We start from the raw sequence: 72,089 nt of genomic DNA on the forward strand, positions 1-72,089 counted from the left end.
TGTCCAGTTTAATCTGCCACTAACAGGATATGGAGATTGCTGCTTTGTTACGAAATATGCTTGCAGACTGCCCCACCAAAGCAGCAGGACGCTCAGGACATACATTTAAAACCTCACAACAGCATTAAAAATAATACAGATGTTTGATTTCCCAAATACTTAACTGCTTCTCAAGTTTCCTTGCAGCAGGGAAAGCTTAAAACCATCTCATTTTTCATTCTGGAGCTGCTTTTGGAATTAGCGGCCATATTCAGGCTCACAGCCATCTCAAGGAATCTCCTCCAAGGGCCATAACTATCTCCTAGGAGAAAAACACAGCCAAACACACTTGTACTGCCAAGAACCTACTCATTTACAAGTGCAGAAGAGGAGAACTGATCCAGGAACATGAGCTGCACTTGCACCCTCTGGTTTTCACAAACGGGGCTGTTCCTTATGAGCTAGAAGGCATTACATCATCCACCTAAATATCTTGCTCTCTAGGAAGTTGTATTACTTTCTGAGTCATCAGGAAAACAAACGGTTGTTCACAAAGATCTGTAATAGCTTTATATGGTAGCCAATGGATGTGACTAAGGATCTCAGAAAGAGGATGAGCTGTGCCAGTGTTAGCTCATTTTCTTCCACATTCTGTGTAGCTGGTACTGGGATCAGGAAGCATTGTGAAAGGCTGAGGATGGAGGTGTACTTGGCTTAAATGAAGCATGAATCATGGCTTCAAAGCAACAAAGCAACCTTTTTCGTGATCAAATAGGGCAAATGAAAGCATCCAAGGGAGATCCTGTTTTATTTGCATGCATGTGTATGTACAGCTGACACAGTCATGCACACGACTAACCGCAGGGAAATATGAGTGAACTTGAGAGATGTATGGATGCCGTGCACATGTACATACTCATGGATGTACTGGCATGCAAAAAACACCTCCTGCACATATTGCTATGGTTCAGCGTGGATATGCTGTGTTTGAGGCTTTTCGGTGGGTTTCACTCCTCAGATTGACTTGGGCAAAACAAAACCAAAGCTTCCAGGGCATTTCCCTGTCTTAAGTGGCACTGTTGAAGTACTTACACTTTCAAGAAGAATCACACCAGTTTTCACTTGAAACAACGATGAAGGGATTTCTTCATGAAAAACAAGTCCTTAGACTTGTTTTAATGAAGAACCTGCAGAGAAATTCTGATCCTTTTTAGATGGACCACCAGGTGAGCTGTAAGAGTAGTATCAATTTGCCTTGATATGTCAGGCAAGGTCTTTGAATTAATTTTTCCACAGATTCCCAGTGGAAAGCTGTCACTCCTTTAGTTAACAGTCTTGGCACAACTCAGCACAGAGTGCTCAAACCTTGTCCAGCAGCTCGTGCTGCAATTCACAGTGAGTAGACACCAACATTTAAGTGGGATTTTGCCTTTCCTGGACTTCATTCCCACTCCATGCATGGGAAATATCCTCTGCACTACAAATGCCCTCTCCTGCTTCTCAGGGAGGCAGCTTGATTTGCATCCCGCCGGACATACTGAGAGCATCGGTGCCATACAAATCAAGCTCACCTTCCCTTCCTCAACAAACACCCACAGCAGCACCTCAGAGAGTAAGAGGATCACAGACCTGTAAGCCTTTCCTAGGGAAACTACCCCTGCTTCCTGGGATGAGCAAGGACTTTCCTTGTGGAGAATTGTATCTATAGAATGTTAGCATTGTTAACTGCTAACAAGCTTAACTTCCAAGAATTTGTGGAGTCTTACCTTTGAATATGTTTTCTTCTCTACAGTAACCTGTACTTTATTATTTAAATGCATGAACTCTACAAAAATGTTTAAAAAACCCCCCAGCATTCATTGCCTGATACTGTCTTACCAGACTGCTGTTTTCTGATGCAAGAAACAGAGATCAGGTCTTCTGAATTTCCCTTTTGTTTACTACTCCAGTTACTATAATGAGTTCTAATGGCATCTCACCTCCATGACTGGGGATGTTATATGTCTTCTCCTATGGAAACAACTTCATATCCTTGATTATCTTATTATCTTCTTCTACATATTCAGTACTTCAGAGGTAAGTTTATTTTTCTTGAAGACAAGGAGAACCTGAACTGAAATGCAATGCTCCAGATGTGTGTTCATTGCAGATTTTATTCAGTGGTTTATCATGCCATTCCAACATGCTGTGTGATTATTTCCCTCCTAATAATTTTTGGTGTTTGTCATTGAAGAGCTTCCCACTGTGCCTCCAAGATGTTTTTTTCCATTTGATTACAGCCAATTTAGAGAATATCCTCATGTTCAGATGTGCCATCTGCAGCACTTTGTAATTATTCACACCCAATCTGAACTTTTTTATATCATCATCTGCCAGCTTAGAAATGTGAGAACCTTCTGTATTTCTTCACAGTTAGCTGTAGGCTGGACTGCCCTCCATAACTGTTTATAACCCACAAATGTTATCAGCTCACTATCAACTCCCTTCTGTACATCACCCAGGAATACACTGTACAGCATTGCTCCCATTCTGATTTCTGTGGGACACCTCAGAAATTTCAGTAACCATTCTCCTTCAAGCCAACACATGATTTCTTCTTACTTTTGTTTCTTATCTTTTAACCAGCAACTAATTGATAGGATGAATTTTTCTCCTCCTCAAATGCTAGCCCAGTTTCTTTCAAAACATTTGCCCTATCTAATCACAGTGATCCCTTAACACCCTATTAACTCTAGGCTCTTGCTAAAGTGGGACTCCTGTTTCTCACTTGCTTAGGAAAAAAATGCTCCCATTTGTTTTGCCCATACTATGGCTTTACATGCAATCCCACCAGAATTTATATCCTCCTATATTTTCCTTCTTTAGACTTCCCTCCTAAAGTGTAAAGACCATTTTTAAAACAAATCTCATTTACTCTTGTTTAGCTTGTTTAACTCTTTTTCCAGGTGTGGAAGTAGAGGGACACCCTTTTTAAAATCGATTTAGATTCATTCCGAGACTCCACTGCACATCTAAACATGCTGCAAGACTCCATGACACCTTCAAGTGTTTCGGCCTCCAGCTGCTCCTTTTCCTTTTTTTGCTTTCTAATGCTTACGATTTGCCCCTTTCAAGCTGAAAAACAAACGTGGTAGATTTTCTGCATGGCATCTATTTGGTAAACAAAAATTCTGTTCTCTTCTTTTCTCCCTGGGAAGACCAGAACATGGATCACCATATCTTCATGTTCATACTCAACCCCTGAAATTTATTGAAATTGCAGTGCAAAATCTTGCTACCAAAGACTTAAGAATATAATGTACATTAACAGTGAAGATATCTGTATTTCATAGTGTACCAAACTGAGAATAAATTAAAACATAAAGCCTAAGCCTTAATATACACAGACCAAATGCACTACCACAGCTCTTACCCACAGAGCACAATAACACTAGAAAATTAGCAGAGAAAAATCACCATTAGTTTTAAGAAAAAACTAATGTTGAGAGAGTTATCTTTCACCACTTAGAAACAAAAATAGGGATGTTTTCTATAAGAAAATCAGGGTAGAGAAATTAATCACATTTAAGCTATTAAGCCCCAGCTCTACTTTTCCTGAAACATCTTAACTGAAAAGAAAAAAAAATCACTGTGTTATGTATGTCCCTTTGTATTTTCTATCATATGCTATCTCCTGTGAATAAGGAAACACTCATTTCCTCTCATCTGTATTTACATGCTTAAAGTATCACAGATAAAAATATACCAAATTACTCATTTCTCAGCAAAATTGGTTTTGCAAATGAAATAACTCCTTGTTTAACTTTATCAAAGTTTAAAAGTTTGTGCCATTGACTTCAAAGGGCAGCAGGTAGGCTTTTCTAGAGACAGTAGTTTTGGAAAGAAAGGTGTGAAGTAAACACAATAAAAACAAGCATCTTCTTTTCTTGGAACCATCCCTCCAAAGCATTTCTACAGAGTAATGCTTAAATTAGTTTAAATTTGTTTGGGTCAGAATTTAAAGATGTAGAGCCAGAAGTTCAGCTGTGGTAAAACTGTACCAGCTCTAGATCCTGTCTCATGTATCAAGTAATAAGGTAGAAAACCAGAAAATCTAAAGATAAATTATTTATATTTTTGTTAGTTAGTTCTGGAAAAGGGGGTTATTTTTGAAAATGTTGCTTCAAATCAATTTAAAACCTGCCAAGTGTTTTTAAAGTGTTTTAAAACTGACCAGATTTTCTTAAATGTTGTGTAAATAATTTTGTCCAAATGTTCTGACGAAATTCCTGCATTCAGCTGTGAATAAACAACACCAAATTCTTGATTGTTAGTACCTCTAGCTTAGAGCCATCTTTTAGCTAGTTCTCCCTGTTTTTTCCAAAAGTAGCATATTAACTGGGATCCTAAGTATTGCTTGGGGAACACAGCAGTAGAAATGAGACCAAGTTTACTCTGAAGGAAATTTCAGAGAAATTAGGGGAATTACATCAGGAAGTAATTTTGCTCAGCCTACACAGAGACACTACATATCTTGTTAAGTAGTTTGTTACATTGCCAGTACAGTATAACATTTTATCTGCTGTCTTCAGATTCAGATGTGTATTTAACCCTACTGCTTTTGCGTCCTGCAGGAGGCCATACAGCGCTTGGGAGGCTGGGGTAGATATTCAGATAGAGCTTGGAAACAAGAAAGTACAAAGTGCCAACTAAGGAGGATGTGTAATCAACAACTGCCTCTCCTTAGAAAATAAAACTTTTATTAAGGGAGTTGGTGGCAGGGACGGAAATATCAGACAGCGGATATTTTATGGACAGACTGTGCCCTTTACAAACATTAACATTGTCTCAATTTGCCAAAAACTGCTCATGGAGATATGCAAACAGCTAAGTTGGTCACAAGGACTCACCCTACAAAGAGGACAAAAAAGTGCAAAGATGATATAAAAAGTTGACTCCATGTCCATTTAAAAAAGAAGTCCTTTTTTTTTCCTGTTCTCTCACTTGCTTTGAAACAAATTTTAGCTATTTTTTTTTTAACAGTGTGCTGAAAAAAGCAAGATAAACAATCTTCTGCCCTCGTAACAGAACTGTAACAGAAATAATGGATAAACTAGTGGGAGAGATTAATCTGGAGGGTTTTTAAAATTTTTTAAGGCTGACCTTTAGCACTTTTTCTTGCAAAGCAGCATTTTATACATTTTTTAATCCACCCTTCTGTAATACATATTCCAATGTCAGTTAGACTGGATCTATGGGGACCCAGAGACAAGCATCATTTTATTATGGTAATAAAGGACAAGAGAAATACATTCTTGTGAATTTGTTCCCTTTGAAAACTTTATCTATGAAAAGAGAAAAACACTGTGTTTTTAAAGACAGCAGAGATTTAAAATATCCATTTCATATGCAAGGCTGAGTTTAACCACATGTGGACTTTCTATTTTCCCAAATGCTTAGCCACAAAATCATACAAAAACACATATATCCTAACACACAATAGAATATACCTAGCCTGTACATTCATTTATTTCCTTCACTTTTTTTTAAAGGCTGATCCCTAAAAAATAGACGTTACATTTAGTTATGAACTAATATACAGCTTAAACCCACCAGATTTATTTATTTTTTTAATTATCACTAGTGGTACTCTAGTTTGAACAGCATACTAAGCTTGCTGGTGCCTTCTTGCCGTACTCCCCAGTGCCAAGGTCACCTGCCTGGAGCTCATACAAGGCAGTAAGTGGTGTTAAGATGAAAACCCACCACATGCCCCCAGCTTACCTCTCTTCGATGTCCTGAGGAGTAGTTCCTCCAGGTTGCCTCCTCCCAAGCACTGCTGGAACGCCCTCCAAGAGGTTAACCAAGCATCAGTCCCTTACACTCTGCCCACACTGTGCCCCTTTCCCGTCGTGGCAGGCAGCCCACCAGCTGCTCACCTTGCACCCATGGGTGAGACATGCCCTTCAGGGACCCTCCACTCCTGGACCTCTCACAGCCCACTTCATCATCGCTCCTCTCTTCTACATCGCGAGCACTGAACAAACCAAGAGTGCTTCGGCACTGGACAGATTTCTTATCAATAAATTACTCTGCTTTACATGGTTCAAATTTAAGCTTTTATTTGGTTTTTAAATTAAAAAAATAAATTTCATTATTAAATAGTGGAATGGGTCTAAACTAATGTTTACATATTAATTCACTTGCTTTAGGGTACCACCAGAGAAATAATTGAAGTATACCACCTGGACAAAACTTTCTGTCAGAAAGCTCAACAGTGGCATAATTCAGATAAACAGGAAAAAAAAAAGCCCCAAAAGTCTTAATGTTTACAATGAATGTTAGAAGTAAACCTCTGGTTCTAGCGTCATCCGACTCTAGTTTCCATCACAAAGGCAGTCATTGTATTCAGAATACTATACCACAGTGCTAATGTCATCGGCTTCATCTGGTTTCTTTTGCCTGCTTGGCAGGGATTTCAAGTACTCAAGGTGCCTCCTTGCATCCTCCTGGTTCTGCCGGACGTAGTAAACTACGTATGAGATCACCATGGTGAACCAGCCAAACATGGTGACCAGCATGGCGTAGTCAGTAGTCTTTTTCGGGAGGTTGCAGAGGTCGGCGTCGTTGGCAGCGTTGAGGAAGGGTCTCCCCGCGTGCTCGTCCAGCACAGAGGTCTTGCAGATGACGTTGTTGGCCGTCTCGTGGTTGGAGGCCATGCTCCGCAGCACCTGCTGCAGCGTGCAGTCACAGTGCCAGGGGTTGTTGGCGATTCTGGCCCTGGCCTTTAGGTTGTTGAAAGCGTTTTTGTGCACGCTTTTAATCCGGTTGTCGGACAAATCCAGAGTCTGCAAGGTTTCTGCCACCCCTTTAAAGGCATGTTCATCTATAAACTCAATCCCATTTTTTGATAAATTGAGGACTCTCAGTTGGTGCAAGTCCTTAAAAATTTCGTTGGGGATAGATGTTATCTGATTGGAGTCCAAATAAAGTAAGACTGTTTCTGGAGGAAGATCTCTGGGTATTTCCTTGAGGTTTGCATTGCTACAGCTGACGTTCAGACCTCCGGAGTGGGAACAGAGGCAGCCTTTTGGGCACATACTGGCAGAATGAAAGCACAGTATCATGAGGACAAAACTTTGTAAGAGCAGACACATGGAGAGGGAACGAGTTAACCACAGGTCTACCAAATGCATGCTGGGCTGTCAGCATAATCACGCGACCATTTCTCATTCAGCCAACAGGGTGGGAAAAGGCTCGGCAAAGCTGAAACATGGCTTCATTTTCTTCGGTGGGATTAGTAAAAACTGGTTACTAACACGTGGGCTTCCTCATGGTCAATACACTTCTTAGAAGCACGCCTACAGAGAAGAAGGAAAAAAGTTCTTTATACCATAAACTCCAATCCTAACTCTGTTTTCATTAAAAAAATAGAAATAAAAAGATGTTAAAGGGAAATGCCACACTAATTAAATGATCTATTATCTTAGGTAACTCCTATTAGCATTAATCTGAGTTTAGTGCATAAATCCCCAGGACATTTTTAAGAGGACAGACTACACTTACAACAAATTGCAGAGGTTTGGTCTTTAATACTTATTAGAGAAGGCACTGGTTTGCTTTTATCACAGACTCTTCTAAAACAGCTGTAAAACTAAATTGCATTTTTCCTTGCTGAAGTAGAAGATGCATTGATAGGAGCTAAGACTTGTATCTCCAGCAACAATGACAGCTTAAGTGAGGAATTTCTGGTGGTTAATGTGAACTTCTCTCAAAATAATTTATGCTATTTTAAGTCCAAGTCAAAGTACCTCAGCAAGGAAATATTTTTACTCTATCAAGGAACAAAAATCAGGTAAACCAAATGCTACTGCAAGACACCACAGTCATTCATCTCCTTGTCTGTCTCCCCCTCCTTCTCTTTTGCTTAAGGATGCTGGATTTCTTGTACGTCCCAGCATTTTGTGAGACCCACAGACATAATTTTGACTTCCATTTTTTTTGAAAATTTTGTTTTCATGTAACAAAGAGAAAAAGCAATGGGAGAATTGCCAAAAACTCACATACCCCACCCTCCAAAACAAGTAAAACTCATGAAACATATAGGAGCCAAACATTAAAATGTCTTATTAACGGCATGTCATTGGCTAATAGCACATATGAAAAATACTGTTTCTGCTTCTCCCCCCTCAAGCTGGCTTTAAAATAGCAAACATCCAGAAGCTTTTCCATTTTCTCCTTTAACTGGAACACAAATACAGAAGTCTGAAATGCTGACCTATATGGTTTCAAAGACAACCCTTCCCGCCCCCCCCATTATGGTAAACTATGAATTTCTAACAACAACAGGTCCATTTGTTTTCATGTACATGCTCTCTGTCTTTGTAGAAGCTCAGATATGTGTAGCCTTCAGGTTGTATTTACATATAAATGAATTATGTTTTTTTCTAAATCCACACTGTAGTCCACTGAACAAGAAAATCTCTGCACGGAGGAGATGTGTGATTTTACATGAAAAGGAAGAAATTGCATTGCAATCACTTTTTTGCTTGCAAAACTGACATACCAACTGCAGCTGCTGACACACTGCAGTAATATGGATCAGATGTGTCAAGCAATAATTTCAAACTCATAGCTCAAGTTATATTTAACCCTTTTTGCTGAGGCTCAGTATGTCAGTTACCCCACAGGAAAAGAAAAATAAAACAACCCAAACCAGACTTAACAGCATGTACATTACTTGTGATTACTCCACGGCTTGGGAATGGCAAAAGCTCCGCATACTCTCACTGCAACTACCGCAGAGAGTAGTGTATCACCACTAATCTTCAACTTACCTATTGTTCAAATCAGTGATTGCCCAAGAACCTAAACAGAAAGCTTACACTTGGATTCCATAAAACTTCTACTCTGAAATTAAAATGAAATGTAATTGTTAGCAATGAGATATTATGAAGTTAACCCTGGAAACATGAAAATATTTAGAAGGGAACCAAGCAGAGCATGAAAAGCTCCCTTTGAGGAGAGAGAAGTGAGGTAGCACCTCCAAAGTCAACAAAATCCTTCATGACCTCTATGGAAAAAACAAGGTTTACATGAAAGAGACCTGTTGCAGTGGGTGCAGCCTTCCCATTTCTCCCTTTGGCTCTTTGTTCATTGCAGTGCCTGCTCTTCAGACCAGACAGAAATCGGCTATCAAAGGAGATAAGCTCCAGAAGTTGTTTTTTCCCAGCCTGCCCAGAAGCGCTAAGTACTTGCTAAAATGTGCAGCCCATTCAGAGGCCAAGCTGGAGCTGGCAGCTGCTCCCCCTGGCACTCGGTGCTGGCAATCTGCTGCTCCCTCCAGCAGCCCTGGGTGCTGTGGCAGGACAGCCTGTCCCTTGGAAAAACAGCCACCTATTTTCTTTTCCCTTCATGTTCACGTGTCTCACTACTGTGCTGCTGCACCAAAAGAGTAGATGAGGGGTCCAGCTCATCACCACAGAATGAGCATCATCTCATCACCTACTTCTTGTACACAGTGGCTTCCCACTGCCGACACTGGAGTACTACTGCAGGAAGAGACTGGGGGAGAAAGAGCAAAGACCTGAAGTAGTCTCGGGTGCTTAATTTTATAGAATCATAAAATTCATACTGTTCTCATCACAGTGTGACAAATAAGTATCAAATTTGCTTCATTACAGGCTTAAAAAACCCTGTCAACCTGTAATTACAGCATGGACTCTGCTGAGTTCTCCACAATACTGTTATGCCACCAAAGATCATGTATCAAAGAGGCCCCAAGCACCAAAGACAATGTGGAACAACCTCATCCCACTGGAGACAAATGAAACTATTTAGTGTATTAATGTGTTTAGAGTGGAAGAAGTAGAGCCATTACAGACTAAGCAGGATAGTGTTTAATGAAGCAATGCCTCTTCTAAAGGCCTAACTAAGCAAATGAACATAGAGAGGAGAAAATCTCACAATGTTTTAAGATGTTAGATAGAGCAAATACAAATTTAAACCTGTAATTAACAACCCAGTCAACAAAACTTGTCTGAATAAGAACAAAGCTCAGCAAATTCCCAGTAAATCAACCAGAAGAAACCCAATGGGACTGAGCATCAGTCAGGGTAAACAGAGCTTTGTTTGCTTCAGAATATCCAATCCAAGGGATATCTGAGATTTAGGTTTCAACAATAAACTTATAACAAGAACTTTCTTTACTTCTAATGACTGCAAAAAAATAAAAGAAAACTAGGATCTACATATTTCTAATGCAAATAGGAAGATCTGTGGCTTCTTGAGCTGTATCTAATTTCCTCTGCTTGGAACACAATAAATAAAGAAGGTGTCAAAGTTGGAACAAACATAAGAGAGATATACCAGACAGAAACACCAATGATTACAGACAAAGGGATGAAAGACACAGAATTAAAATAAATATATGAATTAATTATAAATCTGCAAATAAAGAAAAAAAATAAAAATAAATTAAAAAGTGAATGAAGGCACAGGGAAATGACAGCAATACCAGGAACGCTGGTAGCAGCATGGTATAAAAAGGCTTTTTGTGTACATTTCTAAAATACAAGTACAAACATAGAATACCTAATGCCAAGTCAAATATTGCAGGGGAATAATATGGAAGATTGCACAGAAGAGTTCTTTACAGTCTTGCAATTTAAACAGGTTTCCAAGGCTTCCTCTTCTCAAGCTCCCCCAAGACCATTCACTCAGTGCTAACATCCAACGATGTAAGAAAATGTACAAATCCTGAAATCCCCAGGGAAAGCACATTGCTTTTAATACACAGTGAGATTTCTACCGAGCTTCAGGTATCAGGTACTTGCAAGTGTTTGTCTTTACTGCAAACAAGGCGCAGAGACTTAGCTCCTGAATGCAACACTACTAAATTATCTATTTGATTAATAACTTCTCGCACAAGAAACTAGTGATGGAAGGAAGCATTAGTGCTTCCAACTACCGATACAGAAAGTGGGCCCGAAGTCACACAGAAAGCCCAGGACAAGACTGCCTGCAATATTAATTTATGCTGTTTTGTCTTCAGAGAAAGATATAGGAGGATAGGAAATCCTATAACCATCACACAGAACAGCTGAAAAATGACACAGACTGAGACGTTTTGTTGTTTAGGACAATACTAAGACAATAAAAGGTGCATAAAAAGAGAATCGATAATATACGTATAAATAAAGATGTCTGACTAGGGGAAGGGGTTTCTACTGTGGTGTAGAGACTTTCAGAGTCCACACGGCAGCTTTGGTCATTACTCAAGTATTCATACATCCCCTCCCTTCATAAAATGTGAGAATGGAACAGCTACCAAATCCTTGCACTTGAGGGCCAGCCACTTCTCTCAAATGACTCTAAAGCAGAGACTACAATCAACCTTGAGAGGTTTTCTGCCTATAGTATTTTGAACACACACACAACCACCTCAGCCCTCAGGTGACATCAGCAGAGCCACTTGTTGATGACACACTTCCTGCAAATTTGTATGTTTCAGATGTGAGAAAGGGATTTACTCCCTCTTTGTTCATCAGATGCCCTCTCCACACATTGTGTATCTACATTTTATTAGGGTCCTTCAAAGATTACCTTCTAGCATTACAAACATTACCTGTGACAGTCAAGTATCTTTGTTCAAGTTGCTCCAATATGACAACGCTTCTAAGTGGAATTTCAACTGAGTTCTCAGACAGTGTCAGGTGAACTCCCAAACATTTCTGTTGAGGAAAAATCAAGACCACCACCCTTCTCCTGACAGCTCTTCATCAAGCGAGATCTCACATGATAAAGACAAAGCCATGATCCAAAGTATTTAATATGGAAGTCTTTATGGGAAGATTCCTGTTGTAAATCACAGAATGAGGGCCACAAATTAAGTCTGTAGAACTGGGTCCAACAGGCGCATGCCAGCATAAGAGCCCCCAAACTCACACACAGCATCCTCATTCATTTTGCCTGCTTGTCAAACACTGATGGGAAGAATAAGCAGCAGCTCTCTGCTGTCAGTAGCACCCTGGCCTTCACCAGATTACAGGTTGTAAGGACTCCTCAGTGACAAGAGAGTTGCAGTTATAATTCACAAACAAGAAAAAATGGGAAAATGGAAAAAGATCTCATCCTAAAAGCATCTTCATTCCATAAGCTGACAAGTACAGGCATTGTGCAGAACACACCCTCCTAGCAATAAAAACTGGATAAATATTGCAGATATTTTGGAAGATATTCTTTTGCTCTTTCTGTGGGATACAGTATTATGGGATTCTGAGGAAAAAAAGACTGAAGGTGCTGTGGCATCAAGCTGCAGCTAAAGCACAGTCCTGAAAGTGAGAGAGCATAGCTGGCAGCCTACAAACCTAGAGAGTTTTATGTGGCTTCTAGGGTCAGAAAGTCTGGCTACAAAGGGTTTTTACTGCTGATCTCTTATGTCAAGTGATACTTCCATCTCATGCACGATCACTTCTGCAGATCCCACAATTAATAACAATAATAAATTATGTCTTCACTGGCATTCGAGCAACTACACCATCCTCTAGCACGTGCAAAAAGGGCTGCACACAGCACAGATGTCTCACTGTGAAGGAAATGCAGTGATAGCAACTCCATTTTCCCTACCAATAACATAAGGTACTAGAATAATGTCTCCTCTTCAAAGCTGGATCCACTGATGAAAAAGATTGCATCTATTACTCCAGCAATGTCAAAGGGGTCACAGCTAACTACTAATACTCGGCAACTGCACACACAGTTTGTACTTAAGGTTACTGAAGGCTCCATGATGAGAAAGGAATTTCTTGTTATTGTCGCTTATGCGCTCAAACAAGGAGGCAAGATCAGAACAGGGAAAAGGAAGAAGCCAACGGATCAACCACAGGGGGTGAGCTGTTGGCTGCATCATGACTGTACTCAATCTGTCTGGTCTGTCACTTTTCAACCACCAGAAAAATTGGAAAAAAATATGTACAACCACCTTCCCAAGAATGTGGATCATAAGGACTTATGCACAATTCACCTGCTAAGGCTTACCATGTTTCTGAGGATGTACCACTGTAAAGCTTAAGTGACCTCGCTACTAGCTTTAGGCACAGTACCCAGAGAAGCCCTCATTTGAAAATGGATCCCAAATGGCACCGCAGAGCTCCACACTCCTTGGAATCACAGAGTCCACAACAAACATCACTGTGTCCTCTGTTAATACTGAAGGCATCCCTCAGAAAAACCGCTGACCCTCCATATCAGAGATGCACTGCACATGTCAGGGTGCCTCCCATCCTCCTCCCGTACAGCCCATACAATTCATATATGAACCCAGAGACAGCTCCTATTTCTGTGGGCAGCTCTACTGCCTTCAAAAGAAGCTATCAGCTCCCAGTAAGACCTCAAGAGATCCCTGAAAATCAGCTCAACTTTTCAAGCCTGGTCTAAGTAAAGTCCCACCCTTCAGAGTAACAACTTTCTTGCGTGCCAGCATCGGAATTTTGATACAGAATTAGAAAAGTCCAGGAAATAAGACTCCTACAGGGCTCTTTGTTTAGACATCTTTAAAGCAAACTTGCACTTTGAATAAATATTAAAATTTTATAACTAAAAATCCATTAAATGAAGCACTGTAAAAAGATCATTATTTTAACTGACTTCCAGAAAATTACTGAGATGTTTTATAGCTTTGAAAGACCTGACATTATTATAACTTTTTTCCCTCCTTTAAGACATTGACTATGTTGGTTTATAGAAAAGATGCCCATTGATAAATCTAGTTTTCTATTTTCTATTAAAACAGGTCTTAACTTTGCCATATTAAATATTTTTGGCTTACATCAGGTTTAGCAATCTAACCATTGAAATAGAAAATACGCCCCTTTCTAATACATTGTTTCCCATGAGTTCCGCTTCCTCTAATGCCAGTCTGCTTGTTACAAAACGCACACACACCCCCCACCTTACTATCCCACATCCATAGAGCTGTATTTTATGACTTTTTACTCCTCTTTTTTTCCCCATTGTCATAAAAAAACACATACTACTTTGTCTCTAAAAATATTACCTTGCAATTAGTATTGACAAGACAGCCATCACATGGAGATTATAGGCTAAAATTAACAGGTGATTATCCAACATGAAAAGTCCAGTTTGCTGGAGGACTGAGGACGGGACAATTTTACATGAACCCAAACAAAGAGATTTTCCACCACTACTCCCAAACAATTGCTAATGGCATATTTAAGAAGAGTTAAATCAGAAAAGATATCTAGAGAAAGAACTATTTTTATATATATATCCTACCCTTAATGAATCTTACACTACTGGTAAACACAGACCTCCCAGTAAGCTGCACACTGGGCTGTCCTGTGCACCTGTGTGCCAGGTCTGAGAGCAGCTGAACCTCTGGAGGCCAACAGAGTCTGTGCACATTGGGGAAAAACCTCCATGAAAATCCTGCCTGGCTCCACCAACATCTGCAGGCTGAATCAGCCCACAAATGTTAAAAACTCAAGAAGATTGATGTAAAAATAAGAAGTTGCAGGTTTTTTTCACTTCCCTATGGATATATAATAAAACTACAGCACGGCAATGTGACTGACTGACTGAGTGGGTACTGAGCTGCAAAGTGATGACACTTGTGACCTGGAGCTGGGCAGGAGCTGCAGGACCCAAAGGAGAACACAACAGCCACTTCTGACCTCTGTGCTGTCTGTGTACTACAGAACAACAAAATTTCATGGGTACCAAGTGAATTCCTGTAAAAAAATAATACAATCCTTTAAAACAATGCCACTTGTGTACTGTCAGCACACCACGGCCAAGGGCAATCTCACTAGCTGCACAGACGGACTCTGAGCCAGGCAACTCAACCTTCTCCATGGCTCCAGGACAACATGAGGAAATTCCATTTAGCAGATGAAACAAGAACTTGGTTTGGAGTCCCAGGACAACCTGTGTCTTTCACGCATCTCTCCCTGTCGCCCCTCAGTCGTGGAGGCCTGGCTGCCTCACAGCTCAGCTACCTTGAAGGTAGGCAGTTAACATGCTATGAAGCACCAAACCAGAGAGGTGCCACGAGCTGCTTGCAAGGTGCCCGGTGATTTAAATTCCCAGATGAAAATCTCCACCAGCGGAAAAGTTCCAGGATTTCAGAACATGGCAAGATGAAAAATCCTAAAGCAGTAAAAAGAGAAATTAATAGAAGCCAACGGCAAATGAGGTTGGGAAAAAGGGGTGCAAAAGATCACTGATTCTATGAATAATTGAAATGTCGTGATTAATCAGTGTGAGCCTGAACTTACACTACATAATGGATTAATTATCTAATAAAACATCAAATGTACTCAACCTATAATATCCTCCCCTATTCTCAGAATGCCAATCAACATTTTGTTCCCAAAAAACTTCCAGTATAGGCATCTATATATAACTGCTCATGGCAAACCACTTCCAGTTGTAGAAGCAAAGTGTGTAGGTAAAGGTTTATAGATCCTGAGCTATGAATGGCCTCCCTTGACTGTCACAGAGTAATAAAATGGTTGAGGAGAGCCAAATGAACATTTTAAGCTATAATTACTTTCTGATTGTGAGATCACTGAATGTATCACTCCTTATTACAGATTAACATCTTAATTATACTGTGTGGGCAAATGAATCAGCACTTTAAGACTGATGGGTTGGGTTCATGTTAAAAAATGTATCTGACTTTTTATCCTTTTCACGTCAAGTCAGGAATGATTTCATAACTCTCAGCTGAAAAATAATCGTGTAAAGCTTAGCAGATATAATGACAGAAAAATATTACCAATCATCTCCTAACTTTCCTATGATGCTTTGCTCTTGGAAGTCTTCTGTGGCAACATATTTCTTGGAATGAAATTTGGCAACTTGCTGGAAATTAAAGAAACAGCTATTGGGGATGCTGTTAGACCTCCTTCTTTTGAGCCTTAACAAAGATTGAATCACTTGCTTTTTAGAAGGTATTCAGTGCTGCCTAATTTTCCTTGTTATCTCCTGCATCCTCTTCATCTGACATAGACTACAGAAGGCTCCTGTCCCTTCCCTGAGCAATACCCTGATGGGAAATATAAAAAGCATTTTGTATGCACATCTATGCCATTTGAAAAAGCAAAGAAAACATTACATACGCTCACAGTGCATAAGTAGTGGCAACATAAAGCAGGTTAAAAATGAAAGGCATAAGATATAAGATACATTATAATCTTTGACTTCATTTATCACTATATTTGGAGGAAATTGTCTTGACAACCTATAGAAGAAATGAACAAAGGCTCAAGTTATGCCAGTTACTGCAAACACATCTGCAAAAAGATTTTTTTACCACTATATAAGAACATGAAGAACCACAGTACAGATGCTAAAGGAAAATGCTCCAACACACACAAATGACTACTTGTGAAGAGTTCTCCAAAGCCACATCATTTGTTTCTAGATTATTAGTGTGCTTTAGAGTAAAAAACATTTTTAAGAGTTTGGGATTACATTCTACCAAGTCTCAGTCACATTTTCTGAGAAAACATCAACAACCATTCTGTTTGGCAAGAAAATCCTTTCCAATTGCAGCTGAGTCAATCCTCCATATGATCTATAGTAGAAAAAAAAATATACTCTGAAAGCTTAAAATAACCTGAAGTGGAAATACTTCATCTTCCTTGGGTAAAGAGATCCAGACTAAAGTGTTTTCTGAAGTCTGGTTATGAAGAGAATACCTAGGAACCTTTCATGAATAAGCAATGCAGTAGATTTTCAAGAAATCTGATATAATCCAATGGAAAATGTTTTCATCATAAAACATCAATTTCACAATATTTGCCGATTTATTTTTCTCCCATATTACAAAATCAGAGTGAAACAGACAAGTGCCCAGTTGGAGCCATACTCTTTCCAGTAGCTAATGATGGACGCTCCTTCAACTTAATTTGGCAGAATCTATCAGATCAGAGAAAATGTTGTCTTGATCTCAAGATAATTACACTGATTACCTCAATGATTACCAGCATAATCAGTGGCAAGTCTTGCAATTTAATCTTGATAACTGCATCTGGTGACTGCAGATGGTGTCCTTGCCCAGTTGAAAATCTCATTCTATTTTTGCAAAGTGTAAATCTAACCCCTGGTAACAAAACTGTGTTATCAGAAACTGATAGGCCTTTAAGGAACCACCTTGCAAAGATAAGCAAGATTAGGACCACTTAGAGACCTTTCTTCCACTTTTAAGGGCACTTATTTGGTTCTGTGTACTGTGATCTTTAGGGTCATTTGAGGTTCATCCAAATGCTCCTGCAACTTAGTAGAGGAGAGAAGCTGTAATTAGGCTGCGGAGGCTGTGCTGAGAATAAAGTCAGCAGGGCAGAAATAAGTGTGCAAACCTGAGGGGACCGCTCAGCAAGGAGCATGCTTGGGGCTCTGCAAAGCTGCCATCAGTTGCCCAAACCAGCAGCAAGACAGCTGCTGGCAGCAGACACCTGGGCACCAGGGAGTCCTGCAACAGAGGTGCTGCAGACTCCAAAGTAAGATGGGGAGAAGGAGAACGAAGCAGAGCACTGCTGAAAGTTGCTTTATCCAGCTGACACTCTGTCACAGAGGAGGTTCCCAGGAACTACAACGGGTCACCACAGATGAAACCATTTCTTAGGTTAGACAGTTCAACAGGAAATACAGATTTGAGCAGAGGAATTACCACAGTGACAGTTCAGCACCAGTTTCACAAACGCTTGCTTTTAACTGGGTCTACATTATCCTGTTGTGTTAAACCCCAGGAAACCAAGGCTGTTTCTCTCCTTGCACGACTGCCCAGTGACACAAACATAGAGCAGTAATCCATTGCACAAGGAATTTGCAAGGAAAGAAGCCAGTAGAAGCTATTACTAAAATGAAGCAACCTGAATAATAGTAATACACAAGATGAGATGAGAAAGAAAAAGAACATAATTCCAGAGCAATTACTCTGAAATAATCTTAAAGAGGAGAAAAACCCCACAAGATAAACTATGGGGAATTATAAGGTAGAATTGGGTTGTGAGCTGTAAAACCTGCCTGCAGAGACACATGGCAGCACAAAGGAGCACATGGCAGCACACAGAGGCTTGTCTCCACCAGACCCTGGCGGGAGGAGGTGTCATGTGGCAGAGCCCTACATTGAGGAGCCTGCCGGGAGCTGACAGATGGGTGAGCAGCGAGTGACCACCCATAGAAGGACTCTGAGAAAGTGTGCTGCTGATGTGGCAACATGGGATAGGGCACGCCATACAAGGAAATGCTGTGCCTTAGAAAAGTGTATAAAACCAACTCACTCCTTTGAATAAACGATTCAGATTCCCTGGCGGTCTGGGTCAGAGATTCAATCGCTCACAATAAACTAGCAAAAGGGGACAGCAGTTAAAATATAGTACCTCAGCAGTTATTAATTCAGCTCCTTGTGCTTTGAAATACACTCGCTATATATTAACAGGACCTTAAAGAAGCATGCAGAAGTAGAGAACTCATTTAGAAAAATGAAAGAAAAATAGAATGTGTACCAGCATATAAAAGAAACCAAGTTTGAAACTTCCAATTAAAAGCTCTAAACTTAAAAGTGAATGTTTAACACCACAAAACCACAACCTTCTACAAATGAAATTGTGACCTATCAACACAATTTAGAAAATAGCAAAAGAGACAAGTATAGAATAATTATGAGATCAATAAGCAATTAAGCAACTTTAAAAGACATTTGAGTGACCTTCCAGAATCAAGCGACACACTGAGTTAACTACAAGCCATTTAGGCTTGCCAAAGAAACTGGCTGATCAGTGATGCTGGTTTTGCTGTGCCAATGGGTATTACACCTGCACACTGCCACTTGCATAATGAGAGAGCCAAGAGCACATCTACAACACCACACGTACACAAAATGTAATTCCCATTTCTGCACCAAAGGTGTCAAGCAAAGGTATCATAAATGTCTACTGTATCAAACCACCCACCACAAAAAACACATCCCCACTTTTAATATTTCAATCCATGAGCAGCTTCAAATAACTGTAATTTCTTTTTCATCAGCTTCCCAGAGAAACTTACCTCTTTTTTTTTTTTTTTTAATCCTAATAATAGATTTTCTTTCTATATTTAGATATCATTATAACTCTAAAAGCTCAACATGTGGTATTCTGGAATAGTAAGACACAGGGCTTTTGTACTTCCATGAAAAGCGAGATCACCAGGTTCCCATCAGGACCCCCACTTTTAGCTCTGCTGGCAGCTACTACCATTAGAAGCTGAGCAAAAAAACTACCCTAAGTACATCTTCTCTAGCCCTGTTTCAGATGAGGATCTCCCAAGCAAGCAAAATCTAACAGTGTAAAGCTTCAGTGCCATTTTGTGCTGGCAGCACTTCCCTAATTAAGAATTTAAGGCCAGATGGAGCCATTAGATCATCTAATCTGACCCCCTGCCTACCACATGACGTGTCATTTTACCAGTAAACCTCATATTGAACCCAAAAAATTTAGGTCAGACTGAAGCACGTCTGAACTGAGAAGACTTCTGTGTGCCCAGGACAGTACCTTTTGTGCCCACTGTTCTTGCACCATCCTGTATCAACATCCACCATAAGAGTCAAACTACTCTAGCAGACATATCTGCTCCACCATGATCCAGACACCAAGCAAGACCATCTGTTTTCAAAAGAAAGGCTGTATTGAAAGACAGTGTTCCACTGTTCATCATAAACAGTTGCATGTTACCACTTCTCCAAATGAAAGTCAGACAAACTGGCTATTTTCTAATCTGCTGGTGGGTTACATCAGGCCCTCAGCTGCCATTAAAGAACTTCTCAAATTACATGTGTTACATCTAAGCAACAATCAGCATGTTTTCATTTTGAAATAAGTGCTCTGGAGCATCCCCAAGGCTTCCCAGGAAGTCAGGTAATTTATTTATTTAATTTTTTTAAACCATGTAGTACTTTTCCAAAGTAATAAAAAACTTGCAGTGTAAGTTTCTCTTCTGAGGACATACAATGATAGCAAGTCGTTATTACAACTTGAGGTTGCAGGCTGAAATTCTTTAAGGGTTTTCTGACCCTTACTCAGCAAAAATCTTCAGCCTGTTTGCAACTCATCAGCTTGCTGAGAGGCAAGCAACCCTTCAGTGTTCACGGTGCTGAAATAAAAGTTATCACCAATTGCTAAATGAAAGGAACAGCTCTAAAGAAAAAAGAAATCTGCTTTTCTCAGTGTAAATAAATACCAGCCTTTATCAGACATGGAATCCAGCTGTGCAAAAAAACCCAAAAAACAAGGCACAGCTGCTCGTCACTGAGTGTGCAGAGATTTTCCAGTCAGTCAGTCGCTTTTCCCAAGCAGAAAACAAAAGGAAGGAAGAGCCAAAAGAAAGTGTTGCAATGACTACCTCCAAGAGGAGAACAAACCCTTGAGGTCACATTTATTCTAAGGGAAAAGAGGTCTTTATCAGCAGCATTAGAGCACAACAGGAACAGTCCGAAACTTGGTTCAATAAAACCGTTCTTTTAAAGACAAGAACACATCAGGTCTTTGTGTGTCCCCTCTGAGGTTATACAGCCAAGTTGACTTTGGCAGACCTAGCTGATACAAAAAGCAGGAGTTGTGAAGGAAAAAAAAAATCTTGATTACCTGGGCAATGATCCAATAAGCAAGACACTCGAGGCTGCAAGTTCACAGCTGAAGAAGCTCAGGTAGAAATAATTTGTAGCAAATTAAGTTAGGTCATGATAATGAAATTTAAAGATGTGTGGGACATGATTTATTTTACTAAGGCTTGTTGAAAAGTGAAACTCAAGCAGAGCTAACAGGAAGGCTTATTTAACTCTGGTTACAGTTGGTACTGGCACTGAGATAAACTTGACATACTTGGAATGGGAAAGAGAATATAAGAATAGGATTTTTAAAAAAACTTTTTAACACCGTTTTTCCACATTGCAGGAGAAAGCAGGGCAAATTCGCTCCTGTGAATCACTGCTGCTTGTTTCCCAATTTTAAAACATCCTGGCACACAGCCCTCAGTGGCAAATGCAGTGGAAATAGCTGATCGCAAGGGCTGGGAAAGAATGGATAACAACATCTGCACTGCAAAGGCCCTGCCACCAAGGAGCAGGAGGGAGGATGGAAAAACCTAATTGGAAAAGGTCTCACAGGAGGTGCAGTCCCCTTGTAGGTCACTGGAAAGCAGCACTAAAGGCAGGAGGGATGCTGTCAGCGTTGAGGGCTCCGCAAGTTACCTCAACAGGTTATCTGGCGGCAGCCTGGGCTTTGGCTTCACTCGGCAACAGATGAGGTGCCATTATGTCCTCAACTGTCCCTCCTACCACCCATGTCTCTCACGCTGTGAAAAACACCAGGTGAAAGGGAAAAAAGTCACTATAATGGATGAGTGCAGCAGTTTGCAGGAGCAAGGAGGGAGAGAGTAATGAAAAAGTGTTAATATTAAAGTAATAAAGCTTGTGGCCATTTTTCAGTCTGAAATGCACAAGACCATAAAACAATGCTTAAAGGCACTCACTTCTGTTCCAAACCACCTGCACGCTAAGGCACCCTGCTATTAGCACATAAGTTGTTTACTACCAGTCTTATTTCAGTCAGACTCCAGGAGAGCCATAAAGTTGAATTTTTTCACTCAGTACAGGAGTCCAAGTGGCCTCAGGTTTTCCTTGGTGTGCCAAGCCCCAGTGTGTCATCTGTGATCCCTGCCCAGTCACTAACCCACTCATTTCTAGTAAAATGTATAAAAGTCAAATCAAAGCAAAGGGAATCTGTGCCTGGCACGTGGCACACATACACCCTCCTTCTTCCCTGCTTCTCCTCAAGTTCCTGAAGCAACAGCTACTCTCAGTGAGGTGTGTTGAGCACAACTATGATGGTGGCTTTATCTGCCAGTAAGCGTCACTTGTGTCACACTTTCCTTAAATGGTCTGGGCACTGGTTGGTAAAACAAGACTTCTATTTACTCTCCTGAAACAATTTCTTAAAAAAAAAAAGAGTAATGGAGAAGTAATGAAACATAATGGCAAAACATAATGGATATTCTTTTGAAATTAAGACATTTTTTATCTGTTTGCTTTATTTGTCACTTGCCTCTTTTTTGTTTGTTTCTTTGGTTTGCCCTTTTGTTTGCCCCAAATAAAAGCATATGAATTCAAAGCAACTCACTCACTTTTTTCCTCTGTCAGAAGCAAACATTAGGGTTTAGGGACTCTTCATAGAGATGGCCCAGCTACAAAGAAAGTCTTTGTCTCAGTGGGAGGACTACTAATTCAAGGACAAAAAGACAGAGACTAGAAAAGCAGTGGTACCTACAGGAAAGTTTAAGGCTAACAGATGAGCCCGTGGAATTGCAGGAAGAGCAAAGAAGACAGAAAACCAGAAGTTACTCTCAGGGCTGTGCACTCACCATGAAGGGAGGAAGCCAGATGTGGGAGTTTCACATGAGAGACCACATTGGCTCACAAGCCGATGGGTGAACTCCTTACAACCTGGAGCTCAGCGAAACTGCCAAGCCTTAGCAAGTTCTATAAATTATACCATCTTTCTGGGACTACATGACAAACCATGAAACAGCCCACCAGCAGCAGCATCAACATTCTATTGAGTAACACAATAGAGAGAGATGCAGTGGTATGGTGAATGTCATCTTTCCCCATATTTACACATCTTCACAGAGAAGGAGTCAATAATGAAAAGCACCCTGTTAACTGTCCTCCTTTTTTCAAAGGCACCTTTACCTCTTATGCATTCCATTCCCACATCTAAATGCAAGTCAAGAGTCCAGGACATCCAAAGAAGTCCGAATGGCCTAAACAACACTGTTACCGAGTCCCAGGCTACATACTATGAAGAACAGCAAAACAAAGAGTAAACCAAACTGTATCACTTGAGAGTAGCATTTCCAAATCTTTTTCCTTATGTTTCCCATCACGGGAAACATTATCTTATTCTCCTTTCCTTAGTTGCCATAGATGCAGTGCCACAGTGCTGCAGCAACAGGCAGCCATCTTCATAAGCTGGTTCAGATCTGAGCACTCCTGCACTCCTGACTGCTTCCCTTCTTGCTTTCAGTCTGGCAAAGGTGTCCTCCAGCTCCATCCTGCCCTTCCTCACTGGACAATGAGGATAACAGACTAGCTCAAGCACAACAAAACAGATTAAGCTTCTGTAATGAAGTGGTGCCACACACACTGGGTCCTTGGGGCACGAGCCTCAATAGCCCTTAAAAGCTACAATGATGGGTCTGCTTTACTTTTCATTAGGATATAAAACCACTCCTTTCTCTTTCCACCAAAAAGCTGTCATTTTGCAATAACCACCCTAGAATTCTTCAAAAAGTTGCACACAGAAGTGCACTTTGGCAAAAGACCTCTCCAAACAGGGAGGAGTGGGCAAATCAACCATCGATCCAGGAGGTGTCTTACAGGTTCATCTACAATATTAACCCACCAGATCATCATTTCATATTATAAAGTTATTTTCATGGCTGTACAAAAAGCTCCATTAAGAATGAATGATTAGTTCTCCATCAAAGACTGTAACATCTGCCTTAGTAAGGCAATCATTTATTAATAACAAAATAAATAACTAGGCTTCTCTTAAAATCCATTTTAGTAGTAAAATGAGAGGGAAAAGAAGACTATTTATAACACGTTAGTACATATTTTATTTAAAGTTATCCAAGTATTTCCCAGGAAAAATGCTACATCCTACCTTTACTCATTAAAATAGGACATGACTCAAAGTTTGATGAAGAGGAAAAAATAATTTATTTCCCTATACAGTGGCATTCTTTCAGTTAGGTAGTTTCTTATTTCTTCTGCATTTTTCATAGCATTTGTATCAATACTGCTACTAAAATTTTGATGGATATTTTAGTGTTATTGGAACATACATGTTTTCTTTATTAAATATGAATTTTTAAAAAATTGAAAAAATTTAAAATGTGTATAAAATGTTATACAATATGAAAAATTTTAATCAAAAGACAGAATTCAAACAATATTGGCATTTTTCTGTCTTTCCAAAAAGACAGTACTTTTTCTTCAGCAGTTCCTCCTCCTGCTTTCAGTCAGCTCTCTGCGAAACAGAGAAGGTGCTTCTTCAGTGCACTAAAGGTTGCAGCTCCTTATGAACAGATGAACAAGGTGGCCCCACTGAATGCTGCTTGGCTGGGCTCACACTCAGGAACTTAGCAATGATCTGAAGCAGAAGGTCAAATGGTGGTGGTGAGATCGTGCAATGCGTTTTTCAGACAAGACACCCAATGTGGGCTATGTTATGAAAGGTCTACCATGAACAGACACATACATTGCAATTCTGACTTAACAAGTTGTGATGACAACAGCAGAAATGCTGAGGACAATAAACAACCTTTTTTGTGTAACAGTGCCAGCAGAAAGCAGCCCAAAAGCGGGTACAGCTACTCTTGGGAATAATTACTGCAACACTTGCAGCCTCCCACTAGCTTTGAGGTAGTGCCACAGTTCCCATGCAGAGCCATTCCCACTTACATGCAGGATGCGGAGCAACCCCAGCAGACCTCCACGTGACGCTAGGCTGAGCCCTAAGTGCTGTGCAACACCCTGAGAATCACTGGCTGTTTATGGAATCTAAGGAATGGAAAGGCTTTTAAAAAGTTATTATGAACTTAAATCTGAAGGAGCCATGCTGGAAAGGTAAAGGAACACTGCTGAGGATGGGTGGCTCCTCAGCTCTCAGTCAGTGCAGATGTCCAATATCTCTTTCAAGGGCAGGGCTGACTAAACTATGCCCCCCATCAGTGGCACATGCTCAGCAGGAAAGGGATGATCTGTGCTTTGCACCCCTATTAGCACAAGCTGCTGCTGAATTTGGAGCTCACAAGAAGCCAGGAGCCAGAATCCTGCCTCCCACTGATGGCTCCACCCAGGAAGCAGCAGTTTCTGGTCCTGCTGAGCTCAGGAGCTGTCAGGTTCCTGCTGAGCTGGAAATAAAAGCTTCAATTTTTTTTTCTCCTTCTTTTTCCCCATTTGACAACTGTACATAAACACTTGTAGATTGGGACTGTTACACCCCTACAAGCTTAAAACAACTTTGCTTAGGCACGCACGACAGCTCCCGATGGCAACACAAATGTGACTGCAGACTAATTCACCTTGTTCTGACACACGAAAAGCCTCTGAAATCACTCCACTGTCTGTAGTCACTCCTGTTACACATCTCTGCACAGTCAGCACTCAGCCAAGCCAACACAGGAAAGAAGCACACAGGAAAAATTCACACCTTTTTGGTAGATTCATACTGCTTTGTGCAGAATTCTTCTTTTTAATGTAATCATGGAAAGACATTTTAGCTTTATTTAAATACAGGTCTATCAACAGACTAAATTTTTTTAATACACACACTCTGCACAGAACTGCTTTGTGTCTAAAGCACATTAAGCGTACCTCTGATATCGGGAAAGACAGACTACTATCAGGAAAAAGGCCATAAATTTAAAAGCTACTTATTTCTTCAATATTCCATGCTCAGAAATCCCAGGCCCCTGCAACCAGTGAGAAAATCTGGAGCCATAAACACTTGTTGTCAGCAGAGGAGGATCCAGTTAAGGGACATTTAACCACACTGGACATACACAAGCCCATGGATCCAAAGGGGGTGCACCCATGAGTGCTGAGGGAGCTGGCTGAAGTTTACAGAAGGCTACTCTAAACTATCTTTCAAAGATCAGAGGGATCAGAGGAATTTCTTGGGGACTGAATGAAAGCCAGTCCTATTTTCAAGAAAGAGGATCCCATAAGCTACAGGCAGGTCAGTTTCACCTCCAACCCTGGGGAGGTGATGAGCAAATAAATCTGGGAACAATTCCCTTAACATATGGAGTAAAATTAAATGACTGGGAGTAGTCAGCATAGATTTATGAAGGTAGAAATCACATCTGACCAACCTGAGAGTTTTCTGCAATGAGGTGCCTGGCTCATCCTGCTGAGATGAGAGAGAAGTGGATGTTATTTAGCTTTACTTCAGCAGAGCTTTTGATGCTGTCTCCCATAACATCCTCATTGACATACTGATGAAGTACAGACTAAACAAGTAAACGGTGAGGTGGAGAGAACACTGGCTGAACTGCTTGGCTCGAAAGGCTGTGCACAGCAGCACAAAGTCCAGCTAGAGGCCCATCACTAGTGGAGTACTCCAGGCATCAGTACTGGGACGAACGTCATTTAACATTTTCACAACCAACCTGGAGGGTGGGAGAGAATCTCTGCAAGTTGGCTGATAATACAAAACTGCGAAGAGCAGTTGCTACACCAGGTGGGTGTGCTGCCATCCAGAAGGACCTGGACTGGCTGGAGAACATGCTGACAGGAACCTCATGAAGTTCAACAAAGGTGAATTCCGAGTTCTGCACCTGGGTATGGTTAACTCCATGCATACAGCATGCATGCTGGGGCCTGATCAGCTGGAAAGCAGGCTTGCAGAGAGCAACATCAGGGTCCTGACAGACACGAAGTGTGTACCCTCAGGGAAAGGGTGGGTAACAGCATCATGGGCTGCATTAGAAAGAGCAACACCAACAAGTTAAGGGTGATCCTCCCCCTCCACTCAGCCCTGGTGAGACACCTGCACAGAGCTGGGTTAGTCCTGGGCCTCCGGGTATACACAAAGCATGGACTGAAACAAGTCAGCAAAGGCCACAAAGGTGATAAAAGAAGTGAAAGATCTGATATATGAGAGGCTGAGATTGCAGGGACTGTTCAGCCTGGAGAAGGCTCAGGGCAGGACTCACCAGTATGTCTAAACAACTGATGGGAGACAATAATGAAGAGACTCTTCCCAGTTGTGCCCAGCAAAAGGACAGGAGGCAATGGGCACAAATCGAAATACAGGGAATTCCATCTGAAAGTAAGAAAATAATTTCTTTTTCTTTTTTACTCTCTTCCTACTGTGAGGGTAGTCACACCTGGAACAGGTTACTGAGTGAGGTTGTGTCATCTCCATCCAAGCCTGCTGAATATAGCTGAGCAACCTGCTTGAGCATGGGAGTGAATTAAGCAATATCCAGAGATGCTTTCCGGCCTCAGCCATTCCATGATTACTTCCAATCAAGTTAAACAGAACGGCTGAAAGAACTACAGTTCAAGAAGAAAATACTTGAAAGCAGCATAATTTAAGACAGAGGTAATTCTAGGCTTTGCAGCATAATGCTTAAATCCTACTGAAGCACATTTTTATTCCCTCTTTATGTTATACATGACTGTACAATCTGTGTTGTCTGTAAAGAAGAGAGGCATTTCATGGGGTTCTTCACGTGAAGCAGGGATATGTGTTATAAACACATACCCCAAACCAGAATTTGGCTGTAGATGTTTCTATCGCTTAGATTTTATGAAATATCTTACCACTGAGTATAGTTTCCACTGTGACTACAGCAAGTAAAAAGATCCAATTACAGATGTTCTGTAGTGTAAAGCATTAATCGAAATTATGTTTCTTTCCACAAGAAGAGCACTTCCTGAGAAATGGTTATATTAGCTAGCTAACATTGAAGAGACACAATTACTATGTTGCTCTGTGACACTAAATCAAAGTAGTATTCTTTTTTAACTCATATCAAATCCAAAAGCAAAGGACCAAAACTGCAAATATTTATTCATTTTTGTAACTGAAATCAACAAATTAAGTTACTGAATTGATAGCATGACAATATCCCCAATAAATATGCATAAACTTATCTGGAAAATCTTGAAAGGCAAAGATTTTTACATGACAACAAGTCACGCACAGTCAATTTATTTAGGTAAATAAATTCCTAAGAACCTAATGGACCAATTAAGTGATTAACTGTATTCAATGCATCAAACACTAGCTTGGGTGCTTACTCTCATACAAGCTGTTTTAAAAATACTGCCCTTAAAGAAATCAAACAAACAAACAAACAGAGAGAAAGAAAAAAAAGTCTGAGCCTTTTTTTTAAATGCTTTTGGGCTCCAAAATGACTGTCAAGCTGGCAAGAAAACAAGGGGAAACTTTCATTCTGTTTTCTGTACACAAATTACAGAAGAAAGTCCTCAAAGTGTAGCTAGAAAGCTTCAAAACAAAACAAACCCACTGAACAAGCTTTCTAAAATTCCACCTTTTGTTATTAATTTTAGGATGTCAGTCAGATGGATTGTAATAGGAAATACATTTTTCCATCCTTCATTTACAATACTCTCTTAGAACATCTGAGGCCAATTCACATCCCTCTACAGGGATATGACATTTGTCAAGAGACAAAAAACAGCTCTGAAGGAACAAGCCACCAAGGTTTTCCCTGAAGCCTCCTGTTGGGTTTTGTAGCCTTAAAAGGAAAAAAGGCTTTTATTATGCTGGTCCCCAGCTTGCCAAACAAAGAGCCCCTAGGTCTGCTTGGTATCTGTCACTGCACTCACTCAGGGATTCTGTGTGCTCTTCTCTTGCTATCTTCCAGCAGAGCCAGCACTGCTGTTTTCATCTCCTGGTATCACTCAAACACTCTATCAGGCTATTTGCTTAACCTAGAAATCCCAGGGCCTCCCAGGAGTCCAAGCTCTGGAGGAAAGTTCAAGCACCACAAGTCACTGGAGAAGCAAGGCATACTACCTCTGCTCAATACTTCTACACGTCCAGACAATCTGCAGGTGGGAAGGGGGGCGCCTCTGCTGACCAGATATTTTCCAAAGCCACAGAGGGAGTCATCCACAAAGATAACCTCCACACATAAGGAAAGGAGCTGCATCCCACAGTCATGCAGTTCCTGCCTTGGGGAAAAAAAAAAAAACAAAACACCATCTGAATTTTCAAGTTCACAGTAACAGAAATACTTTTGAAATTCATGTACTAATAGCACTGATAGCAGACAAATTCCTTTTAAACACCCTGAACAATTTGGTTTTACATGTCAAGACAACGAGTTTAATTTCTACTTCTGTTTTACACTGAAGAGAAGCTCCCTTAGGTACTAAGCCTAAAAATGGGAGCCCACCACATAATTGCCCACAATCGTTAATTTTGAGCACTGGAAACCACTGCTTACAGCTTTCCTCATGGTGGGAAAGGGCCATGCATAGGAAATTCAAATGTTCAGATAACTCACAAAAATACTACTTCATATGGTATATTCAAACATGGCTACATAAAGTAAGCAAGATTAAACAATATGGCGAAGAGAACAAGTGTAAACATATTTTCCCTTACAACACCAAACGGAAGTCGCATTCATTTAAGCAAATATTTTTCTATATTGATGGAAGCCAAATGTGTGGGGTAAATTGCTGTGCTTTTTTCTGTTTGCTTCATATAAAATCATACAAGAAATTTGTGTTCACATAACACTATCAACGAAACGCTCTTCACTTTTTTACAAGTTGTTTGTAATGAACATTTCTGCTCTCTCAAAAGGTGAAAATACCATCAGCCAACCTCTTTATGCATGTCCTATGAGGATACCCACCCTCAGTAAAAACAAATTTCACTAGCCTTAGTCAGCAAGCTGCAGTGGTATGTGGTAAAACTATAACATGCACCAAAAATTAAGAGACTTGTTAATTGGTAGCAAGATACAACAGAATATGCCCACTGAAAACTACCCAAATTTCCCAAACTGCCTCTGAATAGCTTCCCTTTTTGAACTGTCTTGGTTTTTGAGACAAAACTTCAGGAGGAAACACTCCGGAATGAGTGTTCCTCCCCTTTTCCTCCATCAATGAGACAGATGGGTCACAAGGAGTGAAAGTGGGGAAAAGAAACCAAACTGTTGATTAACACACGAACAAAACAGGGTAGAACAGGATAAAAAAAAACCCACCTCAAAATACAACAAATTCCCAGAGAGGGAACAGACACGCGGGCTCGGACCAGCTGGGGCCACCCTGTGGGCCCGCTGGGGCTGCCCCCACAGGCTCCCGGACTGGCGAGGAGGGAAGGGAGGCAGTGAGGCAAGGGGAAGGAAAGGGGGAAAAACAACAAGAAAAAAACCCCAACAGAGCCTTTTCCCAGCTCTCCGGAACACAAAGGAAACCAAAAAGCAGCACAGCGCTCCCGGCGCGCTCCCTCCTGAGCCCCGCCGAGCCCCTGGAGCTGTTGCGCTGAACCGTTCAACTGCCCCCTCCAGCCCCTGGCTCCAGCCCCGGCCCCGGGTCCATCTTAGAGGCACAGCGTCCTTGGGCATTGAGCGGATGGTTAAGGAATAAAGCGGCTTCATAACGTCACCCCAGGACATTCCACCCCTTATTCCATACTGTCTGCTCAATGCCCAAATTAATACATTTCAACTTTAAACACACACGTTTATACATATATACATAACTATATACAAACAGTGGCAGCGACATTCAACAAACATATATATAGGCATTCCAACATTACAAGCAGTTCTCACCCACCATCAAATCTCCCTGCAGTACACAACGGGTCTCTCCATCCTTCCACCATGTGCAACCTGGCCCCTGAGCAAAGACAACCCCATGGATGGGTGTGCCTTTACTCGATGCAGAAGTAATCCAAACAGATTTTCCCAAGAGTCCCCTGATGTGCACTGCTGGGACTTTGTGTCCATCTACTACATGCAGGGGTTTGGATTGGGCAGGCCCTGCTCTGTTGGTGGAGCCTCAGGTGTTCACCAACCACGTGGCCTTAGCTAAATGCATCTCCCAGTTTTAAAAAGTTCTCCCACACAGTGCCTTCAAGGTGGTTTTGAGCAGGCCATTGCACCATTCCACTTTGCCCGCCACTGGTGCATGGTAAGGGATATGGTACAACCATTCAACACCATGTTCTCTAGCCCCGGTGTTGATAAGGCTGTTCTTGAAATGAGTCCCATTGTCAGACTCAGTTCTCTCAGGGGTGCCATGCCTCCAGAGGACTGGCTTTTCAAGGCCCAAGATGGTGTCACGGGCAGTAGCGTGAGGCACAGGGTAGGTCTCCAGCCATCCAGTGGTGGCTTCTACCATTGTGAGCACATAGCGCTTGCCTTGGCAGGTTTGAGGCAGTGTGATGTAATCAATCTGCCAGGCCTCCCCATACTTGTATTTGGACCATCGCCCACCATACCACAGGGGCTTCACCCGCTTGGCCTGCTTGATCTCAGCGCATGTCTCACAATCATGGATCACCTGGTCCATGTCCATGGTTAGATCCACCCCTTGATCTCGTGCCCACTTATAGGTGGCGTCTCTGCCCTGATGGCCTGAGGCATCATGGGCCCATCGAGCTAGGAACAACTCTCCCTTGTGCTGCCAATCCAAATCTATCTTTGACACCTCTATCTTTGCAGCCTGATCTACCTGTTCGTTGTTTCGGTGTTCCTGATCAGCCTGATTCTTGGGGACATGGGCATCTACATGATGGACTTTCACAGGCACCTTCTCTACCCAAGTGGCAATATCTTTCCACTCCTCAGCAGCCCAGACTGGTTTTCCCTTACGCTGCCAGTTGGCCTTTCTCCACCTTCCCACCCACCCCCACAGAGCATTGGCTACCATCCACAAATTGGTGTAAAGGTAGAGCTTTGGCCACCTCTCTCTCTCAGCAATGTCTAGAGCCAACTGGATGGCTTTGAGTTCAGCTAGTTGGCTTGATCCACCTTCTCCCTCAGTGGCTTCTGTAACCTGTTGTGTGGGGCTCCATACGGCTGCTTTCCACTTCCGGTTCATCCCTACGATGCGCCAGGAACCATTCGTGAAAAGAGCATAGCGTGTGTCTTGTGATGGCAGCTGGTTGTATGGTGGAGCTTCTTCAGCACGTGTCACTTGTTCCTCTTCATCAGTGAGACCAAAGCTTTCACCTTCAGGCCAACTTGTGATTATTTCTAAGATCCCAGGGTGATTCGGGTTTCCAATACAGGTATGCTGTGTTATGAGGGCAATCCACTTGCTCCCTGTGGCATCAGTGGCACAGTGGGCAGAAGGAACTTTTCCTTTAAACATCCACCCCAGCACCAGTAGTCAGGGTGCAAGGAAGAGCTGTGCTTCAGTGCCAATGACCTCTGAGCCGGCTTGGATTCCTTCACAGGCTGCCAGGATTTCCTTCTCTGTTGGAGTGTAGTTGGCTTCGGACCCTCTGTAGCTTCTGCTCCAGAATCCCAGTGGCGACCCCAAGTCTCATCAGGCACCTTCTGCCAGAGGCTCCAGGACAGACCCGTGTTCCCATCTGCAGAGTAGAGCACATTTTTTACCTCTGGTCCTGTCCTGACTGGGCCAAGGGCTACGGCGTGAGCAATTTCCTGCTTGATCTGGGCGAAGGCTTGCTGCTGTTCAGGGTCCCAGTAGAAATCATTCTTCTTACGGGTAACCAGATAGAGAGGGCTCACAATTTGACTATATTCAGGAATGTGCATCCTCCAAAAGCCTATGGCACCTAGGAAAGCTTGTGTTTCTTTTTTGTTGGTCGGTGGAGACATCACGGTGATTTTATTGATGACCTCAGTGGGGATCTGACGTCGTCCATCTTGCCACTTCACCCCCAGGAATTGAATCTCTTGGGCAGGTCCCTTGACTTTGTTCTTTTTGATGGCAAAGCCAGCTTCCAGGAGAATCTGGATGATCTTCTCTCCTTTCCCAAATACCTCCAATGCTGTGGTCCCCCACACAATGATATCATCAATGTACTGGAGATGTTCTGGAGCCTCACCCTTTTCCAGTGCAGTCTGGATCAGTCCATGGCAGATGGTGGGACTGTGCTTCCACCCTTGGGGCAGTCGGTTCCAGGTGTACTGCACACCCCTCCAGGTGAAAGCAAACTGAGGCCTGCACTCTGCTGCCAGAGGAATGGAGAAAAATGCATTTGCAATGTCAATAGTGGTGTACCATTTTGTTGCTTTGGACTCCAGCTCGTATTGCAGCTCCAACATGTCTGGCACTGCAGCGCTCAATGGTGGAAGTCACTTCATTCAGGGCATGATAGTCCACAGTCAACCTCCATTCCCCTTCAGACTTGCACACAGGCCAGATGGGGCTGTTGAAGGGTGAGTGGGTCTTGCTGACCACCCCTTGGCTCTCCAGCTCACAGATCATCTTGTGGATGGGGATCACAGCATCTCGATTTGTCCGATACTGCCGGCGGTGCACTGTCGAGATGGCAATTGGCACTCGCTGCTCTTCCACTTTCAGGAGCCCAATTGCAGAAGGATTCTCGGTCAGCCCAGGCAAGGTGTTCAATTGCCAAATGCCCTCTGCCTCCACAGCAGCTATTCCAAAGGCCCACCTGAGTCCCTTCGGGTCTTTGAAATACCCATTCTGGAGAAAGTCTATGCCCAGAATACACGGGGCCTCTGGTCCAGTCACGATAGGATGTTTCTTCCACTCTTGTTCAGTTAGGCTCACGTTGGCTTCAAGCAGTGCCAACTGCTGTGATCCCCCTGTCACTCCAGGAATAGAAACAGGTTCTGCCCCCACATGTCTCAATGGAATCAAGGTGCACTACACGCCTGGGTCAACCAAGGCTTCATATTTCTGTGGTTCTGATGTGCCAGCCCATTAGACCCACACTGCCCAAAAGACGCGATTTTCCCTGGCCTCTCCCTGGCTAGAGGCAGGGCCCCTCTAGTCCTGGTTATCATTTGAAACTCGAGCTACTTCCCTTCTGGTAGAACTCCCTCTCTCAGAATTACCATCCTTCAATTCACGCACCCATGCTGCCAGGACCAAAGTTGGTTTTCCATCCCACCTCCTCATGTCTTCCCCACTGTCACACAGGAAGAGCCATAGTTCAGCTCTTGGGGTGTACCCTCTCTCCCTAGCCATGGGATGTCTGCTTCTGGTAACAGGGCGTCTGGTCTACACTGATGCGATTTGGAGAAGGCCCTCTTTCAGCTCCTTCCCGAGTTTCTGATGAGTCTTGTCCATCCTATCTTCCATCTTCTCTATGGTCTTTGACAGGCTCTTTTCGACAGCTGCAATTCTTGCTTGTGTTGGGCCGTGCACAGTGTCTGCATACGCCCAGAGCCTCCTCACTGTAGAATTCACTGTCTTGTCCCCGTCATTCCATGTCATCATTGCTAAAGCAGGGATGTATTCTGGTGGTGCATGTTGCGCAAGTTTCAAGTCTCTCAGTACATTTTACCATGTCAGGGCTCCTAATTGCTTGGTCACCTGAGAATATGATCTCTATCACTGCCAGTTCTCTCAGGCATTGAATCCCTTGTTCCATGTTTTTCCAGGGGTTTGGCTGCAGCTGGAGATCTTCTCAGCACAGGTATCTTTCCTTCACACTTCGTAAGAGCCGTGTCCAGAGACTGAGAGCTTCAGGACCCCTTGTCATCCCTTGGTCAATACTTAGGTCTCACGACAGGGATCCCAAATGCCTCACTTCAGTGCCATCCAGAACTGTACCATCGCCTGCAGCATCCCAGATTGGGACCATCCAACTTAATATAGTTTCATCAGGCCGTCGGGTGTAATCCTTCCTCAGGGTACGAAGGCTTTCTATGGACAGGGACTTGGTAATGGTTTCGGGTTCCACTTCCTCTGCTGGCTGTGAAGGTCCTGGCTGCCCATCATCATCCACTGGAGAATGGATTTGGCTTTGTGTTTCTTTCTCTGGACAGGGGCAATTGTTATTGGTTTAGGCTCCCCATCTGCTTTAGCTGCAGCTGGAGTGACTGGGGTGTCTGCAGGCTTATTCTCTTGCTCCTCTGGCTGTATCTTCTGCCCTACAGTATCTAGCAGCGTGCAGTAAGTGTTAGCCAGGACCCAGCACATGGCAATGAGCTTTTTCTTTTCATCCACGTTGTTATTGCAGTTTTCCTTCAGATACTTCCCCACCTCAGCTGGATTCTGAATTTGTTCAGGGGGGAAGTTCCAGGCTACTAGTTCAGAAAACTGCTTCAGGGTCTGGCCCATGTCCTCCCATACCCCACACCACTTAGGATTTTCTACAACTGGGGCAGGTGTCTGGGCAACCCCTCTGGAAATCTCAGCCCTTATTTTAGACAAGCTGGAGACCACACAGAGAAACCCTGCTAGATAACATAGTAAGAAGGTGGTATCTTTAACATCCAGGGGAAACTGGACACTTTCAAAAGGTGACGTGCCAGAGCTGAAGGGAAGAAGGAGATGAAGGGCTGGGAATTATCATCCTCTGCTTTTCCCCTAACAAACTGGGTATAATTGCTAATACATTCCAAAAGGAAACTACCAAGGCCAGAATGTAAAAACAACATGACATACACATTCTCTATGGTTTCCATTACTTCAGTCAAACTTCGAGAAATCACTAGCACCAGGCATATCAAAATGGCAGTCCTGATTCTTATTCCTGACTTATAAAAAGTGTAAGCCAGGGACTCGATTGCCCATAGCTGTGGACATGTACTTATGGCTAGGTTCCACAGAAAAATTAATAAATCAAACAGCATGGTCTTACTGCTGTACCTTAATACGAAGTGCTTCAAACCAAAATGTTGTTGTTGTTAGGGTTTTTTTCCCACTTTTACGTGCCTCACATTGTCTCGCTTTTTGAGACAGAACTTCAGGAGGAAACACGCCAGAATGAGTGTTCCTCCCCTTTTCCTCCGTCAATGAGATAAATGGGTCACAAGGAGTGAAAGTGGGAAAAAGAAACCAAACTGTTTATTAACACACAAACAAAACAGGGCAGAACAGGATAAAAAAAAACCCCTCAAAATACAACAAAGTCCCAGAGAGGGAATAGACACACGGGCTTGGACCAGCTGGGACCACCCTGCAGGCCCACCAGGTTCCCCGGACCAGCGAGGAGGGAAGGGAGGCAGCGAGGCAAGGGGAAGGAAAGGGAAAAAAGAAGAAAAAAACCCAACAGAACCTTTTCTAGCTAGCCAGAACACAAAGAAACCCAAAAAGCAGCACAGCGCTCCCGGCGCGCTCCCTCCCGAGCCCCGCCGAGCCCCTGGAGCTGTTGCGCTGAACCGTTCAACTGCCCCCTCCAGCCCCTGGCTCCAGCCCTGCCCCCCAGGTCCATCTTAGAGGCACAGCGTCCTTGGGCATTGAGCGGATGGTTAAGGAATAAAGCGGCTTCATAACATCACCCCAGGACATTAACAAGAACTTGATGCTTCACATTGTTATCTGTGCACATCATCTTCTCCTTCCTCCCTAAATTCTAAACATTTTTCTTACATTTACTTCTTCTGAGATTCAGTAGTGACAGTTTCCTCTTTACACTCCTACATATATTTTGCACAAGCTGTTAAACAGAATTAGTCCACGCTCCTCTTTTGTGTTTTTCCCGTGCTCTGAAGGAAACTGATACACAGACTTTAAAGAAGTCCCAGTTTTGACCCTTAGAACCTAGCTACTGACTTGTGCAAAGATGGTTTGGCAGCCAGGCTGAAGAAAGATCTTGTGGACTGTGGTCATGCAGACCCTCCAAATGGCCACAAGAAGCATTTACTAGGTGAAAACAGGTCCCAGGTGGCTGGCACCAAAGGGGTATGAACACAGCATTTGGAAGACAGGTTGAACGTGCCCAATGTAAACTCTATGCTGCCTTTATCTACCATGACATCCCTTACAAATGATAACCACAAAAATATTGCCTGGTATAATTTCACTGTTTGCCCTCTGCACATACAATAACCCAGGTTAGTTCTAAAGGTTACCATCAGCAAGAGAGCTGGCTGAGACTTGCACCTAAATATGGAAAGAGATTATTTATTTTCCTTGAGCATAAAGGTACTTCTCCAATTTCATGACAAGTCTTTATTGCAATATAATTCAAAATCAGCATGAACAAGTTAGAATCACCTAGAGAAATGAAACCTTGTGGTCTTCATAGACCTAGCAAAGCAGATAGATTGATGCAAGCAAATTCTCCAGCCTCCCCAAAAAGGCAGAATTACACTCTGAGAATTCTTTCAGTTCACTAATTATCTTTTAGTAGGAAACAAGAACAACCAGTTTCATGGTAACAACCTAAACTCAGTGTTTGATTTTTTAAAAATGAAATAAAAATACCAGAAGAGATACCAGGAAGAAACCAAAGTGAAGTAGCAATGTAAAACCGACAGATTCTGTGAGATAAAATAATTCAAGTCTGAACATCCTTCCTTCACCATGTGGTAGGACCACATGGCAGCAGGAGCAAAGTTATCATGTGCAGTATCCGAAGTCCGTGCCACAGAACAGAAAAAAAAAGGTGGATAATAAAGAACAAACCTATTATGCAAGTGCTGATATGTTTGAATCTGGAGGCACACTACCATTTCCTGCAGAGCTTTCTGCCAAGTACAGAATCCATGGGGAAAATGGCTTGCTCCCCAGCAATGACGCAGTGTAAGAAGCCTATCTGGGACACACTTAATGCCGTCCTCCACACAGAGGGTGCACTTCCAGGAATAAAGAGTTAGTCACCATGTCTACCTCCACCACCCATCTCTTCATCTTTTGCATATCCTGCTCTGAAGAGACAGGCATTCACACCTACAGGATGCTGCTAAGTCATGCGGGGACATGGCATGCAGGGAACTGCTCTTCTGCAGAAAACTCCTGCAAATACAATGGACATCCCACTAAGATTTCTTTCTTTACATGGATTCCCACAGGTTGTTTTGCTACACCCTGCTCCTGAATGGAAGCACCAGTCTGCTTCTGCACACCTTCTCATGAAGGCTAGAAAGGGGCAGAGAGCATCTTCTAGCATATACCAAGACTCAAGGGAGTCATAATGAAACAGATAAATTATTAAAATACTGGTTTAAAATCACAGAATCACTGAAGCTGGAAAAGACCTCTAAGATCATCATGTCCAACCGTTAACCTGGCCACATCCATGTCCACCACTAAAGCATGTCCCCAGGTGCCACAGCCATCTTCTCTGGTCCTGTCACTGACCACCTGGGAGAACACCAAGTTCCTTAGGTATAGATTCACCTCCAAGTTACAGAAACCCTTTTTTTTCCTTCTTTTTTTTTCCAGTAAAGTAAGTTTCTCTGTGGAATTGTGATTTATGCTGAATGCTGTAAACATTTCTTGTTAGCTCACTCCCAAAGCTCATCTCAGAGTGGGGGTAAGATCACATGCAGCAATCCCATGAAGCAAAGGAATGAGTCATCAGTCTGAAAGTTAAGCAACAGACAGAATCATAGATTCAGACCAAGGTAAGCATAGTAATGAATGAAACACCAGGCTCTAAATTACATCTCTGGAGAGAGCAGCCTAGAACGGCAACTCATAAACAGACCTACCTAACCTAGCATTATAAAGCATATATAGCATCACCAGTGGGATACTTGAGAGAAAAACTCCACGGAATTCAAGGAAAGGGAAAAATCTCCCTGAAAAATGTTTGAAACAGCTTAAGAATTCAATTACAGCAGCATATACGTCTGTAACTAAGTTGGTCAAGAGTTGTGTCCTAAGTTCTTACAGGTAGGCATATGGACCAGGAAAATGTCATTTTTAAACAAAGTAAATAATTTTAATTAATTTCCGGTGAACTCCATTAGTTTTAATTCTACTAAAAGCAGAACAGTTTTTCTTGATGAAGAAAAAAAGGCAATAGTGCAAATGCTCTCTCATTTTGAGTGCAAGTGGTTTCTTCTTTGACTAGACAAAGATAGCACTCTCAAAAAATGAGAGTATATCTCGTGAACCACACTGAAAAAAAAGGCTCAAAATCTGTTTATGTGGTTTTGCTGATCTATATGCAAGTAATCTAGGTAATAAGTTTAAATTTCTACCAGATCAACTGAGAGTAAAGCATATCCCTAGAGATCTATAGCATGATTAGTGATGATAAGCTGAGATAGCACAGCCCCAGCTGCTCAATATTACACAAAAAAAGAGGTAGGCAGGTTCAGAGAAAGCTGCACATACTGGTTTCATTCCTATTAACAATTTACCCCTACTATCTCACTCACCCACTCCCTCTTCACTAAAGCATGAAATGACAGTTGCTTAGATTTAAGCTGTTCAATATTCAGCTTACTGTCATCACAGATTACAAAATAAATTAACAAAATGCCACCATTCCACAAAGCAATACCCAAATATCATGCTAGCCCTAAGAATCTTCAGATGTTTTCTCTCCTCCTCAACTCTTCTGCTCTGTCTCCATTTAACCAACCATAGCACCTGCACCGAGTGGCAGCCACAGCTCCTTCTCCTTCCCTGCTCCAAGGCACCACTGAGGATCACTGTGGGTGCAGTACACATCAGGGGGATTTTCCCCCCAATCCTTTACCTGCACCTGTACCTCACTGAGCACTGCATCCCATTTATTTCCCGTTTAGTTACTGCATGCTACAAGAGATCGTATCTACCGTCTCCAGGGAACCTTATCCACATCTGCTGCAAGATTGCCTGAGCTAGTTTAGCCCCCAATGAGAATGAAAACAGAGTGGGAAGAAGGAGAGCTTGGGCAAAGGACCTTCAGCTCAGTTCTTCAGGAAACTTCCCCCCACAGTGACTCCGCAGGCTCAGATGCACAATTCACAGGTTTCATTGTGGTGGTTCTCTTCCTGCTAACACTTCAGCCCAGCCATGCTGCAACATTCTGTGCACTGACTGCATCATCTGGGCAGGGAGAACATGCTCCAAGTGTCTGGCTGAGAAGGGTGAGGACCTCATCAAGAAAAATATTACCAATGTATTAAGAGGATGAGTGCTTAAAAAAGGGCAGTGCCATATAAGAACTTCCAACATATACCAACATGTCCCAAAGACTGAATACTACTAAATTTTTATATTGATACCTCCAAACCCATGATTCAACATCTCAATAAGAAGATAATTTTGAAGATTATAAAGACTACATCCCTTCATCTCCAATCTGGACCTGCTTCTTCACTTAGTTATTTTTTAAGATAGCTCAGCTTCCATCTCTGTTTCATGGCTTCTAATTAGTTTCTCATTTTAAGTATTTACAGCTTGGGAGTTGAAAAAGCAAAGGGATAAGTGACGAGCAGAAAGAACAAAAATTGGCAATGCAGGATAACCACTCCAGGAGATGGATCACCTAACCTGCAAGCAGGATGGAAAGCAGCTTGGGAATGTCTCCTTCCTGCTCATGACAACACAATGGGCTCTGAAAGACTGACTTCCTACCAGACTGCGGCTGCATCACACCTACCACGCAGTGACTCAGAGCACCCCGGCCACACACACAATTAAGTTCTGTCAAGCCACCACTGACCACCTCTAGTGCACAGCACATGGCACGCTTTAATTTAGCATTAGCAAAATACCAACAGCCCCTGGAGAGACTTGGATTTAATTCTACTTCAAAAATATGTTCACTGTACTAGAAGCAAAGGAGCACCAATGAATAATAATTACTGTCAGCTCTTTAAACATTTTCATACCTATACCAAAAGCCTTGGAAAGGATGGCTCTTCTTTCCCAACATGAATGCCAGAAAAACTGTTTTTCTGAAAAGGGAGACCATGTCAGATTGCAGATTTTAACTCTACATTTCCTTTCTAAACAGTCCAGATCCTGAAAACAGAAGAAACAAGAATACAGTATGTAAAACTGCAGCTCAAATATTTTCAGCAGCCCAGAAAAATCCTCTTGAACACATTCTTGTGAGTTAAAAAACAGATCTGCTGTGAGGCACAGCATGTATTTCATGGCAACAGTACAGATTTATGTTTCTGCTTCCTGGGAAGTCACTGCTATGCAAAAGGGTAAGACTGGCTTCACAGGTCAAGGTAAAATCTATTGTCCTGAAACAGACCGAAAATGAAAAACAGGTCTAGTAGCCAAAACACACAGAACTATCAGAAGGGGTTGAGGAGCAGGATACATCAACACCAATTTATACAATTTAAACAGCACAGGCGATGCTTTTCTTCTCCACCTGACAACTTTACTTTTTGCTTTCCAATTTTCCTTGCTTTTCAGCCCTTTGGAAACCTCACTCACAAGGGAGAAGATGTCACATTTCCCCTGGAACAAAATTGGCTTATGACACATTGTATAATTCCAAAAATACATCATGCATTAATTTGACATACTCCTGTCATCAAGACCTTAATTTCTAATACCTTCTTTTCCAGATACTATTAGAAAATTCCTCTGCCGCAGCTACCTAACTTGCAACACTTCAGGAGGCAAAGTGTCTTCCTGCTCATCCCAAGGTCCCTCACATGGAAGATTTACAAACCTCTGGGGAAGATCTGCTTGAATCTCTTCTTGAACATACAATGTTCTCACCCTAGCAAGTGACTGCTAGTGAGCTGCTTTTCTCAGCCAACACTTCACCTTTTAATTCCTGTAATTCCTTCACTGATTTCCCCCGTCTGTTTCTGTGCAATAATTTCCCCCCTACTTTTTGTTCCTAGTAACTCTTTCCTTTCACCTTGTTTTGCTCTCCAGACCTGTGTGTCCCTCTTTACCACCAGACTACCACATATGCTACAAGTTATCTCGAATTCTGCAAAGTAGTACAGTCATGATTTCTGTGCAATACCCTACAAGCCTAGGAGTGCTGTCTGGCATCTGTTCAAACTGTTCAGGAAGAACCCTAAAATTTAAGTGTGACATTTTCTGTAAAATAGGTGTGCTTCTGCTACATAAACTTTATGCCCTCCTACCTTCTCTAGAATTACAGCTGCTTCACTCTCAATTGTAAAAAGGCAGGAACAGAGAGAGATAGGATATATAGACACACTGAAATGCTTTATAATGTCTTCTGGTGGACAATTAACTGTACTCTGTGAGTCAGAAAACTGTAAGAGATCCACCCGCTCACAACTTTGTGACATTTCTGGTGAGTTTTAGGAGTTATACACCAGCTCAGGTAAGTTGCCATTCCATCTTCACAAAAGACCTCACCTGGTCAAATACTACATATCTCTTGGAGATAGCAGAATAACTACATGCACACACAAATCAGATGACATAGTGCTATGTATTTTTCACAGAATGTCCAAAAGTCCTGATCCCTGGTTTCAGAGTTTGATGGTAAACAATATGAGTGGGCTCAAAAAAACAGAGATCCACTCCAAACTGTAAACTGATGTTGCTGACATCAAACTTGTCTCTCTAAATCAGCCCCAAATTAAAATATCAAAAGGATGCTTCACAGAGATAACAAATACTGGTAACTGTTTTTCACAACCTTCAATACACACTCATTTGCACTTGTGAAAGACAATTACAAAACATGACTCTGACTTTATGCATCATCAAACCAAAACAGTAAATGTGAGGTACCAGTGTACTCCCTTTGCACTGCTCTTTGTGACTACAGAAGAGTCTGGGAAAAACGCAAACCAATATTCATCATTTGAAATATTTCCTTTCTGTGTCCTCTCCCACTGGTTTTTGTTTAATTCCTTTGTGGTTTTACCATCAAAAATCAGAGCACCATTTACTGTCACAAAGCTGTCCTGGACATAAAAGAAAAACAAAGCTCTTCTTTCTGAACCAAATTCCTTAGACAGGAGCATTGCCCAAGCGAAAACAGTCTGGCTGGGCTGTGTAAGAGGGTAGGAGGTGGGGGATAACAATCTTAGTATTTCTGGATGCAAGTTCAGGAAAGAGAAAGCAAAGACAGATGCTGTTAGCTGCAGAGGACACCTGAGAAGTCGCTCCACAGCCCTCCACACATGAGCCAGGGCTGATCTTACTTTTCCTTCCCACATACCTGGGCAAGCAGCCCAGCTAAACGCACACGGCACCAGCAAGGAGACTCAGCTCTGAATGTGCTCTTTATACTAATTACATTGGCCAATTTGACCAAAAATACCTGTCAATTCTGCCCAGCACAAAAAAAACCCAAACCAAACAGACCCAAAGCACCACTGCCAAGCTGGAGAAAATGACCCTTACTTGGGGAGCAGCTCTGGCAGAAACAGAGGGGGAAAAACTGGAAGATGTGCCTTCTTCTGTTCAAATATACTCTTAGTCATGCCTTTGTCAGTAACTACTGTTTTTCTGCCAAGTTTGCATAATCCTTTGCACAACAAGGTATGTTTAGCACATGGTCTTTTAAAAATACCTTTTTTAAAAAGAAAGGAAAGTATTTCTGCAGCTATGAAGTCTAAAAACCTTCAGATTACAGATTTTACTCTGGCCTACTTCATTATACACCTCGTGTGCAAACTTATTACAGGAAAATATTACCTAATTAAATTTATTATGCTTTGTGGGGCTGTTTTGTTAACTGATTTAATTAAAAACTTCTCAATTTATGTAATTTATTATGGCATGACCATTGTTAATGAAGCTCACAAAAGATACTGTTGGATAAATTCATGAAAAGGAGATGAAGCAGAGCAGAATGAAGGATTATGTTGTCAGACTTCCGAAGCAAAGAAGCCTGAAATAAATGGAAGTTGTGAGTGTTTGGAGCAGACAGTGCATTTATTGTAATTATTTCAGGCTGCATGCTGATTGGAAAAGATTAACATAAATAGGAGCTGCTATTGCAGATGTTTCTATTCTTGCTAGGAAATCCCTTGAATATAGGAAGCACAGAATAAAAATGTGAAGACGCTGTAGTACAGAATTGTAACTTTTTTTCTATTATTTTTTCTATTCTGGACACACCAGAGGAAACATAAATAAAGCTGTTCATCTTTAGGACTTGAAGGAAAAATATCACTTTTCTCTGCTAACACGATAAAACATCCAGATGTCACCTGACTACCCAGCAATGAAGGTTTTGCACATTCCCTCCACCCTTCCAGAAGTGCCCTTAAACTGCATGGCACCACGTCACCTCTGGAGGCTACGTGGCTTGCAGCTACAACCACAGCCAGTAAAATAAAATCCACAGTATTTAAGTACTGTTAAGTATTTATTAACAGCATTTAAGACCCTTGTTCCTCCATTCACAACAGCAAATTGGACACATAAATAATTCACATGTAATTCTAACATTTCCGACTTCCTTTCTATATTAACCAATGGCAAAATTTCCATTCAGTCTGGAAAGAATACATAGAACTCTTCTTTTTGAAAATTTTCCAAAAATTAGAAGTAGATTAAAAATACCCAACGACAGTCCTGGAGGTGTGCATAATATCTGTCATCATATCTTCTGCTTACCTCCCTCACATCTCATAATTTGTTTCCTTGTCTCCATAGGATCCCAAGACACAGAAACCAAGAATTAAAGACTCAGGGCACGGCTTTTTTGACTGCAACTTCAGTCTGCTCGGGTCTATCACTGTAACACTTTTTAAAAGAAGAATTATACAACTATTCAAGCTCTTTGGTTATCTGTGAACCAGCTGCATGAAGAATCCTCCACACTGGCAAAGACCAGCATGAGTCAAAGATGCTGTGTCCATACAGTATCTGCCTACAGGCTGAACATTATTTCCTGTGGTTCTGCACTAAACATGAAGCAAAAGGATCATATGGGCCCATCCATACACCAACATACATCTCCATGTACACTGTGTTTCACGGTCGTAGGGTGCTCAGCTACACCACCACAGGCCACTCCCCAGAGCTTCCCCAGAGCCTGAAGACCAAAAGGGCTCCTCAGCCCTGTGCTGCCTCCATACTGGATGATGCTAGGAACATGTCAGACCTAAACACAGTTTTCTTGGCCCAGAAGAAACATCTTCTGCTGCCTGGGACTCACTCTTGCGCAAGGTCAGCATCCACCAAGATGCCTCAGGGTGCTGGGTATCACTGCTGCCAGCCCCGCTAGCAGATGGCCCTGGTTCTTTCCCAAAGGAGATCGGGCTTTTGAGGAGGACGGGTGCATGGTGACCAGTGGCTTGAACGCTGCCAGGAACCAGAAGGCCACTGAGCACGTCCTCCTCGCAGCACAGACACTACCGTGGAGCCCAGCTATGACAGTTTCAGTGACAAACTCCACTGACAGCACATCTCATACTCCAAATCCGTCCCTCTTTTCCAACGTTATGAAACAGTATCATCGACTGCAGCTCAAGTACAGCTTTAAAGTAAAATGTACTAGAACAAAAACAACAGCCCTGTCTAACATTTACAGAGCAACTTTCAACAGAGTGGATCTCATGGGATTTCTTAAGCCTTTCCAAGCCAACCGTATAATGCCACAGGTTTCCACAAGTGTAGCTGAGGGCAGAGTTTGGGTCCACACATACAATTTCTTCAATTCACTGCCAGCTGGAAGGGGTCAAATACTGACAGAACACAGAAGCAATTCTACATAACAACACTGCAGAGGAAGGAAAGCACAGCCAGCGGCAGAGGGAATTCACCGCAACTGCTGGGGTTTGAAAAAGGAGGGAACAAGCCAAAAAAAAAAAAAAAAAAAAAAAAAAAAAAAAAAAAAAAAAGTGCTGCCTCCTCCACACAGTAGGGATGCAACAGAAATTTTACCCTATTTGCAGGGGGGAGCGAGGGATTTATGGGCACAATTACATATTCTGCAAATCGCTTCCAAAGGACTGCCCTTGGAAGACTGAAGCAAGATCCAGATCTCCCCAGACTAACCATATAACAGGACTCAGCAGGAATGAAATGCATTGTATGACTGTCACTTCTATCATTTTGAGCAGAATCTTGTTTTAGTAGCCTGTCAGATGACAAGGGTAGATGTGAATTCAATAGATAATACCAAAGTCCCAGAAACAGTTATTTCAAGTATTTTTATATTGCAAGTTAGGAACAATACCTCACTTCCCATCTGGAAATATGCTGTGTTCAAATCAGTACAAATAACATCCATTCTCATGATGTTTTCATTATGATTTTGCGTAAGTCTGTAAAAAACTGGGACAGCATGCACATTATGGACATAAATCTACTATGCCTTACACCCACATAAATCAAAGCAATTCCACCAAGCTCAGACGCAGGTTTACCTGAAATATTTAAATATGAGTGATTCTCAAGCAAAAAAAGAAAAATAAATCCACAATACTGATGTTTCCAAACCAAATACCAATCTAATCACAACCTCTGTACAACCCCAGTCTCAGGACTGAACCTAGGCACATTCCTGTGGTTTCCTCTCCTCATAAAAACCCAGCTTCTTCCCCAGAAGACCCATCCATCAGCTCCAGCAAGAGTACAGGAAGGCCAGCTCCAGGCACCTGCACTGAAAGATTTTTGCTGTCCTGCTTCATGCAAGCCTTAGCCCACATAAAGTGTCAAGTTGGTGCATGGGAAGAGTCCTGTGTAGCTGACACCTCAAAGAGAGGGGAAAACAGCTTTTTCTGAGAGCAGCAGCAACGAAAAGGGAAGACAGCAGGATAAAAAGAAAACACTAGAAAGTTTAGAGACTGTAAGGATTTCCATTAGTATTGAAATACTTTCAAGGAAAATTACAAAGAATTTATCTTTTATTAACTTACTACAGTTCTATGTTACAATAAAACATCTTTCCTCCCGTGATTGGGATATGCAGAGATGTACTTGTTTAAGCGTTTTGAAGACTCTTCTGTCATCTGAGAACACTTTACCTTTTTACTTAGAATGACCATTTTCCCCTGAGAAAGGAAAAGAACTATTCACCTCCCATTCCAGACTTCCAAAGCCTCTTCTAAGAATTTTTTCTTTGCTGTACAAACATCTCTCATGGACTTTGTTGTTTAAACATCACTTTGGTTCAGAGGAAAATTAGAACAAGGTTTTAAAAGTACTGGGGAAGCAAAACAAAACAAAGGAGAAATGCCTGGTAAATTAGAAAATATAAACCCATATTGCAAAACGTCACATGGGAACTCCCTTCCACCCAGGGCTGAGAACACTGAAATCTCACCTAACCATCCTCCCCTACACCATACCACTGACTAAGGAAAAAGAATTGAGCACTTTTCCTCAGTAAGGTTTTGGAAAAGCCCTCCTGCGGTCCTCAATCACAACCTTGAACGCCTTATGAAAACAACACAAATTAAAAACACCATCAACTTACACTGACAATATTCATGTTAACAGGCAAACTGGTATTTTAGAGTGTAGTAAGCATAACTAAATTTGGCAGCAGCAGCATAACTAAACTTGCCATCATTCCTTTTTCACCCTGGACCAGCCACCCAACCTACAAAGAAACTCCACTTTTGTAGAAAAGCTCAGCTCTTGAACAGACTTTTAAGGGACACCCATCACTGCTGACAGCTGTGAGCCCACCACACATCTGTGAGCCCAGAGACTGTGAGCTCCTGCCTAAGATGCCTCCCTGGATGCATAAAGAGCTCCATGCCTTGCCCTTTGCATCAGTGTTCATGTCTCAGCCTTGACAAATCCTCATGACCTATGCATGTCCAAAACACTTGTTTTCTCAGGGCCCAGCAAAATGCCTCCATAGGGGCTGCCAAGAAAGCAGCTGCAGGCTTAGCAAGGACATGCTGTAGTATTAGTGGAGTGTTTTATCTTTTACCTCTCACCAGTACAAACCTTAAAGGAAACGTTTCAGCGGGTTCTGATTTTCTGCCTTTCATCTCTTCAGATGAGCCTTCTTATATAGGTATTTTACCTGGTACATCCCTCCCAGCTCCTTAGAGACAGCACTTCCCTCTCATTCCGTCTTCCCTAAATCCTGACACGCAAACCCAAGCTGAAGAACACCAACCCCATGCCAGCTGATTAATTAGTACTGACAGTGGCTGGTGCTTTTGCTTAGTTTGTTTATTTGGGGTTTTTTTCTCTAGGGGCAAGGAAATCAAGCTCACCCTTCAAATGAACCAAGGGTCAAATCCCTAATGAAAAATTCAAGGCTTTCACCATTATGGGGAACTACAACACAGCATAAGGATGCAAGGTGAACTTTGCAATGTCCCACAGAGACCCTAAAGAAAAGAGGGGTACCCCAAAGCTGTGGTCTGATGTGGCCATAGGTACACCCTGTCCTTGTGGTGAGGAGGTTCACAGAGAGCCTGCGAACACCCATGTCCTTCTGCAACACTGGCACTGAAACCCAGTGCAGGGCACCTGGCACTCAGCCCAGTGTTTTCTTTGCTTGTTGCCACAATCACTGAATGGAGATATTCTCCTTATAGCATCTGAGGAATACAGTGTTTCTCTCTAACCCGATGAAGTACAGGCAATGGCACAGGAAACAGGTTTCAGAAGGTTTACACAGACGGGATTTTTCTTTTTTCCCATCCTGGTGTGAAAATGTTGAAAATAATGTAATTATTTATATTGCATTTGTTTTGGAAATGAAGACACAGATCACTCGCTTTTAATTTCCTTTTTCCAGGTTCATCCTTTCTTTAGCAAGAACTATAAAAATTCATCTGAAAAAGTAATATATTCAAGACTAATAAAGTTCAAGTGCAAAATGTTTTTAGAGGCAGCTTAGGTACAACGATTAAGTTGTCAAATAAAACCATCTAGTCTAAGTTATACCAGAAAAGGGTCAAAGTTTATGACTAATTTCTCAGATTGAAACTGTTTCCAGGAGTAACTCTTCCATGCAAAATGCTGCTAGGTGATTCCAAGAACAGTCAGGCGTGTAAGAGAAAACAGTGAATCCAAGTAGTGTCAGTGACAGCAGGAAGCCTACCTCTCAACAATCTCCAATTTTTACTACCACAAACTTTTCACTTCTGCAGTCAGCCTACCTCTTCATCAACTGACCACAATAAGCTCAGTATCTGTAATTAAAAACAAACATGTTGGGCTTTCTATTCTAGATGGCAATACTGAAGTGCACTTCCCTGAGAGCTGATCCTTAAAAATTCAATCTCTGTCAGCTGTGGTATTTAAAGTCACTAAAATGTTACCCTGTCAGTGCCCTTCACCTGCAACTGATTGGTCCAAAATGCAGAAACAATGTCGGAAGGGCTGAAATCAAATGCTTTTAGAGTCACATCACATCTACAAGAATGTCAGTTCTACTACAATACCGTTATTTGTTAAATTCAACAGTCTAACTCCTTACCTTAAATATTTTTAGAAGAAAGGCAACAATATACCTTTAAAAAAAATAATTTGGGGAAACTGTGGAATAGGAAATGGAGGAGGCTACTTCCAAGTAAATGGAAATGGAAAAACACATGAGGTCACAGAATCAGCCCCTAGCTCACCAAGGCTTTACATTAATGAAGAACTGCTCTGCAGGGCTGATAGTATTCTAGTCTCCCTTTGCAGCTGCCCAAGCATTTACTCGGTATTCAAAGCTGCACTCCACAGCTTCAAGAATCAGAATTTAAAACTAGCAGTCTTAGCTCACAGATTAAAAATTGCTTCAATGAAACAAGAATCAAGACACACTAATTCCAGTCAACAAGACTCCTTTTGGGAGCCCACAGAACACCTGCTCTGCAACCCCACAGCATGGGGAAAATAAAGGACCTGTGCAACCTGCAATGTCCTCACTCACCTTATGTTTTTCTAATGATTTTCCAGTTAATTCAAATGACCATAAGCTTTTTAAATCCATTTACTTATCATCAAAGCATTGCCTGCCAAGTCATGCCATGCCACAGTGAAAAAAAATACTAAGATGACAGTGCATGGAGCTGACACTGCATAGAGATTGCTTCTCTCAGGAAAGTTCTTTGGAGAATGGACAGGGTCTGGAGAACTATGTTTGTGGTGATACAGTCACACCAAAAGTCCAGACTGGAACGGTACTTTTATACAAACTAATCGTGAAAGTAATGAAAAATGTATTTTATTGGATATGACCTATGGTCAGACTTCATCTCAAGAAAGATCCCTAGCATGACAGCTTTTTACATGGAAAAAATAAATACACATCTGTGAGCTGAAATCAGTGACAAAGGCATAACAGCAAATATCCCTCATGGCAAGCTCATGAGAAAGGGCTGCTCTCAGACAACAAAGCCTGAATACAAGAGGGTACATCAATTATTGCTGCACAAACCAGGCTGAAAGAACAGCACACAACTGGTATGTTCATAGTTGTTCACACAGCATGACAATGGGAAGGGCTGAGATGGCATTAGACAATACAACACCACGAGACAATACAAAATTTCAATTTTTAACAGATTTATGCAATTTTTTCTCTTTTTTGCTCACAACCAAGGGAAGTTGCAATGCTACTGACACGGCACAGCTGACTGTTGTTTTTCAATGTATTTAAAAAAATCTACTATAATTAAGTAATTGTTTGGCCTCTGTCCATTTCATTCCACACTGCTGCCTCACGCTTGCTTAGAGAACAGAGAGAAATTTGTTGAAAATGTGGCAGGTAGTGCAAAAAAAAAAACCTTAAGCTTGACTCGTTCAAATTAGGTGGTATTTGTACAGATGGAGTACCTGCCATGACTGGCAAGAAGCACAGTCCTGTCGCTTTGCAAGAAACATTTTTGGATTGAAAGTTATTGAAATACCATTTGTATCCATCAGGATTGTTTCCTGAGCCAAAGATTTAGGTTTCTTGCATGTCTAAATCCTGTCAAGTCCTACTCTAGCAAAATAAGTATTTATAGAATCATAGAATCATTTAGGTTGGAAAAGATCTTTGAGTCCAACTGTTAACTCAGCACTGCCAAGTCCACCACTAAACCATGTCCCCAAGTGCCTTACCTATACATCTTCTAAACACCTACAAGGATGGTGACTCAAACATCTGTTCCAATGCTTCATAACCCTTTCGGTCAAGAAATTATTCCTAACACCCACTATGCATCAGAGACGCCAATGAGCATACCAAGTAATTGATGAAAATGATGAGCAGAATGCAGATAAAATGTTTTCTGTCAAAGGGCAAAACCTGTGAAAGACTCTAGAAAGAGGAAACAACCAATACATTTTCTGAACAGAAATTATTAACTTTTCAATGACAACAGTCTTGCTTATAACCAAGAACGGGATCACAAATCCGGTGTATAGGGACATGACATGTCAGTTCTGCAGCCTCAAAACATACAGGGAAAGAAAGGATTACCTGGATTGCATGCTGTCACCCATGTGCTGCTTTTCAGTCAAAGCAGAGACGTTCTTATTCTATTTGAATTGTGTGCTTTGGTTATATGCAGTATGTTAGAAGTGACAACTAAAGGTCTGAGAAATACTGTGATCTGAAGTTTGAGGAGTTGTTTCACTCCAAGTTAAGGATCCTAGAAACTAAAATTTCCCACTTGTATCTCATTTTGTAACACAATATAGACCATTCCTCTGGAAAAGATTCTAGTTTGGAATCACTAAGCTTTAAAAGAGGAGATGTCCTCGTAGCAGCAGAGTGAAACTTGGTACTCCCACCTAGAGAACAGGACCAGGCACACCCAGAGAACAACAAAACCTGCAAATGAGTACTTTGAAGCAGATCTCCTATGATACATACCTTCCCTTTTAGTGCTTGTGCAGACTGGGACTGACACACATTCATGAGCAGTAATACTCTATTACAAACTTTGTTAAAAATAGACTGTTCAAAAGTCACCAATTCTTATCTCAATGACTTGGTGTCAACAAAGCTGAAAACAAGGGCAAAAAGGACGTTTAGAAACATTATCACACTATTTGAAATTGCAATGGCAGAATTAGCCTGTTAACTTCATTTTAGGAAAAAAGAACTAAGGGTCACTCTTTTGACACTAATAACAGTAATTACATCTAATAAAACGTAAGAATCAAGATAAATTTTAAAGAGCATTTGCAGTACATCTAGGCAAAAAAAAAACCCCAAACAACAAAATCAAACTTTGCTCTAGCAAGATATACTATAAAGACTGACCCCTGGATTTACCAATTTCCAGTCTTGTGAACAGTCTCCTGCCAATGAGGACTTTCTGCAACTCCTATATTTGCACACATTGATTTTATGATTTTTGTTCCTGGCAAATACCATTTTTTGCCTAAATGAAGGTAAGTATAACAGAATATCAACATTTCCAAATAAATCTTCAGAGTGAAAAAAAGCATTACAGAAGTGTTTTTAGAATTGTAAGAAAAGGTTTTCTGGGGTTTTTTTTGTTTGTTTGTTTGGTTTGGTTTGGTTTTTTTTAAGAAAAGAGTGCACTGAAAACGATGTACAAACACTGCTATGTGAAGAATTAAAAATAAAAATAATTGTAATGGAAGTTTAAAGAGATTTTGCCTATTTTCATTTCCACTCCCAGAACAGAAACAGGTTAAAAAGCCAAGAATTAAAACACCAGTAACTTAAATTTATTTTGGTTTTAAGGTTGATAAGATGAACTTTCATCACCAAGATGTATAACCACCCTTGCTTGCTTAACTATATATGACCTAGCAAGCAATTTCATACAAAATTTTGTTGCAGTTCATCTTTAAAGAGAAAGAAGTATTTGTCTCTGCTCTTAAAGGCAAGGGAGTACTTGCAGGAACTTAAGACTGTTCACCCAGTGCTCTTCCTTCTCTTTTAATTATAATGCCTTTACAGTGGCAAACAGCATAGATTCATTTGAATGTCCAAAGGCTTCACCCTTTCGCTGCAAATTATTCACATGCACATAAAAATGCATACTTTGTAAGTATTACAAGAATATTTTTAATGAAGCAAATTCTGCCAAAACAATACGCATCTGTAACCTACATGAGGGAAATGGCCCTCACATGCTTTTCATGTGTCCCACTAACTCCCAGTGCATGCATATTAAACACTTTGAATGAAATGTTGAATACTCATGATTCTGACATACAAAGTATCTTAAGTGAGTACAGTTGCAGAAGTTTGTAACCCAATTTTGGTAAACTGCAAAAAATACTCCATTTAAAATCAATGCTATGATTTGGTGGAGGAAAGAACTTTGACAGAAGAAAATGATAGCACCATTAAAACTAACAACATCCACAATGTAAACCTCTTAAGACAGCCCAACACCTAAGACATGCCGTCTTTAAAAGCACATGCCCTTGTAACTGAGGTTGTGCATCCAAAGGATGAAGTGGGAACACAAAGTGACCCACCAGAACACTGTGTGTTAAACTTCCCCAATTTGAGTAAAATACTGGCTATTATGTAAGCACCACAATATACAGGTAATATTTTCTAGCTGAAAACTCCACAGAAATTTTAAGTCCATCCCCTGACCCTTTGGTCCCTTCCTGTCCACCTTCTACTTTCTTTATGCATTGTTTCCCTTTCCTAACCTTTTAAAATTCTGTTTGTCTCTCCTTTTACTGTCACTTGAGAACTGGACTTTTCATTTATTGTTCCTTAAATAATTAAATAGTCTCCATTTGCTTTCCTGCTTCCAAGCCAGAGTAGCATCCCATTTATGTGTTGTCACCCACTTCTATCACCTTTCACTTTTTTCTTATGAGCATATCTTTATAGTACTATTTGGCAAGCAGAGAATAACTTTTTTCTTCTTTTCAAAGGATAGGTTAGCAGCTTTATGAAACTGCTATTAATGAAGTGCTAAATTCATTTAAAACACACACAACTAGCTAACTGAATTGACCCTGAAAAGCAGAGGTAAACTTTAATCAAGTACATCAAGATCTGTAGTGCTAATTTTCATCTCTGTTTAAGTAAAAAGTCCAATTATCCAGCTCAATGTGTCTTTGAAAAGGCCTTTTACCAGTACCATTTCCTCACAAGGCATTTTTTATCTCCTTTCTGTCAGTGGAGCTGAGATAAGAAAAGCCAAATTCAATTCCTCACCAAGGCTTCTAGTCCCACTGAAACCAACCACCACATCTTTTCTGAAGGCCCATGGCAGGCCCATGACAAATCCATGGCACAGCACGGAGCCGAGACAGAGGGCTATGGTACAGCCCTGATCACCTCAGCTTCAAGAGCCAAACTACTCAGATCAGCCACTACTTTCTCCCTGTTGTCTTCTACTTCTCCCCTCTTTTGAGGGCATCTGGCCTTCTTCATCTGTTCCCATTGGTCTACCTCTTTTTTTCATCCCTACAAAAGTTCATACCCTCCAGAGAAAGAAATACCATTTTAATTCAGCAAACATTGCCTTTTCCTTGCTGATAGAAAACAGAACCAAGGAGCAGGGATGAGGATAAAAGGATAAAAGGACTTCCCCAGTGGAAGTCAGTCAGAAATACACCTGTTTTTAAAAAAGATCTGCTTGCTGAAGATACTCAATGGAGCATTGAAACATCCAGGGAGAGAGGAATAAAAGGTACTTTCTTGTTCGGTAACAGTAAGCATTGCATTTGCATTTCCAAGTTCAAACTAAGTGTGTAAAGCAAGATACAGGTGCTGATGAGTCTGTAGGGATAAGCAGTGCAGGTCATCAGTGACAAGTACAGACAACAGGCACCAGTTACCCACAGAAATCTCCATGAAGCAGAATCATGCATCTTTAAGCAATGTGAACTAATGAGATCCTCCTCCACAGTGAGTTCCACAGCAATTGTTTATCTGAACCATGAGCTCTGATGAAGCAGTGAGTAAAACCGATAGCACATCACACTCTTTTTCCCTCTGGGATGCACCCACAAGTCCGCTGTACATCCAGACCAACAAACTGTGCCAGAATGACAGAAGCACAGAAACGACTTATGAAAAGAGCTGGACTGAAACTAGAAGCAGAGATTAAATTCACCAGAACATCTCTAAATTTGATGCTATTTCACCCACAGCACACTGGATTTAAGAGCAGAAGATATACCTTGTTCATGCATGTATTCACAGATTGTAATCCCTTTAAAAATACTTATTGAAGGTGCTGAGAAATTCCTATATCCTTTTTGCTTGTACTTTCTGTAGACATACTGACATTTGAGTCATACCAGTACTGAAGTGCTCTATTACAATTGCACTTTCTGGAGATTACTTTTAGTAAATAAAATATTAATTTAAAAACAAGCCAAAGCAAATGCTACATATTCTATGAACTCAAATAATTTATTCTTGGCTCAAAATACCACCATTTTGAAATAAGGTTCTGTTTAACATTATTATAAGTTTCTAAATTGCTTCACGAGAGTTTTCTCTAAGCTTATGAACAAAGCTTACTGAATGAAGCAAAATTAGGGGCATTATTTTGCTAGCCACAGAACACTAATTTAATTTGCATTCTATAATGAGTGCTGATTCAAAGACCAGGCATGCAGATGACAACAAGGACAGAAGTTACATGCAAATCCTGTAAGTCATCACAAATGCAGTGTACCACTCTGAGAGGAAGTACCTTCCTTAGTTCATCTTCTGATTAACTGAAGTGGCAACAACAAATATTTCTACCCATATTCCTTCTTGCTTAAATCATCCACTTCATTAAAAAGTTTAAAATCTTCCTGCCAGTGAGCCATGTATCCCTTGTGTTAGTCTCATAAATATTCCTAGTGAAGTGACAGGAAATATCCTTAAAAGCAAGACTCAGAAGTACCTTATTATTTAACTGAACATCTAAAGGTGCTTTTGAAATGAAGCAATACATTTTCTCTGGTTTTAGATACTTGAGTTAGCACTTCTGAATACAGCTGAATTTTATAAATTCCAGTTCTCTTCCCAGAGGATATTTCTTGAGCTGACATATCATGCACTTGCTCTGTTACTCTCCTTACTCTAACGCTGCTTCAGTGTGAGCAGGAAGAATTTCCTACCTCCCAAAATATTTGAAATGTGGACCCATAAAGCACAAGGAAAAGACACCTATACCCTTAAGTCTTGCTATTCCATTTATATACCGCAAAGCTCTCATGAACTTTATGAGCTCAGGACTGGATCCAGAGCACAGACTTATATGCCTATTAAATGATACTTCTTTTTCAATTAATCACACATTTGAGGCAAAACACATTGATTCTTCATAGTTGCATGTACAGTCCTCATTCACTCAGGCCCTGATCTCCAAGACACTCAGCAGCTTCAACCTGCCCTAAGGCAATTGAAAACTACAAGCACACAGGAGAAGCTCATTTTGGTTGGACTGAAGTCAGCACAAATTTTACAGCAGACCTCAGGGGAAGGCAAGATCAGGGTTCAGTGACCCTCCCAGCAATAGCTGAATAAATGCAAGAGATCTGGACTCAAGCTCACATTCTTCTCTTGCCGAAGTCCAAAACGTTAGCGCCAATGGGCACAACCCTACACGGTGCTGCACACTGGAACTTTCTGACCACGGGCCTGATCCTGCTGTCTTGAAGTAGAAGTAATCCCACAGAAACCCAGCCAACTTGCACAAGTAAGGGCTGCCGCAATCATGGTTATAATTAATTCTGAGCAATTTTGCTATTTAGAAACTAAACTAGAAAATTAGACTCTGAACGTAGCAAAGGTTTTGCAAATTTAGTTCATTCTACAGATTATTTTCCATCCCTCTACTAGAAGCCTATCCTTTTTAACTAAATTACTACGAACAATAGCAATAGGTAAGCCATATGAACACTGTGGTGCTCTATATCAAAGCCTTCAAGCTACCGCTTTCAGTAGGGCGTGACGCACACCTTCCAATTTAAACGTACAAATTATTAGACAGGTAACCACAAGAAGAAATTTCTGACAGGTCTTTTTCAACATTCAGAAAAGGCTACCCCAGTCAGTCTTCAGCTTGAAGAAAGGTCATTTTCCTTTCCTTGCCAAATCTGTAACATTTTCACATGGCAATTATATTTTAAATAATTCCAATAATCTCAAAAGCTTTAGTTTATTCTGTCATTTTCATACCTATGTAAATAATTCTAGGATTACTTCTTTGAGGAGAGCACTAAATGTTGTTTGCCTGGTTCTCATTCTGACTCTTTAAGCAGTTGGTCTATTTATGCTTTTCACGTTATTTGGCTGTTTTCATTCTGTAATTACACCGTTTCTGCTGTCTAGGGACAATCAGAAAGACTGGATGATAACCTGCAGCCTGAATCACTTTCACATTTTCTAACTGATACTCTAAAACCTCCTAATTTTTGAAGGCAGAAGCCAAGAAGGAAAGAAGAATTCTCGCTGGCACATCTGAGGCATTTTCCAAATTTTTGGCGAGGGAAATTCTGGACGCGTAGCTTGCCAGAAAGGCGAGAGAAGAGCCCGCGGTTCCCACAGACACACTGTACCCAGTACCCGCTTGCTGCAAGAGATCACGACATTTCTGTGCGGGCTCTGAGGTCGCGACCGTGCCCCGCTCGGAGCGCCGGGTCGCACGGACCCCCCGCGGCCGCGGGACCCCCGAACCCCCGTTCCTGCCCCGGGCCGGGGGCACCCCGCACCCCGCCACACCCCCCCGGGGCAGCTCCAGCGCCACCCGCTACGGTCCCGCCCGGTGCCTCACCGGGCAGCGGGGGCGTCGCAGTTCACCTGGGCGCAGCAGGCACCGCCGCTGCCCTGCAGCCCGGCTGCCGCCCGCCGCTGCCATTTGTTGCTCGCGTTCGGAGAGAGATGCCCCCCTCCCCCCGCATCGCGGCCACCGCCGCCCGGACCGTAGCAACTGGTTCTGGTAGGTCTCAAAGTGGAAAAATCTCACGGCAACACACCCGGCGTTTTCCCACCCGTCCCCGCCTCCGCCGCCCCCTTTCCCCGGCAGCCCCGCTCGGCGCCCCGGCCGCCGCCCGCACGCTGAGCAGCGCGACCGACCTCCAGCAGCCCGCCCGCACACGGCCGGGGAGGGACAGCGGCCACGCACCCCGGGAACACACACGGATGGGAGGGGCGCTTTATCTTCCACCCCCTTTTCTGATGTCGCTCCGGTACGGGATCGGGGGCCGCGGGTCTCAAATCCCTCGTTTGCTCCCAAGCGAGGGGGTGTCAGCCCCCTTCCCGCAGCCTCCGCCTCTGGATTCCCTCCCCATCTCCCGCTGCCTCGGCGGAATCCCGACCTCGTCACACCCCAGCACTCACGGACACCGGAGGTTCGCCAGCACGGGCCGGGGGAGGGAGTATCTCCGCTGGCCCTTGCCGATCGGTGCCGGGCAAGGTGGCACGGCACGGCGCTAGCCCCTGGGAGGCAGCAGCGCTGATCGCCTTCCCCCCGCTCCCTCCCCGTCGAGTTTCCTGCCGGCGCTGCCGCCCCCCGCCCAGCGCATCCGCGGGGCGCCGCAACTCACATCGCGGCGCCTTCCCGCAAAACTTCTCGGCGTGTGGCCCCGGCGGCTCCGCTCCGCTCCGCTCGGCGCAACAGGCAGCGCGGCTCACCTGGCGCGGGGCCGCCGCGCCATGGGAGCGCCGGGCGGAGCCTGCGGGCGGCGCGGCCGGGGCGGCGGGGCCGGGAGCAGCCAACGCCCGCCCGCCCTGCTGCCTCCGCCGGGCGCCCGCCGGGAGGCTGTGGCTGCCGCGCCGCCGCTCCTCCTGCCCCTGCGCTGCGGCTGCAGGCACGGAGGCAGGCGGGCAGGGAGGGAGGAGAGAGCGGGGCGGGGAGGGAGAGAAGGAGGAGACCTCCCTCTCGCTCCCACCGCACAGCGGGGAGGTGCTGCCCGAGAGAGGTGATGCTGCCCGTCTCCCTCCCGGGGCTGACTGTGGCTCTCACCCGCTAGATTTAGGGGCAGGGTCGTGGCCGCTCTCGCCGGGGCTGACGGAGAGAGAGAGCCCTGCCTCTCAGGATCACCGTGGGGTGCCTTCAGAGGGTGCTTCTGCTCCCCCCAGTGCCCACCAGGTTCCCCAGCAAAATAGGAATAAGGTTAATTGTTTTGCCCATCTGAGTGAACAGCTGTCATTGCCAATGTATGATACTTGCTACAATAGGTGAACTTAGGCTGTGCTCAACCTCACCAGCCTTTTGTGATGATCCAGTTATTCAGATCCTGCTTCGGGTTTATCAAGATTCATGTGAGGGTGACTTTATTCTCCAAGAGGTGTTTCTGTAAAATGTTCTGTGTTGCAGCAGTTGCATGGACTGTCATAACCCAGACTTTGAGAAACATCACCAGTTGGTTGCCTCTCTCACTCAAACATACATTCTCCGCTGTGCACTTTTCTACTCTGGCTCTGCAAAGTAAACTTTCTATTCATTTCATGCAGCAAAGAATTTTGTTGCCTGTCTCCAGTTGAGAGCACCTGAGTAGATGGGTTTTAGAAAGATCCATCTTAGCTGGTTTGCTTTAAGGTGGAAGCTGCCTAAGATGCTGCATGGAACAGAAAATGAATTGGCATTGATTTCCTCTGGGCTGCTTTTTTTTGCCTCTAACTATACAACACTGTTTTATCTCTGTATAGGCCATTGTCAATATGAACCTTCTAGCTCAGAAGGACCAGTGCCATGGCCACAGACAGGTGGTCTTTTGAGGGAAGAGGGAAGAAAGGAAAGGCATGCAACTAATACATTGCCAAATGTCATTTTTCATCATTAAACCTCAGTCCTGTGAGTTTCTACCCAAGTAAATATTTACCTCCCTGAGTAATCTATCTGGATCATATTAGCAAGATGATGCAGGACCAGGCCTTTGTGCTATATCAAAACCTGCTCTTTTTTTCTCCTAAGAATATTTGCAAATTGGCTCATGAACACTTATATGTAAGCCTATCATTTTATATTCTTATTAGTATCAGAGAAAATAACAAATACAAAAAGACACTTGATAAAAATCACTTTCATGAGTTCCTTACACATTTCTCACACTGACTGACTCAACCATCTTTGAAGACATAATCAGTTTAAAAATAAAAACATAGTACATGAGCACGCATTTCTTTTTGCAGTGTGTTTGATTTTGTCACAAAGCTGATGAAACTGACTGAAGAAGCCATGACTGCACTGCCAGCCCTGTATTATTTGCAATGGGAAACAATTTTCAGGCTTTGTGAGTTTTATTCCTTTAGCTGAAACCAACTCAGATTCATTTTAAGGAAGTAGAAAAATATCAATCATTGTTGATAACCCAAAATCTAATGTGCAGCAGCCCTTTCTTCAAGTACAGCTTGTGTTCATATTTTTAGTGTTCGACATATAGATATCTGACAACTGGGTATAGCACCCAGAATGGATGCACTTGGTTGCAATACACCACATTACCAGCATTGCAAACCTCCTTGGAGTGATTTGCTGTTAAATAATTTTAACAAAAAAAAAAAGAGTTAGCAGATCTAATTTCCATTTGGCTCAACACCCAAAAAACCAAAATTAGATAAAAATGCAGTAATTTCCCTTTAAAATTGAACCTCTACTGGTACTTTGCGGAATTAACTGTTTGGGTTGTTAAATATCTCAACAATATAAGAGAGGACTGATCTTAGCGTGCATAACTTCACTTACTGCATTAGCCATGATGTTATTCATCCTAATGATTTAAGTGCAATTGCCAAGGAAAACAGAACCTCACAAAAAAAGACAGAAATATGTGTTTTTGTTGTAAAATTGCACCTTATAAAAAGTTTTTTGACCAGCTGCACATGTGTAGCTGGTTTGAAGGTTTGTATTCAAAGACTCACTCCCGAGAGCAGCTAAGCATCTAAAACTTCAGTTGAAAAGTGGGTGTTTAGTATATCTCTGAAAAGGAGAATAAAGTACTTTTTCTAGGGAAAATTACTGTAAAAAGGATGCACAGCTACTTGCTGCTAAAAGTAGATTTTTTAAGGACTGAAATACTGCTGATGTCATGGTGATTGTGTGCAGAAGAAAGACTATATTATTATTCTAGGTGAAAGAAACTTTGGTCCTTGAACAAGCCCGGCAGCAGATTTGCTGACTGGCTTACTGGCATCACCTGTCCATTTTACATAAGTAGAAGTGAAAGGATTAGTCCTCTGTTAGGAAGGAGTGTAAGTTTAAAGGATAAGGAGAAGGTAATTTGGCTGCCCTCAGATAAGAAAGAAAATGCTAGTATTTCCTGACTTCTACACATAGTTAGGAAAATCAGGGAGCATTAAATAACAGGGGATACCAGATGGTCCTTCAGTTTCCCTCATAAAATAATTTTGATGAGTGTTTGTAAATATTTAAGGGCCTAGTAGTACTGGTCTTTACACAAATTATTTTTTTCTAATGCAAAAAACCCTATATAATTCAGCAAGACTGTTTGTGAGTAAGGATTATTCATATAAACATGACTTTACAGGATTAGATCCTTAAAATCTTATAAATATTAACAAAATATTTCAATGGCTAAATTAAAGAATCATCTGGAACTATCTATTCCCTTGATCTTCCCAGACATTAACAGCTTTTTACAAAAATCAGCAAAGAATACCACTTCTTCCAGTGCTGAGATAAATTGAGTGACCTTCTCTTTATCCATTGACTAATATTCCTTTCATTACAGGATCAATTATTTTCATAGCAAACAGTAGTATGAAATTAATATTGTAGATGTAGGTACATTAAAGAGCTAAATCTCACAATGTTTTTAGCTCTAGTAGCACATGCTTAGGAGTTTAGGGGGAGTATTCTGTTCATGGGCCAGAGTGTGATTTTTTGTAGAGAGCAGTGCGAAGACATGTCAGCAGCACATTCTCCCTGGGATTACTCCGTACTCCAAGGGAGGACACAGACAGGGCCCAGAGCAGTAGTCTCTGTTGAGCCACAAGAACAGCAAAAAGCATGAAATTTTCCAACCTGGGAATACTAAAAGCAACACAAACCACAATGTTCACACTATAGCTGCATTCCTAAATTGGATACCTGTTTCTGCTCTCTCTCTAGGCTTCATGGTACCAGCAGACTTCATTCTCCTTTTAGCCCATAGGCAGTGCTACTGCGTGTATAGGTGATGAGGTTTTGCCCTGAGAAGATTAGTAATGAATCAAAGTCCTCTTTACAGAGGGACAGGACAAATCCTTTGTGTCTCTTAATCTTTCTTAAGCCCTGTGCTGGCAGTGTAGAGACCATCTTGATTTCTAAGCACAGCTACTCTCACAAGGCTTTGAGGACTGGGCATTAAACACTCTCTTCAAGAAGCACCAGTAGTTTCTGTGCCCCTGTATTTGGCTAATTCTGTCATTTGAAAGCTCTTGCTGGTCTTGCACTTAGTCTCTTTTCTACATAGAGGAGAGATGAAGTGACTTTTAGGTGCAAGTTTCTGTTTTAAATAACAGAAGATCCTTAGTCTGTCAGTAATTCATTAACTGAGAGAGAAAAACAGTGGTTGTAAATAAGCTCAACTTGTTCAGCTCATGCTCCACCTAGCTCTGATTTAGAGAACAATATAAGTAGGGAAGTATATTTTTCTGCTACGTCCATTAGTTGAAACTGATGTTTTGGTCTTCTCACAAAATAGCATGTTTTTCTGGGATACTTAAATATTAAAAAAAGAATAGATCTATTTAATCCTCGTCAAAACAGGTTAGTGGAAGTTAGGTCTCGTCAGATACACTTGTGCAATTTTTAGTTATTTCGAAGACTTATATAAAAGATTACAGGCCTGTTGTAATGCTAGGTTTAGTTTAGCAAGCTGCAGCTTTCCCTGAGAGCTCAGCAGAGCTGCTTAGGGCAGTGCGACCACTGTCGCCCTCCCGTAGTCCATTCCGGACAGCTCCACGGTTTTGCTCCGGTAGCTGTCAGCGCTACAACCAGTGATGGCGAAGGAGGGGAGAAGGGTCCCCTCAGGAGGGTTTAAGAGGATCTTTTAATACTTACATCTCGTCCCAGCAATGCCCAGAGGCAGAGAGACCTCGTGACCCCGGTGCAGGGGCATTTTCTCGGGGGCTCAGGGGCGGTACATGGGCGGAGTTGGAATACAGGAACCAATAGGGAAAGCCCGAGGGAGTGGCCAGGACTAGGGCAAGGAAAAGCGGGGGGGGGAATATGAGGTCAGAAAAGCAGTGGGCAGATAGGTTACCGCACAGGTCTGCATGAGAAAAGCATCTGTATTGATAGGAGGTACTTGGATTACTGCAAGGCAGTTAACTTAATACCACATGACATTTTGATTTCAAGTCTTGCATTACATGGAATTAACAAGTCACCTATTGAGAGGATTAGGAAGTGTCTCACTGACAAATTTCAAAATGTATCCCTTTAATGGGGAGATTTCATTCAATGTGAGGAGCTTTCCCAGCAGAATCAGAAACAGTCTTCACCTGATACTGTTTTCTATTGTTTTCAGCACTTCAGACCATGAGATAGAATGTTTGCTTTAAAGGCTTGCATGTAGCACAATGCATTTTAGCACAATAAATAAAAAAGATATATTACTTCTGCAGTAATTTGATTTGGCTAAATGATCACTGTCCAACAAGCAGCACACTAAATTCATTTTACTACAGTCCAAAAGCTTGTACGAATGGACACTGTCTCAGAGAGCAGAGACTCAGGGAATGATAAAAAGTGATTATCCTAATCACCCTTTACATGAGGTATCAGTACGCTGGTGAGGAGAGGACTCAGCACAGTCCTTGCATGTGTCCAAGATATCAAGCACAGTTCTGATGCCTGCACTTTAAGAAGATGAGAAAATGTTGGAAAAAATCCAAATATTTTGCATGTCTAGTGCAAGTCTTGAGATGGAAGGCTTAAAGAGCTGGACATATTCCACTTACTCAAGAAAAGAGTGAGAGGATACAGGGAATAGATAACAACGGTGAGGTTTTACACTCTTGCTGACAAAAGCACAACTAAATCCAGTGACTGGAAGTTTAAGGTTAGATGTAATCAACCTTGAAATCAGATGTAATTTCCTAGCAGTAAAGGTAATTTAGCTCTGTAACAACTTATGGAAGGAGGTGGTGCACTCACCGTTGCTTGATCTTGTCCTAAAAAAAGGCTGTCTGTCTTAAATACAGCTTTACTTCAGCTTCTGGAAGAACTTCTAATGGACAGAGCAGGCTCAGGGAGGGAAGGAGGGTCACATCAGGCTAGATCCCCTGGTGATCCTTCTGGCCCTATATCCATTAGAACAATGCATCTGTGCAACTTCTTCCATTATGGCTGGAACAAGATGGCTTGAATTGCACCCTGCCCACTCAGACATTTTCAGGCTGGCATTAAGGTAATAAATATAATCAAATCCCATACTTGAGAGCTCCAGTTGGCTGCCTACAGCAGAGAGGAAGAATCTCTTCGCCACTCCTCTGAGAGATATTTGGTCTCATATATTCTACAGAAGAACTTTTTGCGTTCCCTTGAACCATGTATTATTTATCTTGCTGTAGCCAGGAAGAGATTAAACTGATGCAGAAAATTATTTTAGACATCTGATGCTTGGGTTTGAATTAAGCCCAGTCCAGGAGCAGTAGAAATGTTAATAGCTCAGATTGGCAAGGATGATGGATATTTTGCACGGATTTTTTTCTGTGGTTGTCTGTTTTTCTGTTGCATGTCATGCCTTATCAGTTCTCAAGCATCATAGGAAGCTCAGGTACTGTTTTAGACACATAACGGTTTGGTTTCTCAAGGACTAAAATACTATGGGCTAGTGAAAGTAGTTGTCTCACCTTGGCCTACATGTACAACATTTAATAGGCACCTATGTGCAGGACAGATTAGACAGTCTGATGATCTCTCTTGGCCTTAAATTGTAAGGAAATTTTAAACTTGTACATAACAACAGCCTCTAATTTCCAGGGCTCTCAGGAATGCACATGGTTACACCATGAGCCAGAAGCACCAAGTAGTCTCCAGTACTACTAGTCAGAGATAGAAGAACTCACTGAGAATCCAAAAACCAAGCAATTCCCACCAAAATTTAAAAATATGTGAGCACAAAATATGGCCAATTGCTTGCAGTTCTTCGCCTTGCAAGCATCAGAAGAACTTCTCAGAAGTACCTGCCTGTAGAAGAGGCCTGGCCTTATAGCTTCTGCCATCAGTAGTCCCATCCTGCCTGGGCTGACAGGACACAACTGCAGGACAATGGCAGCTTGATTGTTGAAAAGCCCTGTTGAAAGCAGGTTTCTGAAGACTTCCAGCCCTAAACTATAAGGTGTTCTGTCTTCATGACAGGTGAGGGTGCTCAGCATCCCTGCATGAAAACTTGGATATTTAGCACCTTTTCTGGCAAAACATTTATAAACGCACCATGGTGTTTTGGTGTGGTTGGGAGGTGCAAGTGGCTGCATCCAGGAAAATAATTACTGAATAAACATAAATTAGCTGTTTCTCTGTGTAGACTGACATAAGTAGTGGAAACTTTTTTAACATCTTACCCAGAGAGTCATGAAAAGGAATGAAAGAAAACCAACTCAGACTGGTGAATTAAGGTAGAAACACATCTTCATTACTTACTGCATCTGAAAAATAAGTGTAAAATAAGTGTTGTACATATCACTAGTAAGTGTGATGAACAGTGTGACACTGCAAATTATTTATAAACAGAAATGGTATTATAGATCCCCAAGATGTTTGCACCTGGAAGCCTACAAAATCACAGTAGGTATAGCTCCATATAATGCTTATCATCACAGAAAGTGGATATTTTTTGTTGCTGAAGGGTAGGACAAAAGGACACATTATAGCCTCAGCTCTCAAGATATTCTCCTCAGTTTAGATTTATCACAGGTTTCTCTTAAACTACAATTTTATTTAAGAAATGGGCTTGTGTCATTGAGTGTATGTACAGACTGCAAATGATGTTTTCCAAGCAACTCCTCTATTGCATAATCTTTGCTGTCATTTTTAATACCTAGATGGAAAAGAAGTTTCCATAAAGAATCGCTGTTTATGATGGGACATAGAAGAAACAACCAGCACTATCCCAGAAGCAGATTGCAGGGTGTCTGGGCAGAAAATGAGAAACTTTGGTGGATTTATTATCTTCCTTAAATGGAAAAAAAAATATTTTTAAAATGTAGTCCAGCAACAACTAACAATAACATAACAGCTATTCAGTTCAGCCATCTGAGATGTGTACATATGTTCAGAGGATATTGAAGATAGTTTTTTCTTTATGTACAATATCATGAAGATTTATAAAACTTGGTTGCTCTGGAGAGTTCACATGGTACCCAGGATCTGCTGTCTTGAGTCTTTCACAATAATTGGCTTGATTGATTGGTTTTAGGTTGAATTTTTAAAATTATGTCTGTTATTTTTATGTACAAAACTGTTAGTCAAATTCACTGGGATATTGTTGGAACCCTAGGTTCAGAGAATTTAGGTTTCTGGGATATAGTAATATACATGTAACAAGATGGAGGATTTTAGGTGTTGGTTAGTTCTTCTTTCTTCTTCCTTCTTCTCCACTGGTCTGGGTGATCTGGTATTGGTTCAAAAAACCTGCAGTGCAGAACATGAGTGATTAGTTACTGGATTATAAGTAAAAATAAATTAGTTGGCATTCCATAATTGGGTAAATTGGGCTTTAAAAGACCTCGGAAGTTAGAACTCGAGGGCCATTTCCACCTTGTTAACTTAGAGGCACATTCCATGCAGCTGTGCCATAGATAAGAAATAATAAACATCTGAGTCCGAAGAACAGCTCCACGTCTTCTGCGTTTCAATCCAAACTCTGAGTAAAAGAACCACGACAAAGGCAGAGAAGGAAAGGAACAGAAACGGAAAGTTTAATAGGATATTGTGCATATTTACTGAACATGCATCTTTTGCCACACATTTACATGATATTTGTACATTAGTAGAAGTATGACATGCCCCAAAGAAGCTGCCAGCCTAAGATACTGATCCTGCAGATATTTACACATCTGTTCAATATAATGTACCAAGAGTACTGATATTGACTTCAACTGAGCCTTTAAAGGCTTTAAAGTAAACTGTGTGCCTAAGTCTTGTTGAATGACACTTGTAAAAATACCTACAGAAACACTGGGAGAACAAAATATGTAGGTTAAATGATACCTCATGCTTAGGCACCTAGATAAAATGGGAACGTATGTGCAATTTATTTTTAAGGTAGATCTTGCTCACAAGATGAAAAATGCTCCATAAAAGCAGTTATTACTATGAGATCGCTATTGTTCTTCTGCAGCTACTTCATTGAAAAAAGTGCTTTTACCTTCCTTGAAATTGTCTCACGAAAAAATTTTGTTATGGTGTAATAACAGGTGTGTTCTGATATAGACAAATACATTATGGTGTAATAACAGGTATTACAGGGGAAATGACATGATCTGTAGTAACACATATATATATATATGTCCTGTGTGTGAAGGTTTCCTTCTCTTCTCAGATATCAGCCATCCCTTGTTATTACTGTTCTTTGGTGCTGAACATCAGGGAGGACCAAGATTGAAACCCTAAGAAGATGTGCATGTCTTCACAGTAATAAATCAAACTCTGAAAAGAAGCTGGTGGAGATTTAACACAGTTTGTGGTTCCTATTAACACTTTTCAATGGTCTCCTTTTTGAAGAATTTCACAGAAGACAGTCCAGTGTGAACCCTGCCAGTGAATTAAGTTTTGCCAGTACTACTGAGATAGAGAAGCACCATAAAAGAACTGGAGGCCCAGAGAAAATGACACTGTCTTTCTGGTTTTTAGGAAATGGGAGAAGCATGACTTTCTGCAAAGAAGCCCGCTAAGATTTTTTGCTCCAAGGCACTGATCTTAGGCAAATTGCCAAAGCTGAAGTTACTGACTCTTGATAGGTACACAGTGATCCACAAGAACAAGGGTAAAACAAAAGAAAAGAAGTTCAAGTAACCAGAAATCTTTGAACCATAATTGCCTCATTTCTTCTGGATGTCAATAAGATCAGACATTTTTGCTCTTGTTTAACTAGTCAAGTGCACAAATTGTGGCTAGCCTTCTCATTAACCATTGTCTTGAAAGGCACTAAAGGTTGCCACCCACTGTATAACCCAAATTAACACTAGACCCACTTAAAATCAGTGGTCTGCCAAGAACTCTTGCAGGCTCAGTGGGGTATCTGAGGCTGTTAGCCATACTGATCATTAACCAGAGGGCAGAAATTGCGCCAGATGCCCAATAGGCTAGAGAAGATGCCCCATGTGCTCAGGGTTTTTCTGGTTGCTGGGAATGAGCCTGGTCACAGCATTTGTCTGAGTTGTCTTCCTCTCTGAAAAACAGCTGGAGCTTAGACCCTCTTTATTTTCCTATTATATTTTAAGGGAGTCATTTATCCTTGGCATATTCATTTAAATTGATTTAAATTGTAAATAAGTAAACAAGATTAGACCAAGGATTTGGCCTGACTCTTGTTAGCTTGGGGGAAACAGGAAGGCAAGGTCCCCAAATAATACTGCTGTCAGCTAACAACTCGGTTCACTAAGAGAACAGTCTTATTATGAAAGTCATATTAAAAGTGACTAAAATCATTAGAATTAATTTTAAAATGGTCTCTGGGAAGTAGCTGTGTAGGGACTTAGAGGAAGATAATGAGAGAGAGAGAGAAGTGAGGACATTAAAACAGACTGATTAATAAAATATGAATACAGACAAAGCTGTGCAGCTGGGGTTTTACACTACCATTTAAAAATAGCCATACATATTATTCTGACACTGAGCCTATATCACTTTTAGAAACATTTTAAAATTACTCAAAGAGGGACCATTTTCAAAAGCTCCCTGGACTTATGCATGAAAACTAAAAAGAGTTTCATTGTAAATCCCTCTGTCTAGTTCAACAGTATTATCTGCTTATAGACAACCCTCAGAGGACAAAGTCACAGCCTTCATCTGGCAAAATTATTGTCCAGTGATGATACATTGTTTGTGCTTGTAGAAATGCAGCATGAGCACAATAATATTGGATATATTAGGATGCTGCATTTTCAGGACAAAAACATCAAGTACATTATTATTGTTACTAATGAAACATTTCTGATATAGCATTGTTTGTCTAAAACCAAAGACAGATCCATTTCAAAAGTCAAGGAGGACAGGTAAAGAAAGAGTCAGCTGTACATCCGTTTTCCATTTTAGGACAACTATTCTCTAGATCATACAGAAGCATTATGAAAATATGTGCAAAAATTAATTTGAGGGAGATGAGTGCTTGAAAACATTTTGATGATAAGGTCTTTGTGTATATATGAGATCAGAAGATCATGATCTTGAAAATAATATGATTCAGTAAAAAATGGGGTGGAACGGAATCCTTTTAATTCATTTGGAACTGTATACTGGAAAAGAAAAAAAGAACTGAATTTGAAGTTCTTATTAGTCATCATATGAGTCAAGACATGTATCTGTATCTGACCTACAAAGAAGCAGATTTTTTACGCAGCATTCCGCTGTTCGCTGTTGGGCATGCTGAACTGCACTACCTTTTAGAACAGCATCCACCCCTGATGCAGAGGGAGGCCTGTGCAATTTTCTACCATTTAAGCCTTCAAGACAGAATTGAAGTGAGATCTTTATTTTTCTTAAGTCAAGCACTGATTTACATCTGGTTCCTTGTTTCCTGTCCCTTATATTTACATGCACTGAGGAATCTCCTTGTGGAGAGGCTGTGTGCACGAAGACCGCGTCCACTTTGGAGGGTGAGTCAAAACATGGCCCCTGTTACCACAGACTGGCAATGAAACAACAGATTCATTTTAATGAGGGATGCATAGGCCCTTCCATGCTTCTTACAGGTTGGTTTGAATTGTTTTCATTATGAGCCTATTAGTTCAGGACTTTAACACTGCCAAGCAGCCCTGCTCTAGGCTACTATTTGGCACACACCACCAGTACAAGAGTAATGGTTTATTTGGACAGTTTGATAAAATTAAATAGCTCAACTCTTACCCAGCTCAAAGACAAGCAAAAATGCATGTGGAGGTTTTCAGATTTTAGAAACTGTGTTCAGATTGCACAAGGCATCTTTGTTTTTTAAAGGTAACTTCTCAAGAAGATGAGAGTTCATAATTTGGGGTAGTGGCCATGCCAAATTAGGCAAGAAACATTGCAATAACGTCTGACATACTAGTGGGTAAAAATAATGTTCAGAGATAGTGCAGTAAACAGTTGAAATTTCATGGAATTTGGTTTTAAATATCTGTTGATAACAACATGAGTCATCTGACATAGCGGGCTATGATGATGAATTGCACTCTGTGCTCCTTTGTAAGGTGTTTTGAGATGTGTCAAAGAACTCGTGTTTCACACCTTACTACATGTAATCGTTATTGTTTAAGAAAGGTATAATTCACTACAAAACTAAACAATTTTGGCCATTACAGATCGTCACAGAAAAAAATCTTTGAGTCTAAAATTATTTCAAGGAAGATGAATTTGAAAACAGTTGCAGTATACATGTGAGATGCATCATATACTGCATACACTTGACTGGGAATGCATTTTCCCTTTTCTTTTTTTTTCCCTGTGGCAGTTATTCCCTACATTTTCAGAACTGAGAAGGAAGTATATTGGGAGGTATCCTGCTAAAAGTCTTGCAACTGAAAATTTCAATGTAGAGTCTTTGAATCAAATAATCAGATGACTCATGAAAATGGTAATAGGCCATTAGTTATTACCAACAGGTAATATACTCAGCCACAATTGTGGTGAAACACTTGCTCAGAGTTGCTCTAGGTCTCAGGTCACCAAATAGGCCTCACAGGGGAGTCACCAGCCTGACCAGGGGTCCAAGTGTAAACTTCCCCACATTGCAAGTGAGTGGTCAAGTCTGGGGGATATTGCATGATCATTTTCCCAGTCCCAACAAAAGCAAGCAGAGCAGTGAAGAGCACCAGGTAACACTCTCATAAGCCATGCTTATCCATTGCTCCTTTATGCAGCCCTTCAAACGACATAATTTGTGGCTACTACGAAGTATGCATGTGCTAACTGCCTAAATATTCCTGGGCAGACTTTGCACTTGAGCTGCCCTGGCTCCCATGCCATCAGCAGCACCCAAGCTTTCATTAATCCTCGGGGTCTAGCAAACCCTGCCTGTTGCCTCTAAGTCATCAGCGGCTGATTGTCGTAAGGGCAGCAGGCACAGTGGGACAAGGGAAGCATTTTGTCTTTCTGGAACAAGATGTTCACTTCTCAATATTGGGATCAAGTTGGAGCAAAATAAGGTAGCAAGACTGCACATGTTCTTTCACTTCTCTGGAAAAAATAGGCAATTATTAAACTAAGTTCAGCCACTTTCAGGAAAGCTGTGACAGTCTACACCAGTATCTGCAACTGGTAACTTTCATAAGCATTGAACCACATGCACAAAACCACTGCAATTTTTGTTTTGGAGGAAAATTCTGTATTGAAATAGGTGGCATATGTTTTATGAAACAGCCCCATTTATACTGTCTGCATACCTGACTGTCCTTTTTGCAGTGGATTGCTGGCAGAACTGTATTTCATCACGCATGGACACTCCTCTCTTGCATCCCCCCAAACAACAATTGGGATGAAGGAAAAGAAAGTACTCTACCTGAACGTTTTCAAAATGTACCTACCTTTAAATCTCTTTGGCATTCACAAACAGGCTCCTTTGCAATTGCCTGGCAATTATATCTACTTTTAGAGTTGTCTAACTCACTTCAAAAAGCAGCAAGGGATGTAATAAAACCAGGGCTACTATCTATCACTTTCATTAAGAAACAACACTTTAATTGCCATGACTTACTACTTCATGACTACTACTGCAGGGTGGGTGGTGTCACCCTTGAGATTTTTCCAGGCACTGTTTCTACTGAAATTTAGTCTCTCAGACTGTATTTATTTCAGTTTCTTGGGAATAGGAGAGCAGACAGTGGTGGGACAAGAAAAATGCACTGTTGGAGAGAAGATAGAATTATTGAGAAACAGTAGCTCGGGGATACACTTGCATGGGATAAGTGTATGACCTGGGAAGGAATACCTTATGCTGTAGTGTCTTACATGACATGAAGTTCACAAAGGCTGCTGAAAGAGTGTGACCCTCCACCCGGTCAACAAGGATTATTGCATTTTGACTATTTCTCCTGTAGATTGGACACTCCCCATATTTAACACGTGTTGTGCTCTGTGGACTCCTTGATAATTACAGACACGGTTATATAGATACCCCAAAAAGCACTTATGGCCTCATAATTAATATTGGGTTTGTATATACCATATTTTTAAAACTTACATTTCAGTAAAATCAGCATAAATGAAGGAACACTTGGAATTACCTGTGGCAACTTCAGACTTTTTTGGCCCTGTTAAAAGAGATGTTGGGATAGTCCACAATTTTTCCCTCTAAGTGAACATAGGATCAGGAATAGCTGTTCTGCATCTATAAAAAGTCATGGGATTTTGATCATATGGGAGAAGAGGACTAACTAGGAAATGAAAATGGGTCTGTACTGCAGAGGAGGTACTTCAAAGAAATCTCTAATTTTCATGCAATCTAGGATGATAACAGAGCTTGGCCATCATTTGAAGCTGTTCTGGACTGTATCGCAATGAACAGAGATTAGCTGTTATTATTCAGCCTCTGCTTCTCAAATTTCTATAGAATTCTGAGCTCTCCCTAACTGGGCTAGAAGGAGAAACAGACCAATAAATCTATTTTTATTATGATTAAGTTATTCAAGTCTGGGAGTAAATAAATGTTAAATAAAATGCATGGGAATACTAGCTAATCATCTTCCAGCCATAAGAGCATGGTATTAAGAAGTAGACTGGAGTTTAGAACTGTTGTTCAAAAGGATTCTTTTTCTTAATCT

The 72,089-nt window shown here is 41.6% G+C and overlaps 1 protein-coding gene across 5 annotated transcripts; it reads right to left on the reverse strand.

The window, feature by feature from the left end:
• Window positions 1–6,054: 6,054 nt before the first annotated feature.
• Window positions 6,055–57,848, reverse strand: LRRC3B (leucine rich repeat containing 3B). Of its 5 annotated transcripts, none has more exons than XM_039549563.1 (2): window positions 57,728–57,848; window positions 6,055–7,319 (listed from the first exon to the last, which is right to left on the reverse strand). In XM_039549563.1, the coding sequence occupies exon 2, from the start codon at window positions 7,152–7,154 to the stop codon at window positions 6,375–6,377; it is 780 nt and encodes a 259-aa protein (XP_039405497.1). In that variant the 5' UTR covers window positions 7,155–7,319; window positions 57,728–57,848; the 3' UTR covers window positions 6,055–6,374. The 5 variants fall into 5 exon arrangements, with proteins under 5 accessions (XP_039405497.1, XP_039405495.1, XP_039405496.1 ...); XM_039549561.1 differs by lacking the exon at window positions 57,728–57,848 and adding an exon at window positions 57,522–57,612; XM_039549562.1 differs by lacking the exon at window positions 57,728–57,848 and adding an exon at window positions 57,258–57,323.
• Window positions 57,849–72,089: the final 14,241 nt, after the last annotated feature.

This window comes from Corvus cornix, chromosome 2 (assembly GCF_000738735.6).
Source record: "Corvus cornix cornix isolate S_Up_H32 chromosome 2, ASM73873v5, whole genome shotgun sequence".
NCBI lineage: Eukaryota > Metazoa > Chordata > Aves > Passeriformes > Corvidae > Corvus > Corvus cornix.

Excerpts from the sequence above, each read along its gene's own strand:
- LRRC3B (XM_039549563.1), bottom strand. The coding sequence starts at position 7,154 with ATGCATTTGGTAGACCTGTGGTTAACTCGTTCCCTCTCCATGTGTCTG.